Source organism: Wolffia australiana, chromosome 3 (genome assembly GCF_029677425.1).
Source record: "Wolffia australiana isolate 7733 chromosome 3, ASM2967742v1".
Lineage (NCBI taxonomy): Eukaryota > Viridiplantae > Streptophyta > Magnoliopsida > Alismatales > Araceae > Wolffia > Wolffia australiana.
In genome coordinates this window covers 9,339,562-9,410,000 of record NC_135837.1, presented here as the reverse complement: position 1 = coordinate 9,410,000, position 70,439 = coordinate 9,339,562, and the positions used below count along the sequence as shown (strand labels likewise).

Genomic DNA, 70,439 nt, shown 5'->3' with positions numbered 1-70,439 from the left:
CACGGCTTTCGTGTCCTGGTCTGCAGGTCACATTATCTCTCCTCTTCTTTCAGTATTATTACTTTCCTCAATGCCATCCTTGCTTGTTCCTTTGTGGGGAATTTTCGACTTGTAGGTGTAGCCACCGAATCGAGAGATAGGAAATTTTTTTCCTGGTGTTGGACTCGTGTCGCTCTTGACAACGGTCATGGTTGCTTGTGGACAGTGATTGTCCTCCACCCGTCGGGCCTTCGAGTTGACCATTCCAATCATTGGGAGCCTGCCTGCTTCCCTAGACCCCTCATGTTGTATATCTGGTCCTTTCACCCAAGGTCAGCAGTTATCGACGTACTTCATCGTTGAATTTACCTCACTTGCATCATTCTACATCGCTGCATTTCTGATTATTCCCCCTCTCCCTGTGGTGTAACACAAGCCATTCGATCCCAGCCCCGTCATATTACATCAAAGGCTTTCTTCAACTTTGGAGCCATATGATATTTATCCCTCTTGATGAAACCCTCTGATTGCTTTACATAGACATGTTCCTTTATTTCTCCATTGGGAAAGGCTGACTTGACATCAAGATAATGCGAGTCCCATCTCCATTGAACTGCAGAGTCCACTAAGATGCATAAGGTATCAATTATTGCTACTGGTGCAAATACCTCCTCAAAGTCAACTATGAGCTTCTGGACATAGCCCTTTGAGACCATCCTTGCCTTATATCTCTCCACCTCTCTTTGTTACTTGTTCTTGAGCATGAAAAACCAACTTTGGCCAAAGGGATTTAAGCCTTTAGCTGAATTCATTGGCTCCTATATCTGATTCTTCTCAATGGCGTCTGTATCCTCCCTCCCTCATGGCACCTCCTCCGTTTCTATCAGGAGACTTTTTGGTTCACTCTCTATCTCCAATCACTCTAGTCGATCAAGTTGATTTGGCTCAGAGTCTTCGTAAACACCCTTCAGACATTTCAATCTCCTAGGAAAGCTCTCTTCAGCAGTGAGAACAGAATCTCCTTTCCATGGTATAGGGCTCACTTTATGTGGAGGTCATGCACCTGATCATCACAACTATCAATTATAATTGGAAAATCATAAGTGAATCAAATACAATGATTCTTCTTCACAAGAGGCAATGTCATAGTACCATTTGGTCTCTTCTTCGAAAAAAATATCTCAGCATGCATGCACCTTTCCACCTATTGGGCCATAGTGAAGATAAGATTTAGCCCCGATTTCATAATCCATGAAAATTACTAGTCTGGTTTGATCATCCAACTTGCTCAAGTGGTCTCCAGGTACTTTTACATGATCCAGAGATCCAGCCTTCAGTCACTTGGTCACCAGCCCTAGTATCAAGTACGACATGTCAAGCGGCGGATTATTTCCCTCGTTCCCCTAGAGCAATGCATGATATAGAGGTTCTATCAAGGTCATTAAGGGTTGACTTTCTCTTCTCTTTATGATAACTGGGCCATATTTTGGCACATTTATAACACTTAAGTTTAAAATTATCTCAAATCTTGTGTCCTTTGATGGCCTGGAGTCTAGTATTCTGAACACAATATGATCCCAAATTCTTCACCTTCAAGAACATCCATCTTTCTTTAAATTTCAGCTTGTGATCTAGTTGTCCCAATATCTAATCAAATAGTGCACCGTAGATAACCAAAAATACATGCTAATCCTTCTTCTTTGTCGCCATCTCTATCTCAATGGCTTCCTCGAAACTATGCACCTCAAACAAAACTGCATTCCATATCCATAGAGAATAGGTGTGCTTACAAGAAAGACATGTTCAAAGACCTTGGTACCATGATAGAATATCCTATAGAGTCATTCTCTGATGAAGACATCATTGTAGCTTGAGAGACATAGTAGGTACCCCCACATGGCATGAATCTGCTCCTCTTTCCTCCTCAGATAATAATACCTTCTCTGATACCTAATGTTGGGAAACAACCCAGGCTATACCACATCTTGACAGAACAAAGAAAAAAACAATCCTGGTTGGAGAGAATGATAGAAGAATAAACAAAACCTTGGATTCTAATTCTGAAATGCAAGTCTCCTCCATTCTATCCAAGGAACATGGGAGCAAGAAAAAAATCTCAAAAGTCAAAATGTTGTGTAAACCTGCTTTTGATATGGCATCCATGTCACCTCCACAATTATAGTTAGGGTGTAGAGATTCAATCAGATTTATCTAATTTGGATAGAATATTCCCTGATCGAGAATTCGGAATGATCAGACAACGTTGATTGTGCACGGATCATGCCCTTTCAATCATGTCCATAATTAGATTGTCAGTATGATTAGAAAATCAATGGCCTGACCACTGATCTGATCATAGATCCTTGATCCTTGATCAGATCACTAATCTGATGATAGATCTATTAGGTAAGATATTGATAAGTTACTTCATCCCATCATTAATATGTCAAACATAATTAGGCTATGGGTATATTTCCTGATATCTGATATCCAACCAACTGATGTCTGATATCTAGAAAGTCACGGTGTATGAAGATGTTGTGAATATTCAATTTGGATGCCACTCTTGTAATGGATACTGCATATTGGTGTGAATATCATCACCATGTTAATGTTAACAGATTGAAATACCAGATATCACTATCCATATCTAGATATCAAAAGATACTTTAATAAAATCAATGAATACTTTATACTGAAAATACCGTTCAGTAGAGGAAATAAACATCACACTAGTGATATCACATAAATGTAATCAACTAATGTTTTTAGTGCATTATTTCAATGGTTATTGCTCATGAACCATCATAATGAGGTAATTCCTTAAATTCACGGCTAATATCATATATAAGCATCATTAAAATCTCATAAAATGAGATTTCTCTTCCTGTTAGTCATTAGGGGCTAATCATTTGGGCCATTTTATGAGATGTGGACCATTAATTTGGTGTTTTATTCCATATCTAAAATTTCAAAAGTCTTATTCAATATATATATATAAAGTTTTTGACAATGAATGAAGCGACCCTTACATGATGTTCTGTGCTCTGGAGGTCTACATTCTCATTACTTTAAGGTATTGTGGGAGGTGGTGGTGGGGCCTAGATCAAAAGTATCCTTATCATTAAAGATACGTATCCTTATCCTTATCCTTATCATGCATCGATATTTTTTATTATAAAATATCTGAAACCTACTTTCATCAAAAGTATCCTTATCATTAAAGATGTAATCTTCTCCTCGTGGGATTCCTGAGATCAAAAGTTCTCATATCATTAAAACTTTCACTAGAGTAAAAAAAATCTTGAAAAAGAGACATGAATTGAGGTTTTTTGGCTAGCTGGTAGCATAGTGGAGTTAATTAGTGGGGTGCTTGGCTGGGCCCTTAGATGGTTGTGCATGTAGGCTAGTTGGCTTATAAAAATTCTGGTAGAAAAGTTGGGTGGCATGAGCACTACCAGGCCAGCTTGTTGGGCACCTAGCTAGATATGCTTGTAAGCTATCAGGATTGAGTCCCTTGATGGTACCTGATATGTCTAAATTTAAAGATGCTTATGTCATTATTTTAATTTATACTTGACGGAAATTATTTCTAATTAGTTTTACACTTAAAATACTACATAAATAAGAATAATTGGAGGTAAAATTTTACTTTCAAAAAGTATTAATCTCAAAAATTTTAAAATCATTTATGATTCAAATTAGTTTTGAAATGCTTAAAAATACCAAAAAACACTATCTGAACACCAGTTGGAAGCAGTAGGATTTAAAAATTTAGTGGATTTAAAAATTAAGTTAAATCATAAAATATCTGAACACCACTTGGCTATGGGCAATTCAATTTAGTGGATTTAAAAATTAAGTTAAATCATAAAATATTTAAAATTATGGACTTTGAAAAAAAATTATAATATTTTATTCTTATTACTGTTGGGCCTAGTGGGTGGGTGTAGTAGGATAGAGGGTGTGTGGGCATATGTACTTAAATCCAGATTTTTATGCATAATCTTGATCAAATCTGAGGATTCCATGTCACAACTGTAATCCTGATGAGGAGGGAGTAAATAAACAATCTAGATTTCTCCAACTTCAAATCGTGATAGCTAACGATGCACAAAGAGTTATAAATTGAAATTTTAAGGTCTTCACACTTTGTATTCATACGTTGTCTCGAATCTGTAAACAGACCCTCCAACCTTGTAAAAATAGAAACTTTGGACTTTGTTCCTAATAATGATTAGCCGAGTGATTTGCTGATTCAAATATATTTTGAGTATTTTCTTGAGGCTTGGGAGCAAAAAGCTGAAGGAATGACAATCTAATCAAGACTTGTGAAGAGAAAGCACCACTTATCCTGTCAGGTACATGATATATAAGTTAGCATTATTCCCATCTTCGTCTTTTTTATTCGGTTATTATCATAAAAAATAACATAGGTTTTAACCATCCTACATGCCACCATCAACTCTGCCAATCACATGGCATGTATCTGCGTCATCTCTAAATCTGCATCAAGTACTCTGCTAATCCATTACCATCTCTACTGCAATTTGTGATGGTAAAATCCTTTTTCCCTACTCACAAGAATCCCAAAAACTTGCCACAGCTTTCTTCTCACCTGGATCCACAAAAAGAATAATTTCAGGAAATTTAGTTATAATTAATTATTATTTGTAGCTATAAGATTCACTAAGATTCATAAAACTATTCCATTAATTTGGATGATTCACTTAAATAGGATAAATATTTACTCGCTTTTCCAGAATTATGTAAATTAATTTACACTTTTTTACCAAAAAAGTGACACAATCGCTGGCCCGCAGTCCAAGGGAACTGAATTGCCAAAGCTCGCAGTTCAGAATAAAGACATTTGAATCCCCTAAAAAATATTTAAATAAATCCATAAATACTTATTCCAACTTATAACATTATTTTCACAACAAATTCAACATCACAAAATTCTGTAAAAACACAAGAAGATGGGGAACATAATTCTAAAATATAACAGACCCCTAAAATTATTTAAATAAATACAAAATAGAATTTATTACTTATAAATTATTTTATTAATTAAATTAATGTGAAGAATTATATATGAATACCAGAAAATTATATTTGACTCAGATGAATTAAATTTACGAAAACTTTAAAATTAATACCATAATTTTCCTTTGTCAGTTTTATCATACATAGATGAAAAGCCATAAAAAAATAAAATGAATCACCAATAATGTTTTATAACACATGAGAGTGCGATATTTCTAGAAACTATGATACACAAAATTGTATATTCAAAACTGAGCTGTAATTTTATAATATTTAAAGTACGCATTTACTAAGAAAATAATTTTATACTACAACTAAAATTATTTATGAATATAAATATATGAACCAAAATTTTTAAGCACAAAAATAAGTCTGTCCATTGACACTTCTCTGAAATGATCGTGAGAAATTTTCATTAATGGATTTACCGGGGTTTTAGATATTTTAGATATTTGCTAGCCAACCCACCTAAAAAAGTGGATTTGAATAATATTTTTGTTTTGTGTATTATTTTGATTCAATATTTTATTAAATAATTATATTTATGCCAATGCTATATGAATTTAGACAAAATAATGAGCATCACACTATTTTTATATTTTTGGTAATAATAAATTCAAGTTATGTATATCTAATTAAGCGCTAGATTAATTGAAAATTCTTACCCTTTTAGGCTGTTTTTCGTAAATAAGATTTATATGTCAACATTTTCTGCTATTTTTGGCTATTAAAGTGCATTAAATTCCTAAAAAAATAAACTATCTCAAAAATAACAAAGGACATATTCGAAAACATTCAGTCGTCATAAAATCATTACTGAAAAATTCATTAATTATATTATTTAAAATGAATGCTAATAGGTATAAGAGAAATTACGAAGTATTATAAAAAAATTGAAATTATGGAATATTAAAAGTAAATATCTAAATTATTCTTGGAATTACTTCTGATTTGATCCTAATACCCAAATAATATTTCACAAAAGGTTTACCTGTAAAGTAGTCTATGACTTTTACAGGTAAACCTTTTAGTACACAAAAGACCAAATGTATAAAAGTATCCAATCCACAGTTCATGATTATCATTATTAAAGATCATTTACTTTAATATTTACTAATTTCTATTTTTGAAAATTTTTCTTGATTTTGATCTATTATAAAAATATTTCTTATAATAATTTTTCGTCCATAATTGTTTACAAAATCAAAATACATCATCCCATGTAATAGATAAAATACGATAGAAAATGCTTTGAAGTATTGATCCAGTGAGTTTTTAAAATATGTCTGCTTATATGACTATAAAAACATACATGGGTGTTGATTAATTCATTTTGTATAATCGAAGCCTCTGTTGGTTAAACATTATCAACAAGTTATCATGATTTTGGTTACAGACACATAACTGAATCTCAATGGATTTTATAAAGTTATCACTGAATATACAATTTTACCAATTTATATGTTCCATAAAAATCATTGATACAATAAGCAGAATGAGGTAATGATTACATGAATTTATTCTATGTATTAATATCTTCATATTTTCCAACTACTATACAGATATATAAAAGCCACTTTTATGTGTCTGTATAGTAGTTGGAAAATAATACTCCTTAAAATAAATAGTTTTATAATTATAATATCTTTAGTTAAGTTACATTATCAAATTTTATTTTTTTATAAAAAATAAAGATCTCGACATTCTATTATATTTTCATGTGGGATAAATTCTCTTGAATGTTGTACCTTGGAACTGATAAATTATAACGACCTTTATGGGAACTGAGAATTCTCTCAAGTGCATCATGATTTTTCAAAAATTCTTTTACTCAGTTTCTATAAAATTTATATCGTATAATATATCAGTCTTTATTATTAAACAATTAAATAGTTCAAATTTTTAGGAGCAAGCAGAAAGGGATATGTAATGTGTTTTTCCTTCTTCAAAAGATTCCCAGTCAAATTATGAGAATTTATGATCAAATTAAATTTGTAATAAGTACAACACTAAATTACCAACAGAATAATCAACCTGTTAACAATACAAAGGTTGAAAAAATATTAAAGTACATAGGATGACATATAACTCAAGAAAATCCACATAATTCAAGTTACCTTACATCATTAAATCTGAATGATATTATGAAAAACAATTTATGCTTCTGACCAATTTTTTTTATGATTCAAAAGTGTTAAATTATTTTGTGATTCTACTGAAACGATTCTACTCAGGCATTACCTGATAAATCATATCTGAGCAGACCCGTTTTATGGATTTTTTTATTATATATCAAACAATTTTGACAAAAAGTAAATATCTGACAAATATCTAGAGGTTTTATGAACACATTTAGTTTTGAATTTTAGTTCATACAAAATAATTAAAATCATAATTTAAAGATGAAAAAAAATCAAAAATTAAACCCCACAGTTATCCATACGTATAACCCCAAGATGATTGAATTTTTAGAAATTAAAATACATTTAGTTACTAGTTAAGATTGAATATTTCAGTTTTCTTCTCTTTTAAACTCATCCACAACCCTTTCAACCTAAACATTATGTAAAATTAATTATTAAATGCCAACTTTCACTATTAAAAAAATTGGATTCACCATTACAAAAATCCTGATCATGTGATCACAAATTGGAGTACAACAATTATTTGATCTCACTTGAATACCGTCAGTAAATATCTTAGTTAAGATCCACATCTGGGTTTGCTCTTGGAAAAAATGTGACTAAAACTGGAAATATGAGTCAATATTTTACTTTGTAAGTCTTTCTTTAGTTATTTAGTGAATAGTTTTTGATGTGTTTCTCAGAAATTTTCACAAAATGTGTCTTTGATGTTAAAAAATTGTCATTTCTTGATTATTAAATACTAAAATTTTTTGAGGAATTGTAAAGTATATTCTAAGCCAATAATCATCTTGGAATATTTGCTTAAAAAAACCTGAATCTATCTAAAAACTAATTGTGGCACAAGCACTCAATTTATGAAAGAAACCGAGTTAAACATTAATCGAGCTTTAATCAAATATTTTTATTAAATTTGGATTTTAACAAATATGTTCCAACTAATCATAAAAAAATCACAACTATTCAAATTTTTAATAGAAATATGTTGTATACATTAAATTAAAATTCATTAAAAACTTCATTTATTGGAATTTTTTGTGTATTAGTGTCAGATGTTTGGTGATTTTGAAGGACATAAATGGTAAAATAAATTACATATTGCCCGAAATCATTGGGTCCTTGGGTCTTTGAGATATTTTTCATACATATCTTCCCACTTAGTGTCAATATAAAATTTTCTAAATTCAAGTAGTATAAAATAGTAAATATTAATTTCTTAATTGGTGGCCTTTGATACTCAAAATTATAATTGGTTTCGCAATTATGGTAAGGATATTACATACATCTAAATTAGATAGGATATTTGTTCCCAATAAATGCATTACATAATTTGAATTAAATATTTAACTAATATCTAAATTTAAATTTTCATATTTTAGTTGTTATGGTAATATCATATACATGTTGAGATGTTTACTGCATCTTACTAGGGAATGAGTGCTTGTTTCATACTCATTTAAAAGCGTGGGGTACTTAGCTTGTTTCATATGACTGAGCTGGTTGCCATGAGTTAAAAGCAAAGTTAGTTTTCAAATTCTGGGATATCGATTTATAAGTCAAATATGATTACACCAATACGAAATCTTATGAGAAAATGTAATTTTAGAATACATTGCATTTTCCCAAAACATGAAAGCACATCATAAAATGTATTTTACACCCAAAATCCTGGGATCTTAATTTTAGAATATGCTTACCAATATCCATATCCTAATTTATCCTGATATTGACATCTGACTGTCTCACGGTTTGGATGACTACATTGGATATCAGCATCAGATATGGGTTCTAGAAATATATTTTAAATGTGTAGTTAAACTGTAGAATTTGTACAACTTTTTGATTATATATGCTATTTATTAAATGATTTTACCGATATTCAGTCAATTTACACTTATTGTTATAGTGATAGTTCATAATTAGTCCAGCCTGGGCCAAAATAAGCCCAATACAATGTAAAGTCATGTGTTTTTTTTCATTTATACTATTTCTAACTTTCCTTTTTTCATATGGGATAGTGGGTGATTATTTTTAAAACTGATATCCAGGATCGGATATCGATATCCGGTGCTCAATTTTTTGTATGATTTTTTTTATATCTGATATCCAGATATCGGATTTTATATCAAATATTGGATTCGATGTTCGATAGTGGCATCCGCCACGTCCCGTCCCCTACAATATCCATCCCAATGTCGGGTATGAGACGGATACTCAAGATCCATCTGAAATCTGATAACCGGTATATGAAATCAGCTCAATTACATTCGGATATCTGGTCGAACGGATATCGTATTTCAAACAGCTGAACACTTCACTTGAGTGTTTCTGAATTCCACGAATTTTAGAATATTTTGGATAGTATGTAAGCAATCAAAAACGTTTTGATTGCATGAATTATTAAAACGTTCATAATTTTTCATGAATGGTAGATATGAAATACGAGCAACATAAATTCAATGTTATATTGCTTAAATGCATATCAAAACTTACATTGGGGGTGGGTGGAGTAAAAATCACAATGATGCTCTTGCAGTCATAACTTCATTGGTTGATAGGCCTTACTAAGATATTATGCAGCTTTTGAGAATTAAGATATTAAAGTAAGCATGTGAAACTGAAGTGATACAATCCAAAAATGAACAGATATGCTAATTTTATAAAGTATCCAAATAATGTTACACTAAGACATTTCAAGGAGAAAACCTCCGTAATGATTACGAATAAAACAAGACGAGGCGAAATGGGGATCATACCTTCACGGTTTCAAGGAGTAGGAACCCGGTTCAGGATAGTTCATTTTCACCTGCTCCAACCGCTCAAACCTGAAACCTCTTATTCTGAGCTCCTCGCTGATAGCCTCATCTCTGTAGTCTACATGCTCCAGATTCCACCCCTTGTTGTGAAAAGAGCCCCCCACTCTCACCTGAAATAACATTAACAATATCAGGCTTTCTCATCAATCCATTGCCAAGGATTATTCTGACATGATAGACTCGTTATAATGCCTACCTCTGCCCCATCAACGGCGCTGACAAGAAGTGACCCATCCAGAGAAAGCCCTTCGAGATAGACGTCCCTCCCGTCGATCACTAGAGTAGACTTCTGGGTGATGGAGCATTCTCCCCTCACCTTCTTCTTCACTTCGGAGAATGTTGGGCCCCACTTAGATCTCCACGTGACGCGTGGCCACACCTCCACCTCTTGATTGTTGAATGACTTGATCACAGGGTCTGCCACCTGGACTCCAGCCTAAGTTCGGAGATAGCCATAAGCAGGTCTTAGGACACTCTCCAGTGGGGTTTTAAACAATTGGATTATACCTTTCTGAGGATGAGGCAGTTGGCCCGGTAAATGGCCATTTCTCCAGACGTTGCGCTGTGATATGGGTTTCCTTTCGGAACCTACATTATCATATAAAGTAGATATTCATGAGTTCATACATGAATCATGTCTTTAAATAGTGTTTAGCTCAAACCGTTTAAAAACCTGTTTAACTAATGAATAAGGTTTGACGTCCTTGATGACTACGAACGAGAGGATGATGGGTATTCATAATCCTCCATGTCATTCATCAGAGATAGGACGACGATGAGGACTCGCTATTGTCATAGTTATTCATATGCATACATTTGAAATGACAATGATGACTTGTCATTATCAATTTTAACCTAAATTCATATGAATGTAATTTTTTTTCCCAATTTGACGACAATGATCACCCCGATCTTGTTTGGTATCCTTCATGACGATGACAAGAAGACTAGACATTGGACTGTGCCAGGTTGACACTGATAATTGGTTAGCAGATATAAAAGACTATGATGACTCGTCATCATCACAAATGCTTGAGATAATGACGATGATGGAGGATAGAGGTGATGAAGATGAAATTGTCCTCTTGCAAGCGTACTAATGGAAATAGAGATTTATACATGTAATGTGAGACAAAGCATTGAAAAATATACTGTCTCAGTATAACAAATTGAATTGATAAAATATGTCCATATACCTTCTCAGCATCATAAACTGGTTTAATATACGTATAGCATGCCATCATGTGTTTCCCTTTTATATTTGAAAAAAAATAGGGAACATCACCCGAGAAAAGTTATCAACCCTGATGTGTTTCCCAAATATTCATGGAAAATATTAAATAAACCTAGGGCCCGTTTTATAATTACCATCGCAGCATCTCCTGGATTATTTTTCACTGGAGCATAGGCAAGCCATGTGTCAATTACCTGAAAAAGAAAGCCTAGAGGTCAGTCAGATGTCAAATTAAACATGCATGATGACACTTACGGGGAAGAATGATGCACCACAGCAGAAATAGAAAAAACTGAAGAAATCAAGAATTTAATTCCTTAACCCTCATTATCATTACAAGAATGTGAAACGGGCCCATTATCATGGGTCATTACAAGGAGATTATCACAGATCATTACGAGGAAGAAATATGCACCACAGCGGACATAGAGAAAACAAAAAAAAAGGTCTTCAGGAAAAGAGATCATTTCCTAAATCCTTAAAGTTGATTAAAGATATAGTGGAAAATTTTTTTGACTTTCAATTAAAACCAGCCGCCGAGGGAAAATGGCCAACATACTGTGAAGCCGACCCTAGCAGATGGAGGCAGGGTTTTGGGATAATCTTGCATCATGCACTCTAACCTTGTCGATGACTTGAACGAAGTCTTGGTGGAATCTTTATACCTGAAAAATCAACATTAACTTCCATGCAAAGCAAAGACAGGACCTCCATATCATTTATTCACCATGCAAAAGAATTTCCTGATTTCCAAAGTCAATAAGGATTACTTGGGGTTCACAAACTCAGCAATGGCTCCATGAGTTTTTGAAACTTCTTGGACATAAGGTTCAATCTCCAGTATCAACTGCAAACAACACAAGAATCATGTAGTGAATGATGCTCATATAGCACTGTATTACCTGCATGAAGAGAACTACACCGTACGCAAAAAATCAAGGAGGTCAGATAAGGATTAAAAAGAGATAAATGTCTCAATATTTAAAAACCTGATTTATATTTCCTGGATAAGGTGAGAACCCAGTTTCAGAATTCGCATCCCCATCGATGTATCCACTAGCACGAAGCAAAGGGTCGAGCTGATTATACTCCACATTGATCACCATCGTCCTACCTGAGAAACACAAAAATAGTGCTTCCGTGACTTGAATAGAAAGATATCATTTTTTATAAGAAACAACCCTAAAGGCTGTTAAGGCTCTGAATTCCCTTAACAATTTATAGTTTCCTGGCACATTTCCTCAATAGTCCACAGATCGACACTTGAAGAAATTCGGACATAAGAACTCGAATTGTTTGGGAGCGGTACAAGAAAGTAATTGGGATGAGCTGATAAAGGAAGGAAATAGGTACTCTCCTCTGCGGAAGAGCTCTGCCAGCAGGATCGGTCGGGCAGCCGTTCGAAGGAGAATCTCCGTCGCCGAGAGATTGAACTTCTTGAATGCCCTTCTCATCCAGTCTTGCCTTTATTTATAGTCTTCCCTCCTTCAGCTTCCAGCGCCTCATTTTCCCGCCTATTATTCAAATCCCCACACGTGCGAGTCAGTCCGCACGTGCGGAGTTGCCAGTTCTCTTTTCTTTGACTGATATGTCTTCAGAAGTTGTTTATCATTACTCCCCTTGCTGAAGACCAATTGGTCCCCAATTGGAAAACTTGGAAATTGACGTTGAAAAGAGATGACGTCTTCCCATGTAGCTTCATAATTTGGTAATTTTTTCCATTTCACCAAGACTTGCATACCGTCTCGGTTGAATCTGTAAGATAGTATGCAATCTGGGAAGACCTGCCATTCCAAATCATCAGACAAATTAGGTGGAATATTAACAGTAGCAGTGATATTGCCCATAGCTTTCTTAAGTTTAGAGACATGAAAGACTGGATGTAGACGACAATTATCAGGGAGTTCCAGTTTATAAGCAACTGGGCCAATCTTCTTAAGAATCTTGTATGGTCCAAAGAATCTTGGGGCAAGTTTTTCACAGCTTCTCCGTGCTAGTGATTTCATACGGTAAGGTCTTACTCTTAAGTAAACCCAATCGCCTTCAAGAAATTCCACTTCTCGTCTATGTTTGTCTGCCTGGTATTTCATATTTTGTTGAGCTTTAGCCAGGTGGGCTTTGATCATGGTCAGAGTGTGATCTCTTTCTGACATTAAACTGTCTAAGGAATCCAATGGTGTAGCAGGACAGCCGTATCTTAGGAGATGGGGCGGATCCCTTCCATACACCACCTTGAAAGGGGACATTTTTATAGCTGAATGGAACGACGTATTGTAGCAATATTCTGCCCATGGTAGCCATTTCACCCAGTGTTTTGGCTGTTCTGAAGAAAAACACCGTAAATAACATTCCAGACTCCGGTTAGTGACTTTGGTCTGCCCATCTGTCTCTGGGTGGTATGATGAACTGAGGCGTAGTGTAGTACCCTGGAGCTTGTGCAATTCCTTCCAAAAACCACTGGTGAACACACTTCCTCGATCTGAGACAATGGATTTTGGAATTCCGTGCAAACGGACTATCTCCTTTGTGAACACCAAGGCGACGTCAAAAGTGGAGAAAGGATGTTTTAATGGAATGAAATGTGCATATTTGCTTAAGTGATCCACCACAACAAATATGGAGTTAAATCCCTGTGAGCTTGGCAATCCTTCAATGAAGTCGAGAGAGATGTCTTCCCAAATTTTTTCAGGGATAGGTAAGGGGTGCAAGAGACCTGGTGGTTTCAAGGTAGATGATTTATGCGATTGACAGATGTGGCAAGCAGAGACGTAAGCCTTGATTTTAGATTTCATGCCTTTCCAATAGAACTGCTGTGAGATTCGTTTATAAGTCTTCAAGAATCCCCCATGACCGCCTACCTTAGCATCATGCAATTCAAATAAAATCTTATCGATCAAGGAGGAGGTGCTTGGGAGTACTAACTTGTTCTTGTGCCATGAGGTATTTTGATGTAGAGAGTACCCTGGATATTTGCCCTCATTTTTCATAACCGAAATTTTTATATCAGTCCGAAGTCGGTCCTGGGATATTTCTGTCTCCAACTGATGTTTGTCTAACCAGTGCGTCATAGTAATATTAAGGATAGACATGTTATCCATAGAACGAGATAAAGCATCTACTACAGTGTTACTTCTGCCGGTTTTGTATTTGATCTCAAAGTTGTACCCCAAGAGTTTCGATATCCACTTATGGTAATGTTGAGGAATGCCTTGCTGATCATTTGGAAATTTCAAAGAGGCTTGATCAGTCAAAATAAAAAACTTACTGAAGGAAAGGTAGTGTTTCCACTTGTTGACGGCCCAAACCACTGCCATTAGTTCTCTTTCGTAAGTTGACTTGGCCTGAGCTCTGGGTGATAAGGCCTTGCTGAAGTAAGCAATCGGATGAGAATCTTGTGTTAAAACAGCACCTACTCCATAACCTGAGGCGTCAGTTTCAACAGTAAAGGGTTTCGAAAAGTCAGGGAGGCATAGTTGCAAGTGCTTCCTTCAGTAATGAAAAAGCTTGGTTTGCGTCTTCTGTCCAATGGAATGCATTTTTCTTGAGCAACATTGTCAAGGGAAAGACAATGTTAGAATAATGGCGTACAAATCTTCGATAGTAATTCGTGAGCCCCAGAAATCCTCGCAACTGTTTAAGATTTTCGGGGTTTGGCCAATTTTTTACTGATTCGACCTTTCCTGCATCTGTAGAAACTCCTTCAACTAAAACCCAGTGACCCAAAAATTTGATCGGGTCCTTATGAAATTCACATTTTTTTGTATTGACGCATAGATGGTTTTTCTGCAACAATTCTAGCACCAAATTTAGATGTGATTTATGCTCCTCCACTGATTTGCTGTAAATCAGTATGTCGTCAAAAAATACCAACACGAACTTTCTAAGATATTACTGGAAGATGGAATTCATCAACCCTTGGAAGGTGGCTGGTGCCGTGGACAGGCCAAAAGGCATTACCAAGAATTCATAATGTCCTTGGTGGGTCTTGAAAGCAGTTTCATAAACATCATCTTCAAACATACGAATCTGATAATATCCTGATTTCAGGTCTAATTTTACAAAAACGACCGTCCCATGTAGCTCTTCCAATAGTTTCTCCACTATGGGTATGGGATACCTAGTGGGAACAGTGATTTTATTTAAGGCTCTGCAATCTATGCACATCCCCCATCCTCCATCCTTTTTCTTGATTAGTAGTGCCGGACTAGCAAAAGGGCTGTCGAATGTTGAATGAGTTGGTCGTCTAACATCCCCTGAATGAGAGTTTCAATTTCGTTTTTGTGTAGGTATGAATATCTGTAGGGTCTGAGATGAACTGGCTTGGACCCTGGGATTAGGTGTATTCGATGGTCTAGGACTCTCTTAGGAGGTAACCTTATTTTCGACTCAAATACTGTTGGATATAAAGACTCATAATTTGAAACCAAGAGGGAAAGTTGTAGAGTGAATACCAGTGCTTGGTTCGGGTTGCATAGCTCATGGAATCTTCGAAATTGGCGCTTACTCCAGAGTATCTCTTGAGGATGTAGGTTGGTGGTGTCTCCATAAGGCCTGAACTCGGGGTCTGACTGAAGAGTATATATACGATCCTTCCACATAAGCTTCAGTGTTAGCAAGTGATAGTTGGAATAAAACCAGTCCAGCGTCTTGAGCCAATGCACTCCTAAGACCACATCGAATCTGCCCAGAGCGAGTGGAAAAAAGTCTTGGACAATGTCGATCCCTTGCAAGTAAAGATTCACATTCAAACAAATTCCTTGTGACGATCTCAGATATCCATCTCCCAAGAGGACGTCAAATCTAGGACCTGCAATGATCGGAATATCTAAGGAGCTTAGAATAGCGGGGTTAATGAAATTATGAGTGGCTCCCCCATCTATCAACACCACTACATTTGATCCTTTGATGGATCCCCACAGCTTAAGAGCTCCTGTGGCGGAATGTCTCTGGGCTTGCCTCAGATTAACCCTTGCCAAGAAAAAAGCTCCTTCTGTGATAGGTTCCTCATCTGTTTGCATGAGGTCTTCTTCTTCCATTAAATCAGTACTCCCCGAATTTTCATCTCCTTCTCTAACCAAGATCAAATTTAGATTTTTTCTACACCTGTGACCCGGAGTAAACTTGTCATTGCAATAGTAGCAAAGACCTTTATCTTTCCTCGGTTGGAATTCTGAATCAGTGATCCTCAAGTTCCTTCGACGACCAGATCTGTCATTTTGTGCTGCTCTTTGACTTGGCTGGCCTTGATATATTGGTGGCACCTGGTATTGATTTACTGTCTTGGGTGGATTAGAAGAGAATGTGGTAGTTCTTGGAGGATGCGTGGTGTTAGGCCTTGTAACCGCAGCTACATCCTGATTAAACTCTGCATAAGGAGGTACCGATTGCCACGCTCTATAAAGAGTTCCCAAGTCAGCCTCTGCTCGTAGAGATAAGTCCATAATTTCTCGTAGGCCATATGGCCTGTAATGCAGCACCTCTGTCGTATCTCAGGAAACAGCCCTTGGAGATATGCACTTTCTTTTATCTCTGGGGCTACCAACGGCAATTGAATTATAATTGTTGGGGAAGAGAAGGAGAAGATAATGACATAACTTGAGCAGAGTACATGTAAGGGTATATGTACCCTAGGAGGGAGAGAGGATAATAGGGCTAATGGGCTTATAGAATAGGGCCCATTAGTCCATGAGGGATAGTCTATCACTAACACCCCCCATGGCGAAGTATGGATATCTTCCATACCGAGCTTGGAGACGGCACGTTGAAGAAGAGGGCGGGAGAGTCCCTTGGTAAGGACGTCCGCTGCCTGGTCGGCGGATGCAACAAAGTCCAGGTCAAAGATCCCTTCGTCAACTCGCTCCTTGAAGGAGTAGCGGTTGCGCTCCATGTGCTTGATGCGGCCCTGTTGTCCAGGGTTCTTGGCCAACGCGATCGTCGACTTGTTGTCGCAGAAGAAGTGAATCGGGCCAGCATACTCCACGCGAAGATCGTGAAGGATGCTGTAAATCCACTGGCCCTCAGAGGCCCCATCGGCGAGTGCGCGGTACTCAGCTTCGCGCTAGAGCGGAGACTTTGTCCTGCTTGCTACTTTTCCAGCTGACGAGACTGCCAAAAACAAACGTGCAGTAGCCCGTGGTAGACCGATGATCCACAACGGAGCCGGCAAAGTCAGCATCAGTGTAGACTTTCACTGTCTGGTCAGTGCTGCGAGGGAAGAGCAGGCCCTTTCCGGGGCAGCCCTTCAGGTACGCAAGGACCCGGTGGGCGGCCTGATGGTGAATCTCCCGTGGGGAGTGCATAAACTGACTGAGCAGGTTGATGGCGAAGGCGATGTCGGGCCGAGTGTGCGTCAAGTAGAGGAGCTTCCCCACCAGCTGCTGATACCGGTGGGAATTCGTCAGCGGCGAATCCTCCCCTTTGCCCAACTTCACGTTGGGATCAATGGGAGTGCTCACCGGCGCACAATCGGTCATCCCTGTCAGTGCCAGTAAGTCGACGGCGTATTTCTGCTGCGAGACGAAGATCCCACGGGGGGAGTAGGCTACCTCAAGACCAAGGAAGTAGCGAAGAAGGCCTAGGGCCTTGATCTCAAACTCCTTAGCCAAGGCAGTGCTGAGGCGGACAGCTTCGGCAGCATCAGATCCCGTGATAAGGATGTCGTCGACGTACACGGCAAGAATGGAGACACCGTTCGGGCGGTGACGGAAGAAGAGAGAGGCATCTCCATTGCTCTGAGTGTACCCTTCGGTCTTCAGAACAGAGGAGAACCTCCCAAACCACATGCGCGGGGACTGTTTGAGTCCATAGAGGGCCTTCCGCAGTCGGCACACGTGACCAGGGGGGCCGAGTGAGTAGCCCGGGGGTTGCTGCATGTACACCTCCTCCGTCAAGTCGCCGTGCAAGAAGGCGTTCTTGACGTCGAACTGGCGGATGGCCCAGTGGAAGTGTGCTGCAAGCGCCAGAAGAAGCCGGACAGTCTCCATCTTCGCCACGGGAGAGAACGTCTCTAAGTAGTCCACGCCATAGGACTGAGTGAACCCCCGAGCCACAAGCCGAGACTTGAGGCGTTCGAGAGTACCGTCCGCATGATGCTTCTTGGCATGAATCCACTTGCAGTCCACTACCCTCTTGCCCGGAGGTAGTGGAACGACGTCCCACGTGTGGTTCTTGAGGAGAGACTGCATCTCCTCGTCCATCGCCGCTTTCCAATGGGGAGAAGCGATAGCATCGGCTAAGCGTCGAGGAACGGGATCCGACTCGATGCGGGTGAGGAACAACCGGTAGGGAGGACTCAGCCGGTCAAAGGAGAGGTAATGAGAGAGAGGGTAGAGGGGGGCCTTTGTGCACTGACGGACCCCTTTCCGTAGAGCAATAGGCCACCCCAACTGATCGTCACCATCGACAGGAGAAGGAGCGGAAGCAATGGGGACTCCGGGAGGAGCAGTAGAGCGACACACCGGGAGTCGTGGGAGACTCACCGGAGGCGAGGGTAGATCGGGAGGGTGACGAGGTTGGTCACCGAGAGAGGAGGAGGGTGCCCACCGGGGTTTGACAAGGATGGGGGGCCGGAAGGAGGAACGGAGACCAATGGGAGAGGGAGAGCTGCCGAAAGGGGAAGGGCAGGTAACGAAGAAGAGGTAGAGGACACGTCCAAGGACCCGCAGGAGGAAGTGAGGAAGAGGAATCAAGGGAGAAAGATCCGGAACTGAGGAGGGTGGAGTGGGAGTGGTGGACTCCACGATCGGACTTGGCCCCAAGGGGGCCGAGGAGCCTCATCCAGCGGAAGGCGTGATGAGGTAGAGTAGTCCCAAAATAGGGTTCATGCTCGGCAAAGGTGACGTTTGCGAGATGAAGAACCGCCGAGAAGGCGGATGATAGCACCGGTACCCTTTTTGGAGGAAGAGTAACCGACAAACACACACCGGAGTGCGCGTGCATCAAACTTCGTGCGTGTGGGAGAAGTATCATGGACATAGGTGGTGCAGCCGAAGATACGAGGCAAGAGTCCCGTCCGCAAAGAAGCATTCGGGAATGCCACAGTCATCCGGTCCAAGGGGCTGGAGAACTCCAGGAGTGGGGTGGGGATACGGTTAACGAGGTGAGTACTCGTCAAAACCGCCTCTCCCCAATAACGCCCCGGCGCCTTGGAGTCCAACAGCAATGTCCGCGCCGTCGAGGTAACATAGCCGATGCGACGTTCAGCCATGCCATTCTGCTCGGGCGTGGCCACACAAGAGGACTCGTGGAGGATGCCCCGGTCGGCAAAGAAGGAGGCGAGGTCAGCGTTGAAGAAGTCCCGAGCATTGTCGGAACGAAAACGCTGGATGCCTCGACCAAATTGTGTCTGTACCATGGCGCAAAAGTGTCGAACATTCTGCGCAACCTCCGACTTCGCAGTCAGGAGGTAGACCCACGTATAGCGGGTAGCTTCGTCCACAAAGAGTAGAAAGTAGCGGTGCCCTTTCAGACTGATCTGCGGTGCCGGCCCCCAAACATCACTGTGGACTCGGAACAGCGGGGTCGATGTGTGAGACGAGGATGAAGTAAAGGAGGATCTGCGGTGCTTGGCTAACTGACAAGGTTCACAAAGCATAGTCTTAAGGTCCACGCCCGAACACAACACGGGAAAAAGACGCTGTAAAGTGGAGAAAGATGGGTGTCCAAGTCGCTGATGCTCCATCAGAAGGCGTCCCCGACGCTGCTCAGCCACCGAGAGAAGAGTTCGGTGCACCATGAAGCACTGGGAGCGGCCTCCATCGTCCAGCATCAGCAGTCCGTTCTCCCGCCTAATCGGTGTAGTCCGGCCCACCTTGTCAGACAGAAACATGCCGTCAGGTTGTAGGTGGAAGGAGCAAGAGATAGCATCAACTAAGCGCTGCGGAGACATAAGCACGGCCCGCAGGTCAGGGACATGGAGAACGTTGTAGACCACACCGAGGCCGTCCACATAGACTGCCCTGATTCCGGCCACACGGAGACGTCCACCCCCGGCCGTGAGGACAGTGCGGCCACCACGATGCCGCTCATATGATACAAACCGGGCATTGCTCGGGGTCATGTGTTCGGTAGCCCCTGAATCAAGGACCCACGTCGTATCGGAGACGACAGGTGAGTGGAAGGCCGTATGGCCACAGTACCATGCATCTGAAGATGAAGGAAGGGAAGACGCACCAAAGCCGCCGAAGTAGGCCGTGGAGGGATTCTGCAGGGCAGCCATCTGGTCACGGAGGCGGGCCAAATCTGCCTGAAGCTGGTCCATAGTCACTGCGGAGGGGCTGGCGGAGGAGGAATCAGAATGGGCCACCATGGCCTTGCCTTCTGCGGCCTCTTTCTTCTTTCGCCAGTCATTCAGGCGCTTCTTGCACTTGTTCTTCCGTGGCCCGGTTTGCCTGTCTACGAGCAGATCGTCGTCCCAGCTGGAGGAGCAGCGGAGGTGGGCGTAGGGAGGATCGACGGTGCCTTGCCGCCTGAAGGGAGGGCAGAAAGTAGTGCGGTCGACTCACCCGGGGGGCAGGAGGAGGGAGTCCCATGGAGGAGGAAGTGGCTTTCCTCTTCTTGAAGCTCCTTCACCAACTCCTCAAGGGCAGGAGGACCTTCCTTGCGGTGCAAGGCACGACGACGTACGTCATCATACTCGCGGTTCAGGCCATTGAGGAAGCCCATGATCCGCAAAAGAAGCATATTCTGGAACGTCTTGGACGTCGGATCGTCGGGCGGTAGGTAGTAATCCACTTCATCCCACATCTTCTTGTGGGCAAGTGCATATTCAGAGATCGTCAACGACCCCTGACAGAGATTGCTGGCCTGACTTGCAAGGGAATAAAGACGCCACCAGTCGCTTTCCCGGCCACAGAAAGAGCGCACCTGATCCCAGAAACCTTTCACCGTTTTCTGATGCGGAAGACGGTCGCGGAAATCTGGAGCCAGGGTGTACGCATACATCCAGCCGAGGATGAACTGGTCCTCAACGTCCCACACTGCATAATGTGGGTGGTCGATGGTAAAGGGGTCTTCAGTGCAATGCTTGAAGAGCTGGCGCGCCTTCAAGGTGGTCTCGACGGCGCATCCACGGGGTAGGTCGGGCCCGTAAGAGTGTCGTCTCGGGGACCAACGGAAGCGGATGAGCCACCTTGTAGGACAGTGGCTTTTCCAGGAAGTCGGTCTCGGTGAACGGCATGGTGCTGTTACGGCGCTGCTACGGTAGTGCTGCGGCTGCAGCTGCTGTGCGTGCGCTGCGGCTGCGGGCTGCTGTGCGTGCGCGGCGGCTGCGGGCTGCGGTTGCTGTGCGTGCGCGGCGGCTGCGGGCTGCGGCGGCTGTGTGTGCACGGCGGGCTGCGCGGCTGTGCGTCTTGCGCGGCTGCGGGCTGCGGCTGCTGTGCGTGCGCGGCGGCTGCGGGCTGCGGCTGCTGTGCGTGCACGGCGGCTGCGGGCTGCGGCTGCTGTGCGTGCGCGGCGGCTGTAGGTGGGCGATGTCAAACCCTAGGGAAGGAGCTCTAGAGCTCTGATACCATGTTGGGGAAGAGAAGGAGAAGATAATGACATAACTTGAGCAGAGTACATGTAAGGGTATAGGTACCCTAAGAGGGAGAGAGGATAATAGGGCTAATGGGCTTATAGAATAGGGCCCATTAGCCCATGAGGGATAGTCTATCACTAACAATAATATCTTCGAATTCCGTCCTATATGCACTGACAGAAGTCTTCTGTTGCACTTCGAACAATTTACGATGCAAAACATGGACAGCGAGCGCGTACCTTCCTTCGAAATGACTCTTAAAGTCAATCCAGGTCGCCATACCGAAACTCTCCTCTGTGTGAATGAACCACGTACGGGCAGCATCATCCATGTGAATAGCTATAAGATGTAATTTTTCATGATCTGTCATTGGATGCAGACGAAAGAATCGTTCAACCGTCTTTAACCATGCTTCAGGTTGGTAGCCACTGAATACCGGGAGATCTCCTCTTTTGAACCTGCAATCGAATTCAATTCTCCTTTCCTGGGGTTGATGAGTAACTTCCTCACAAGAATTCCCGATTACTGGCGCCTTGCCCTTCAGCTGGGCACTCATAGAAGCCATATCTTGCATAATATGCTCCAAGACGTTTGTTACACGACTTTGATTTGCCTCAACACGAGCGGCGAGCGCTTCAAGTTTCTCTTCCAGATCGGCCATGAGTGTCTGAAATTTCGTGGCCAAATACAGTGTAACTGGATATCGGAGGAGATGAATAATGCTTGGAAAATCAGAATGCAAGAGACTGCTTGAATGTTGCTCGTTGACTACTCGTGGTTCTCCCAGGAGTATTATAATTCGGAAGTTGTTGCCTCACTGGATCACAAGATCGTGGCTCTGATACCAAATTGTTAAGGCTCTGAATTCCCTTAACAATTTATAGTTTCCTGGCACATTTCCTCAATAGTCCACAGATCGACACTTGAAGAAATTCGGATATAAGAACTCGAATTGTTTGGGAGCGGTAAAAGAAAGTAATTGGGATGAGCTGATAAAGGAAGGAAATAGGTACTCTCCTCTGCGGAAGAGCTCTGCCAGCAGGATCGGTCGGGCAGCCGTTCGAAGGAGAATCTCCGTCCCCGAGAGATTGAACTTCTTGAATGCCCTTCTCGTCCAGTCTTGCCTTTATTTATAGTCTTCCCTCCTTCAGCTTCCAGCGCCTCATTTTCCCGCCTATTATTCAAATCCCCACACGTGCGAGTCAGTCCGCACGTGCGGAGTTGCCAGTTCTTCTTTTCTTTGATTGATATGTCTTCAGAAGTTGTTTATCAAAGGCATACGAGGTATCAAAATTTTTTTATATGGACATATTTTCCAAACCACAAATTAAATGACCAAAAGATAAGTTGCAGAAAATATAACACGATGCACCATCTCTTGGATCGATAATAAAAAAAGGAATAAAAAAAAAAGTTACTCTATAGTACTTGAAAAGAACACAGAATTGTGACAAATCGTTCAGAAAAATATCTAATAGAGCAAAACAAATTAGGAAAGCAAATAGATCACCATCAGTATGAGTAAGCCTTGTTATCCCACCAATAGCTTCCTTTGCCTTGCGTGGGACAGCAAGAGAGTTAACATGGTACCCTCTACTAGCGCTTACTCCCAATGACGCTGGAATTGCCTACTTAAAATACAAATAATTTGGTTAAGTACCACATTTTCATAAGAAAAACTCAATTTTGAAGTTTGGATTACAAACCTTGAAGAGCAAACCGTTAGTGTCTTGAAAGAATAGGACCCATTTGAGACCCTCTTTCTGCCTGCACAAGTCAAATATATTTTAATTTTCATCTGATCAAATGAAAGCATTTACCCGAGTTTATGACGCTAAATAAGGCTAATAAAGGATACCATCTCTTGAGGAGACCACTAGAATATAGAAGCGCATGAACATCACCATGACCATGAGGCTTTGTCTATTACAATGAAACAGTAGATAAGTTGGAGCGATATCAAAAGCATCAGAAAATAAATTGATCCGGTGCTATCAATTATGAAAGAGAGGCAGAAAGGGTATTTCACCTGGATTTTATACTTATCAGCAGGGTCAAGGGCCAGACTAGCATCATTATCTTGCAAGCATGCTACTTTTTCCTGTGATAAGTACAACAAAAACTAAATCGAGAATCTGAAAGATATCTCTCATGGATGCAGGAAAAATAAAAAAGTACTCAGTTAATGGACTCCTGTTCAGTTAGAAGGATAATGGACTTTCCATTGTTTGTGGCGATTAACATTATTAAAGAGAGAAAAATGTTGGATCCTAGATCCCAACAATGGAGATTGAGGAAGATTGATGAAAATAGGAATTCAAGAAATGACTATGCAATGAAAGGACACGCCTTAGGATCCTAAAGGGGAGAAGATATCTGGTTGGGGGATTAAGAGAGAGAGAGGAGAGATCAGAGATTTGCACACTAAGATTGTTGCCAGGAAAGTAGGAGAGAGCCACAACCTGTAGAGCAAGGAAGATCTTCTGCTGAGGTTTGAGGAAGAGGAGAACAGGCAAAGAGTGAGAAAAAGAATCTACAAGTATTTAAATGGAAATGCAAGAATGGAGAAACTACCTTGGAAAGGGGAGAAGACCAAGACACCGATAGTGGGTTGATCTACTGAAATGCCCCTAATTGTCTAAAATGACCAAAACGCCTATGGATATGCTGGGGATTTTGTGGTTCGAGAATGGAGAAAGAAGGGGAAAAAATGTCACCTGCTTAACTAGCACTACTTGAGTAGGCTCCATTCCAAAATAAAAGTTCGACTCCAACAAATGTATTGTGGCTTGATGGGTGTCATCTGACGTCATAATAACCAACGGAATTTTCTTTCGTTCCTCATCTGTGTATAATAGAATTTTTTTAAAAAAAAATTTTGCCTTCCAAAAAATAAAGCAAACATTAGAAATATTTAACTAGTTGAAAGGTAGCAGCTACTACCAAGGGTTTCTGATAAACCTCACTTCTTTTCCAAGAATTACCAGAGAAGGAAAAGAACGCTTGACCAATGAGAAGCCCCATGAGGGTATAAATAAAGCACAAGCAAGGAGGAGGGGTATCGAGTACATTTTCTTCAAGGATCTGTTGCAGGCGGCAACTGGAAGCTGGAGAGCAGGAGCAGGCTTGCGACCTAGAAGGGAGGAAGCTCGACCATCGAGATCCCCAATCTATCCACTCTCTCTCCCTATCTCTTCCTATCTCTCTATATGCTACAACTTTTTTCCTCTTCTCTTTCATCCACCATACCTGGATATTTGGCATTTTTCAAATCTTTCTATGTGGAGGGACATTGATTTCCAAGATCAACATCAGTTTCATAGGCCAGACAACAAATGGACGGCAGCATCCAAGCAATCTAACACAGAATTTCCTGCATTATTCTGTGAAATGTAGATTACTGATTTTTTAAGCACAATTAAAGTCATTTACACACAAACTTCAAGAAATCAAAACTTGCAACCAGTCATGTTATTTGAGAAATTAAGAGTGACGAACTTCTATTGTGAATTAATACGTAAAAAAATGAGCAGCCCCGATTGTCGTATATAATAGAGCAGCATTAGTTCATTCATCCACCACCTTTACTGGGTAGAGTCCACTAATGCAAATGTACATAAGTGGCCAATGAAAAAATATATTGAGATGAATAACGGTTAAAATTGAATAAAAATATTCAAGCATGCAGTGAAGAATGAATTTAAATTTTAATCTGATAAAAATAATAAAATACTGATAGGATCTTTGATGTAGGTTCCAATTGGGGAATGTATTTTTTGATAAAGGGATAGAGGGTAATCATTTGGAGGCGGTAGGGATTGATTGAGGATGAGCTGGTTGGAGATGCGGGAAGGAGAGACGATCATAGGGGATGGAATTCCCAAGGATTGAGGAAGGATATAATGATTCTAGATGCACATTACCTACACTTTAGAGATTCAGTGAACGTAGATGTCCTTCCAGCTGTGAATAACAAAATCCAGCTGAGAGGTGACAGTAATCAGTGGACAAGATTAGGTAGAAAGAAGAGATCTGATAAAACGAAGATGGAGAGATAGACTAGAACAATGGAGGACTCAGTAGACTCTCCCCCAACCCCTCTTCCATTTACAGGCCTCTCCTGCATACCCTTCAGTCACTCTTGGCTGCCTCCTCGGGAATTCTCGTACAAGAATTCTTGAATGACTTGGATCTCCTGCCTCGCCCTTCAGCTGGCATGTGTGAGTGCCTCTTGCTCCAAGAAGGTCCTTGGAAGGACCTTATCAATGCAAATGGGATTGATACCGAGATAACTTAACGATCAAAGGGAATTGAGGACTGGTCGAGCTAAGCGGCAAATTCAGTTCTTCATTTTTGGATGCCCTCCTAAAGGGAAGGCTACAGAGATCTTAAGGGGAAGGTGAAAGCGGAAGCTACTCGAACGACAAAAAAATTATAATGGCCTTAATGGGATAAAATTTCAAAGATACCCATTGGGGGTGGGGGGGAGGGGGGTAGGATTGTATCAATGACAAGCTCCAAATGCTATGAGCAAAGGACAGTTAGATGAGGAATTGCTATTCATGGGTTCTCAAACTCCCTACATTCTTCCGCAACACAATTTGATTGCACCATAACATGTGTCAGTCTTAATTCATCTCTCCAAAAGGCCTGAAAGTTGCATTATGGTAATACACAGAGGGTGAAACAGCTGTAACTACTTTCTCTAGAAATCAATGAAGCGTCTTGCCAGGTCCGATAAATTTCTTATTAAATTCGCACCTAGGTAGTATATTAACGCATTAACTCATTGAGTTGCATTTGTGACAACAACTCGCAGATGAATTATTGATATGCAAGACAAAGGAAATCCACACGAATGAATCCACAAAATAGTCCCTTGACACGAGCTAAAGTTAATTTTTTTTTTTAAATATCAATATGCCATCTTCTGGAAAAAATTTCATCAGCCAAACTCTCTTCTTCAAAAAATCATCACTCAATCTCTTGCAACTTGAGATGACCTAAAGATAACGTATGTTCTCTCATACAAAACATTATACCAATTCATGTAGCAATCAAAATGTATAATAAAATTAAGGAAACTAAGTTCAAATAGAGAAAACTTTCAATAAGTAAGAATGAAAATTTTACCGCTAAAAATAACAGACAAAATACTAAACATCAGAAATCGGAAGTATGCAAGCTCAACCAGATTTCTCAGTGTCTTTCCAGAAATATTTACGTGAGCACATAAATAATTGTTATAAAATCTTCTGACCTTCTACCAGTCTATTGCTCGCCTCTTCCAGCGTGAGGATAGAATCTACATAATGCTTAAGAAAGCATGATCCCGTTGTAATTTCTCTGGGAAGTGATAGCTACAAGGCCAGAGCAAAGTGGAAAATGTATATTTTGTTAGGAAAATAAAGGCTTTGAGAAGCAAACACTTTTGAACAACATTACATCGTCAATAAGTTTGAGTTACATCTCAAAGGATAATTAACATGAAAGGAGTAAATAAAGCATATTCGTGCCACATCGTAGTACCTTAATCCCCTTGTAGCCAAGTCGCTCCCCCAAACCTCCAGCAACAAGAATGAATGCAGCCCTACGAACTTCTTTTAAGCCTATTTCTTCGAGGTTCATAAAATTGTCGTCCCCAAATGTAAGTACTTCCCCAGAGGGGACCTGGTAGAAAACATTCCATAAGTGGAAATCACAGAATCATTCTTTGAAATGTAGTATCCAATTGCAAATATATAAGAGTAAAAGAAATTGCCACTCTGAAATACAATCTTAGGTGCTCACATGTGCTGGTTTTGTTTTCAGAAAGTCACGAGAAGCACAAAACGTAATGGAATGGAAACAATAAACACCTAAGCATTTCACCCCTTGATGAAAGTGAAGGGCCATATATTGAATTTTAACTTGCATACTAAAAATGCATTTCGAGTCCTAAAATTCTTACAAAACAATCACCAACGCAGTATATTGTGAGACACGTAACAAACTATGGTAATCAGGAAGATCAAAATGGAAAAATGATGCTTTTACTTGTTGGCATGCGATATCTAATGGCGATACATTGGAAATAATTTTTTAAACGTTGCACTAAAGAATTCATGCAGTACATTTAAGTTATTACAAAAAAAGATCAGACGCTCAGTCAATTATAATGAAAGATTCCAGAAAATTTTCATAAATGTTTTGTGGTATATCAGAAATAATTATTAGAATAACAAATTAGTTGCTCTCTTCGAACATTCTTTGACAAGTTTCTAACACAACTCAAGAGGACTGCAATGATTCAGCCCTGCCCACTGATGTCAGAAAGCACTACAGATTTGAAACGATGATGAGAGACAGCATACTTAGAAGGATACAGAAGATGAAGATTGGGTAGAGGAAGAGAGTGATGAGTTACAAGGAAGGACATATCAGAGAAAGCGCAAGCGCCAACCATCGATCGCACATGACATCTAAGCCGGCACGGGCGGGCTTGAAATAAAGCGAGGGAAGTTTTATATAAAAGCAAGGGTCGAAGAAGGCGAGAGGCAGGAAGTTAGTTACGGCCAGAACTGAGCTGCAGGAGATTCTCCCGCTGCGAGCTGTTGGAGCCGATTCGGTCGACAGCATCTCCATTTTTCTTCTTCTCTCTTCTTCTCTCTTCCCTCGTGTTCTATCGTTCTAGTTGGATGTTCTTATTGTGATTCTCAGACAGTTGTTTTCTTCCTCCCTGGATGTTGATCTATCACGGATCTGGGATTATTAGTATTTCTGGTTTAAGATCAATACAGCCTGTTCCTTTTGAGACTCGTTTTTCAGCTATCCCTCTCTTCCTCGCTACTGGGAGTCGCTTATTTCTGTATATTTGGAGGCCAGGATTTCCAGAGTCTTAACAGAGAAACAAAGTGGAAGGCAATTTATTAATGTTAGTGAGATAGGCCTTATATGGCTAATGGGCCTTGTTCTATTAGCCCATTAGCCCTTTATTCACACTCTCTCTCCTAGGGTATAACTACCCTCTCTCTTGTAACCAGTTGGGTATGAGATTACATTTCCATCTTCTCTCCCGTTCTAATCCCAACCTAGAGTGGGATTCCACATGGTATCAGAGCGTTGCTCTTGATCCAACCCCCTTGTCCCTGGCCCTTGCTGCCACTGTCTGCTAGCCAGACTCACCAGCCAAGCCAGAGGATTCCTTCTCGTCTCTCACTACCGCCGCAAGCTGCAGCCCGCAGCAAGCCGCAGCCGCAGCCCGCAGCACGCCGCAGCCGCAGCCCGCAGCACGCCGCAGCCGCAGTCCGCCGCAGGCCGCAAGCCGCAAGCCGCAGCCCGCAGCAAGCCACAGGCCGCAAGCCACAGCCGCAGCCCGCCGCTGGCCGCAAGCCGCAGCCCGCAGCAAGCCGCAGCCACAGCCCCCGCAGGCCGCAAGCCGCAGCCTGCAGCTGCCGCCGGATTAGCTGCCGCGATCGGCGCCGCTCGTCATGCCTACCGACCCTACCGTCCACTCAGGGTCTTCTCCTCCTGAGAACCTCCCGGCGCAGTCTCCCGTCTTCACGGCGGCCGACTTCGGGAGAGATCTGCCCTCTCCCAAGATTGGTCTCCCTCTCCTGCCTGCTCCCAACTGTTGTCGGTTGAGTGCTCCGCAACTGCTAGCCTGGATTAAGTTCGTGGAGTCTACGCTGAAGGGCCGTCTCCTCCACAAGCACTTGATCTGGCCGCCCCTGCCGACGACCGACCCGCACTATGTTGCTTTTGACGCCGAGCAGAACTTTGTCCACTCCTGGCTGCTGAACCACACGCTCTCTCCCTCGATCTACAACAAGTTCCTTCACTTGACTACTCCGAAGGAGATTTGGGATCATGCCCACAAGTATTGTGGTCACGATGCTGATCACTGGCGGATTTTTTCGCTCGTGGAGCGCGCTGGTGCCCTACGCCAAGGGACTATGTCCATCATGGACTATAGCTTGGCCCATACTGCCCTCTGGAGGGAGGTCGACTACTACATGCCCGTTGGCGATCCGAATGGCATTGATAGACGCCACACCCTTCGCCTCCGTTTTCTGTCATTTCTTGACCGCCTCAACCCCGAGTACGCCGAGGTTCGCCGCAGAACTTTGCATACCAAGGGTACTCTCCCGGAGTTTGAAGCGGTGGTCAAGGAGTTGATAGAGATGGAGAGCAGTCTCCGGCGTGATCGCTCTGAAGTGGCGACCTCAGCTGACTCCACTGCTTTGATCTCCCGTCCTGGGGATTCTTCTGGTTTGCTGCCGCGCCCCCCGGAGCAACCCAAACCCCCTGCCTCCATTCCGGCCTTGGACCTGCGGGACAAGCTGGTGTGTACCTATTGTGGCAAGCGCCGTCACACGGCAAAGCGATGCAGGAAGAAGCAGCTTGACCTTCAAGCGGCCAAGGCTGCTAAAGCCCATGTCGCCGCCGCCTCGGCCTCGTCCCCTCCTCTACCCGGCGGCTCTGCGGTGACCATGGAGCAGTTGCAAGCCGATCTTGCCCGCTTGTCCGCGCAGTTGACCGCCCTGTAGACCCAGCCTATGGCCTCTTTCGGAACATTTGGTGCATTACTTACTCCTTCCGATCAATGGTACTGTGGACATACGGCTCTCACGGCCCCTCTCGTGTCGGATACCACTTGGGTGCTTGATACGGGAGCCACGGAACACATGACCCCGTTCAACCACCGCTTTGTGTCCTACGAGCGGCATGTTGGGACTCGGGCTGTCCTCACAGCCGGGGTTGGACGTCTTCGAGTGGCTGGCATCGGGACTATCCACGTGGATGGTCTCGGTCTCATCCGCAATGTTCTCCATGTTCCATCTCTCCGTGCCTTGCTTATGTCTCCGCAGCGCCTTGTCGATGCAGTTCAGTGTTCCTTCCACATCCAACCTGATGGGATCTTCTTGTCTAACAAGGTGCGGAAGACTACACCGATTAGGCGGGACCGGGGGTTGCTGCTGTTCGATGATGGGAGCTGATCGTGCTTTATGGTGCAGCGCAGTCTTCAACCAGCTGCTGACCATCGCCACGACCGCCTCCAGCTTGCACACCAGCGCCTCGGCCACCCACCGTTCTCTACTTTACAGCGTCTGTTTCCGTCTTTATGTATGGGCTTGGACCTTAAGACCATTGTTTGTGAGGCATGCCAGTTTGCCAAACATCGACGCTCGTCTTTTCCTCCATCTGCTTCCCATATAACAGTACCGCTGTATCGGATTCACAGTGATGTCTGGGGCCCAGCTCCGCAGCCCAGTCTGAAGGGGCACCACTGGTTTCTGATTTTCGTCGAAGAGGCCACCCGCTACACGTGGACTTACCTGCTTCCAGCCAAGTCAGCTGTAGCGGCCACGGTTCGACAGTTCTGTGCCATGGTTCAGACCCAGTTTGGCCGTCCCATTCAGCATTTCCGCTCGGACAATGCCCGCGACTATGTCAACCAAGAGTTGGCGACCTACTTTGCCGAGCGGGGCGTTCTGCATGACATGTCCTATGTTGCCACCCCGGAGCAAAATGGCATGGCCGAACGTTGTATTGGCTATGTGACGTCTAAAGCCCGTACCCTGTTGCTGAACTACTGTGTCCCCTGGACGTATTGGGGAGAAGCCGTGTTGACGGCCACGCATCTCATCAACCGCTTGCCCTCCCAGCTTCTTCAGTTCTGCAGTCCGATTGATCGGATGTCCACTGCATTTCCTGCTGTGACATTGCGTACCAACCTTCTTCCTCGTGTCTTTGGGTGCACCGCGTACGTCCATGATACAACATCCACCTTGACGAAGCTCGATGCCCGGGCTCTCAAGTGCATCTTCGTCGGCTACTCCTCTCTCCAAAAAGGGTACAAATGCTACCACCCGTCCACTCACAGGTTCTTTATCTCTGCGAATGTCACTTTTGCCGAATTCCAACCCTTCTTTGGCTCCTCCTCCTCGTCCGGCCTTTCGCCGGGCGAGGCCTCCTCGGCTCCCTCCTTGGACTCCTTCCCTGTCGTTGAGCCCACGGCTGTCGCCCATGATCCTCCTCTCGCTCCTCATGACTCCCCTCCTGCGGTGACCTCCGAACCTCATCCTTCCACGGTGTCTCCCCCTCAGTTTTCCTCTACTAACCCCGAGCCCATCTCTCCTGATTTCTTGCCTCCGCTCTCCCCGCCCTCCGCGTCGTCTGCCCCTCCTGTGACAGCCTCTCCCTCCACCGCTTCCGCTCTCTCCCCCTCTGGCCATCCCTCTCCGTCGGCTTCCCCTGGGGCTGACGATGCCTCCCTTGATTGGCCGATTGCTCTACGCAAAGGGGTCTGCCAGTGCACTCGCACACCTCTTTATCCACTTTCTCACTATCTTTCCTACGACCGCCTGAGTCCTCCCTACCGTCTGTTTTTGACCCGCATTGCATCCATTCCCATCCCACGCCGTCTTGCCGATGCTCTTGCCTGTCCTCATTGGAAGGCGGCGATGGATGAAGAAATGCATGCCTTGATCAAAAACAACACGTGGGATGTGGTTCCTCTTCCGCCGGGAAAGAAGGCCATGGGGTGCAAGTGGGTTCACACCCCGAAGCACCGTGCTGATGGGTCCCTTGAGCGTCGCAAGTCTCGGCTTGTCGCTCGGGGCTTTACACAGTCCTACGGGATCGACTATTTTGAGACCTTCTCTCCCGTGGCGAAGATGGAATCCGTCCGTCTACTCTTGGCTCTCGCTGCTCATCATGGGTGGTTGATTCGGCAATTTGATGTCAAGAACGCCTTTCTTCACGGCGATCTTGAGGAAGAGGTCTACGTGAGCCACCCTCCCGGGTACCCTCTAGGTCCTCCGGGAACCGTCTGCCGATTGCGCAAGCCCTTGTATGGACTGAAGCAGTCCCCGGGGATGTGGTTTGGCCGCTTCTCCTCCGTCATGCGTGCTGAAGGCTACACCCAGAGCAACCGTGATGCTACCATCTTCTTCCGCCATGGCCCAACTGGGGTCGCTATCCTGGTGGTCTACGTCGACGATATCCTGATTACTGGTTCGGATATGGTGGAAGCCTCTCGCCTCGGACTTGCTCTTGCTCGGGAATTTGAGATTAAGGCACTCGGCCCTCTCCGTTACTTTTTGGGTCTTGAGGTCGCCTACTCGTCTCGTGGCATATTTGTCTCCCAGCAGAAGTACACCGTTGACTTGCTGACATTGACTGGTATGACCGACTGCTCCCCACTCCGGACGCCCATTGATCCTAATGTGAAGTTGGGTGATGGGGGCGATTCTCCGCCGGTCAACCCCTATCAGTATCAGCAGCTGGTGGGGAAGCTCCTGTATTTGACCCACACTTGCCCCGACATCAGCTTCGCCGTCAACCTTCTCAGCCAATTCATGCATGCTCCGCACGAGATCCATCGCCAGGCCGCCAATCGAGTTCTTGCATACCTGAAAGGCTGCCTCGGAAGGGGCCTTCTCTTCCCACGGAGCTCTGACATGACTGTGAAGGTCTATACGGATGCTGACTTTGCCGGGTCTGTCGTCGACTACCGTTCCACCACCGGGTACTGTGCCTTCGTGTTCGGTGGCCTTGTCAGCTGGAAAAGCAGTAAGCAGGACAAGGTGTCCCGCTCCAGCGCCGAGGCGGAATTCCGGGCTCTTGCTGATGGGGCCTCGGAAGGCCAGTGGATCTACGGGATCTTGCGCAAACTTCGCATCAAGTATTCCGGTCCGATTCACTTCTACTGCGACAACAAATCAGCCATTGCCCTGGCCAAAAATCCTGGCCAGACCGGTCAGATTAAGCACATGGAGCGCGACCGCTACTTCTTTAAGGAGCGGATGGACAAGGGCATCTTCGACCTCCAGTTTGTGTCTTCCTTCGACCAGGCCGCTGATATACTGACCAAGGGCCTGTCTAATCCTCTCCTCCTGCGTGCCGTATCCAAGCTCGGCATGGACGACATCCATACCTCGCTTGCGGGGGGCTGTTAGTGAGATAGGCCTTATATGGCTAATGGGCCTTGTTCTATTAGCCCATTAGCCATTTATTCACACTCTCTCTCCTAGGGTATAACTACCCTCTCTCTTGTAACCAGTTGGGTATGAGATTACATTTCCATCTTCTCTCCCGTTCTAATCCCAACCTAGAGTGGGATTCCACAATTAACAACTCATATCTCTTTAAAATCCATTAAGGGTTGTACTAGCCACCATCTGATGAAGTTGAAAACTAAAGGGCAAGGAAGGAAAATCGCTTTGCAGTTAGATACTAGTGTTTCTCATAATTTCAGATGCTCGGACTTAATATCGACGTTGAAATTTGATGTGGAAAATTCAGATACGATCCCCATCATATCTGAGGGGTAATTTCGTAATTTCCTTCCCCATGTTTTCCCATTAAATAGGACAGGCATCCCTTTAGGAGGGCATCCATGAAGAGTGATTATCTCATTTTTTCCCTTTTCTCCCTTTCTCCTCTCCTCTCCCTCACGATCTTCTCATTGAAGTTGCTTCTCCCTCTTGAATGGTCCTAATCACGGACTGTTTCCTCATTTCGTAACTGACTTCCTACTGAAGGCAGGAAGTTTATGTAAAGGAGGGGGGCCAACAAAAAGTGATAAATATCAATGTGCCACAACAGCCATCCTTAGATTACAGAAATATCTAGAGTTTCATGGGCAGTTAACATCATATATAAAACATTATTCTGGTATGCAATGACATTCATCGAGCAGATTGCCGGACTAGGTGAGAAGATTTTTCAAAATGGTACATAATTCCAAGAAACATGTTCTAGTCGGTCAGATTATACTCCACATATTTGTGCCAAAAATGAACTTGAAAAAAAAGACAAAGCAAAATAACTTAAAGAAAATTGAAAAAGATATGTTGATCTAATAGTTATATTAATACGGCTCAAATCCTAGAAATGACATGTCATGCTCAAACTACCAGAATGAAGGCATGAATATAGTGGCAGAAGAGATTTAGACTTACAGAAGGTGTGAAACCATCAAATGGGTTTGCTCCAGATTTAGAATCGGCAAGGAGCCGCCTTGCATTTCTAATGTATGCTGCCAACCCACCAGGGTAACTTCTATTGAGCCGAGCAACCTATAAACATAAATATAAATATTGAGGGGAAACTCAGAGAAAACTTTTGGGACCAGAAGAATTTTAGCCATCTTTTATTTGAAAAAGAGTTTTACAATGTTTCAAAAAGAAGATTTTTACACATAAATGCAAGCCTAAAGAATGGGTGAACTGTGACAGAGTAAAGAAAAGATCCTATAGAACTTGTTATACGGCCCTCAGTAAAACTTACTTAAGGAGGCATAAGAAGAGGGTCAGAACCAAGGCACATGCCGCAAGACTTGAGAGCGCACCTGAGACCAGAGCTTAAGCCAAGGAAAAGCCACTATAAATAAGAGGGGGGTTCCCGATTGGAATCCAAGAATTCAGTTAGATTGCTGCAGCAAAAGGCTGCAGAGCAGAGATACTTTGTTCTTGATTTCTTCCCTTGACCTTGTTTGTCCGTATTGTATCAGGTCTGATGGCATATTCTTTGGGTGGAATACTCAAATTGGTTATTAGAATCTCGTTTTTTTCTCATCATAATTATCGGATTTCATAACATTTTTATCAGAGCCATTCTTCATCAAATGATTCGAGATGCCAGAAAATGATATAAAGGTTCAGGAAGGGACGCTCATGTCAACCAAGGTGCTCCATAAAAGTGACCGCCCAATCCTCAACAACACCAAGATTCTCGTTTCAAAGATGCAATCCACCAATCTATTAAGGAAGAGTGTTGGGATGGAGTGTGGTGTCCAACTTTTGCAGCCATCCTATCTAATCAGCGGGTGGAGGATTTCGTAAGCCTTCAGCAAACACTGAGCAATTGGAGGCCAATGGAGGGGATGACAGATGGGTGGGTATGGGCATTGGGCCCGTTCTCCAGTCGAGGAGTAATACCAGAGGTTGAGAACACACCACAATGAGGACCTGATCATCTTAGGGGCATGTCCCTGAATTTGGAGGCAAAAGATACCTCTAAAGGTTATGGTGTTTGCCTGGATGCTCACCAGGAAGCGGACAATGACCCGCGTGAGACGTCGAAGGTTTTTCCTGGCTGAATCATCATTGTGCCTTGTGTACGGAGGAGGAAGAGGAGTGCGAGCATCTTTTTTCCAATGTCGGCTCGTTCGGGCGCTATGGGCTAGCCAGGGGCTAGCAGAGATTACGTCGAGCTCGGTCTTATGGGCCACACTGCCGCGGCGTCAACGTGGGTATGAGAAGGAGCAGGGGCTGAGATTTGCGGTGCTTTGGGCAATATGGTCCCACCGCAACGAGGTCGTATTCAAGGGGACGGCAATGTCGGTGGACATGGCTATCAATGAAGTGGAGAGATTTGCGTTTTGTTGGTTTAGTCCTGGCTGAGGTGGAGGGTATGGGGGGCATGATGGGCCATTTGTTTTTTGGCCTAGATCCCTCCTGTCCTCGTGTACGGAGGATCACCAAGCTGGGTGATTTTCTTTATTGTTCAAAAAAAAAAAATCTATTAAGGAAACAATCCCGAAGGCTGAATTATATGTGCCGAGGTTTTTTTGGCTTCATCCAATGCCAGATCCTGAAAAATTAGATGTAGCGTTCTACATTTGTAAGTCAGCATTAAATTGGTTTATCTACACCGAAAAAGAAGAAGCGAGCTTCAGGAACCGCAAAGACTTCGAGAATCAATTCTCCAGAGGTATACTCTTTCTTCGAGTCGCCTATATCAAGAGTTGATCGACATTTAACAGGATTGACCGGTTGAAAAATATAGGTTTGCATTTGAATGATTGATTGCACAGATCCCTGATCTGTCAGCCCCACTGAAAGGAAATGCATCACTACATGAAATTAAACACTATATTTATCATCCCTTTTTGAAATTTTAAGCAGTTAGGATCTCCTTTAGGATCTTGATCCATGATCTTGAAATCGTCCAAGAGTCAGACTGCTCTGATACCACTGATATGGATCTACCAGGAATCCTATCAAATCAGCCTCGTCCTCCCATGGAGTCTGCCGCATTGGCATTCTGCCCCATTGTAATTCTTTATTGACTACTTTAGTAACTCTTCCGCTCCCTTTAATCTTGCTTGATTGAAAAAGAAGAAGGGCCCATCCATCACCTGATTCAATGCCAATGGATGTCATATGATCCCCGTCTGAGATCAGATCGATCCACATTGAATTCAATCTTCAAACTAGAATTGATACGCCCGATTCAACACAAAGTGCCTTCATCGTTCACAGAGAGACGAGAGAGGGGGATAGGAGAGGGGGAGAGAGAGAGAGAGGCACCCGGGGTAGAAAATGAGAGAATGGGAATGATTGGGAAATGGTGAAGGATGAATTCACAACCTGCAAGCACGGAGAGGGAGAGTCACAACCAGAGCAAAGCAGTGGCGAGGGTAACACGGAAACTCATAATGATCGTCTTCCTGCCCTTCTTCAAAGGAGGAAGCCGAAATGGGTTGGCCCTGCGCTTCTGGATCCGGCCTCTGCCAGTTCTTCTTCCGGACATACACGCACTGACAGATCAGATCAGGATGTGTCTTCAAACTAGGAGGAGATGAGAAAACAACTAGTCTACAAACAAGTCAAGGGTGGACAGTGGCGGGCATCAAATCAATCTTTCCAACAAGGTGAGCAACGACTCAGCGAGAGCAGGAGATCCTCTTAGCCCAGGAGGAGAACCGACTGATATGACCAGATTCTCCCTCAGATTTTGTCTACCCCTTCTACTTCTACTTCAACTTAACTCCAGTGCGAACTACTATTTCTATTGCAATTATTGCATGATCCGTCATTCTTGATTTGATTGAAAGAGGGAAATTCAGACTGATTCAATCAATCTTCTCTCACAGATCCAGGGTCATATCAATTCAAAATGCCTGAACCCCTTTCTTGAAGATCTTTCTTCTTATTTTTAGGCCTGTCTCCTCACATGTGCGTGGCCTCCTCTGATACATCATAGGGGAGGTTCTTATCAAGCATACCGTGTACTCTGAGTTTGTTTTTAACGACTTTCTATAGCCAACTCCCATGGCAGTGGGCGGGACCTCCTCACCAAGCTCTCCCACCTATCTCATCTCTCTTTGCTATCTCCACCCCTGTAGAGCTCTTCTGTAAGTGTCGATCACAGTTCTGCACAAGAGGTACAAACCAGTTCTTATCAGAGATAGGAAGTCAGAAGAGGGAGAAGGGTAGACTTAACTGATTAACATGAATGTGGCTCCATGGTTGGGCCAATAGCATGGGTTTGATGGTTCATAACAATAAAGAGAATCATTTTATTATCTGATACAGGTAGAATTCTCCGTTTTCACACATTCTGTCCTCAAAGTGGCACAGAACTCCTCCGCACATACCTTGAAAGAAGAAGGAAAAGCAATGTTTCAGTCGTGGATTTTCAAGCCACGTGTGAGAGGAAGGACTGCCAGGACTCCGCTTATAAATGATAGACAGCAGGCTAACAGAGTCAGAACTCTTCTTGACGTCAGTTGCTGTGGGCAACTGTGGACCAGAACTTGGTGAGTCATCCGATCCAGAGCAAATGTAGACCATCCAGCTTGTCTCAGTCTATCCATTTCTTCTCTTCCATCTGTTCATCTCTTCATTTTCCTCGATCTCTTCCAGTCCCCATGACATTATTCCACGGCCTAAATTCCCCAATCTTGGAACACTTTCTATTTTTGGTAATTCTTGAAATCTACCGAAGACCAAAGTTCTTTTGGTAGTTTTCTTTCTTTTTTTTTTTGAAGAAAATAGGGCAGACCACCCAAAACTGGTGGCCCACCTGATACTATTAAAGAAAGAATTTGATGATGTGATAGTGGGCCATATCTATGATAGATGCCGGAGTGAGATAGCCCAGAAAGACATGGAACCCATTCAAAGGTCAAATCTTCAGATAACTTATCGTCAACACAAGCTATTATGACTATGACCTTCTTAACCTTTGACAAGGTTAACCTTTTCATAACCAAAAGAAAACTTTGTCATCAGATATGCCACACACCTCAGATGTTTCCGATGACTGAGTATTCGAGAAAAAAGATCTACCACCCAACATCACCGCACTTTAGTTGGTGGCATGACACATTGTAATAGGGGAGAGCCCATTACGGCATTTTTTAGGGCCAACCCATGGTTGGAGTACGATAAAGGTTGGAGCACATAAGTGGAAGGACATCCTTTTTTGAACCCATGAAGGACGGTATTTAAAGAACCCCAGACAACATCACCGTTTAGCAGGTCATCTGAACTACATCATGCAGATATGCCCAGATATCTCCTTAACCATGAACATCATGAGAGCACTGGGAAGGGTCGACCACAACCCTCTTGCCCCTTGAGTGCACTACCTTGTGTAGAATCTCAGAAGTACACCTCAGAGGAAACCTCCACCCCTGCGCTTGGTTGGTGTGCCCACACTGCTAGGGGTTCTTTGCCAATTGCACTCATAGCACATTCCACCGAGGCTTCTGGAAGCCATCTCTTCCGGACGACCTTCGTCACTAGTCTTTGTCAACGGAGCATCCAACCAAAGAACCTCACTTTAAGGGGAATCTTTTGTTTCCACACAGTGTGACATGCGCAGATGTTCCTCAGTTCTTCCACTATGTGTGTGCAGTTGAGCTTTGCATAAGCTTCCCAAATAGAGAAGGATGCGCCTATCCACGCCCATCCGTCTTGTGTCCCTTCCAGTGGACTTAGGTGTAATAACGTCTGATGCATCCTCATGTAGTCCTCCACACTCAGGTCAGACAGTGTATCTACCAGGTGTGGATTTCGAGCTCCATCCCAGCAATCCCAAACTATGGCCTGAGGGGTCCGTGCTAGGGCAAACAGGCGTGGGAACTCTGTCTTTAGTGTACCCTGAGCTGCCCATTCGTCTAGCCAAAAACAGAAGGCTGTGTCATCCCCCAGTTTGGTTCTGAAGAATTCAGAGACTTCAGAAAACACTTGCCTCACCCTCTGCAAGAAGAAAAATGACACTACAACCAGAGCCCTCCAACTCTCCCCGTCCAAACTAGATCCATAGTTGTCCTTCAGGACCTGTGTAACCATGTATGTTTCCCAGTCCAAGCCAATTCTAATGTTGGTCTTTATCTCACAATTGGCAATACCATCTCATTAGAGATAAAGGATCAATGACTGATTTCACAATCTTGTACCGAGGCTGAATGTCCCACATATAGCTGTCAGCTCTTCTGGTCAATTTTGTTCAAGAGATTGGTTCCTCACATAAAAAACCCATCGATGCACAGAGACTATCAAACAGCACCACACATCTCGTTCAATATGCTAATTCATGAGCAGACAAAATATATCAAAGTTTACTCTTATTCAAACTCTGGAGAGTGTCCTTTCTTTCAGAACAACCTCATCTAAACATAGTTATTTCATGCTGGTTATAGAAGTTCAATAAAAAAAATCTGTAACTAAATAGGGAAATACAAAAGGTATAATTACTTAACCCATACCCAACAGAATAAAAGTTGACAAAGCAAACCTGTTCAAATAAATTGATCTTCCTTTCATCCTCCACACCTGGATCTGACCAATGAGAGAAAAGATGACTTTGTCCTTCACTGAGCAATAATTTTGCGAGTTCAATCTGCACATCAATGATGTTAGATATACCAATACATATTTAAATGAGCCAGCAATAAAGAAATAAAAAATATTCGCCACTAAAGTTGACATTTGGAAGACTCTATAGTCTCGGCCAAACCCAGAAGAACCAACAAATAGTGTGATTTTTGTATCACAGTTGACAGGGCGGCGATCTCGCGCAGAATATTACCTTCATGTTTTTATACCCATACATTCACATCGTAAAGATAAAAGCCTCAGATTCAGCCGAAACTCAAGAGTTACTTTTATGCATCTATGCAGGGAGAAATACAAGCATCTGATTGAACTAAAGATGCCAGTCTAATTGGCCTATCGCTACAGATGCTAGCCTACTTGGTGATTTTTCTCTACATTCACAATTACAGGCGTTGAAGAGAATAAAACAAGCTGATGAGACATCATCCAGATAATGCTGCGTACGCAATTGGTCCCACGCCGGGGTGACAAATTGTCCCGTCGCAGAATTGAAAACAGAAATTCGTTAGTACATCATAAAAATGTGGAGGAAATCTACTCCTATACTCAGAATCAGATTCCAAAGTCCTACAAGAAACACAATTTGCCAGTTTCTGCTGGAATTAAGGAATGCGGTCGTGACATCTCGATAGGGAAATGATGACCTGATGAGGAGAGAGAACTCTGAGATTCATCAGAAGAGCGGGCGCGGCTTCAGCCCATCGGTCGCCGGACGGTGGTTCGGACGGCATTTCCATCGAACTCACGTTCAAGTCGACGTTGCATTCAGTTGTGAAGTAGTTGAGTGTGCAATACTTTTAAATAATATAAGTTCATCCAATTTAATATCCAGGTGGGCGTGCCGGAGTGGTTATCGGGCATGACTAGAAATCATGTGGGCTTTGCCCGCGCAGGTTCGAATCCTGCCGCCCACGTTTTGGAATTTCTTTTGGTCATTTTTTCTTTTAATTACTCAAGAGTCTAGTGTTCGCCCGGTATCTGGACAGATGCTGTATCGGATACCGGAAAGGCAATTTCCGGTATCCGGTCTTTTCGAGTACGGATATCGGTATCGGTTATTGGTTGTTACAGTGCCGATACTGATATATGTCTAGATGTTGGCATCCGTCTCCATCTCTGGGGGGAGGATGACGATATCGGATATCGGTTTTCGATATCCACATCGAATTTTATTCTTAAGGTAATTTCGTGTATTTTGGATTCGAAAATTTGAATCCAAAATACACGAAAGGCGGAAATAGAACTGTAGACGACGGACGGCGGATATCGGACAATGGCATCGGCAGACGGCGGCATCGGCGGAATCGACGAACAGCGGACTCGCGGGTATGTTCAGTCATGTTCGTCTGGGTCGTCGGTTTAATTTTACCATTTTTCCTCTAACGCTCTTATTCTATGCCGCTTAATTCTTCTAAATTTTATTTGTTTTTGTTCCTACTTCCTTCGCTGATTCTCAGTTCCATAGTTAAATTGACTATAGCATTGCATCCCAATGCAATAGTTAATTTAAAAGATGTTCTTTGATAGAGTTCATAAATGATGTTCTTTGTTTCTTGCATATGGAAATTATAGATGTTTCTTGTATATCCTATAGTTCTTTATTTCTTCATTCGCTGATTCTTCTTCATTTTTTACCTCTAATTCTCCCCTCTCATTCTCTCTTACTATCTAATTCTCGCTCTCTTCTCTCCTCACTTCTCTTATTCTCTCTTACTCTCTAATTCTCTGTCTCTCCTCTCATTCTCTCTTACTCTCTGATTCTTATTCACCTTTTTACCTCTAATTCTCCATCTCTCCTCTCATTCTCTCTTACTCTCTAATTCTCCCTCGCTCCTCTCCTCTCATTCTCTCTTACTCTCTAATTCTCCCTCTCTCCTCTCATTTACTCTTACTCTCTAATTCTCCCTCTCTCCTCTCATTCTCTCTCACGCTCTGTAACTTTTTAACTTATATTTCTAACTCTCCCTCTCTTAGTCTCTTCTCTCACCCTCTATTACTCTCTAATTCTCGCTCTCTCCTCTTCTCTCTTCTCTCATTCTATCTTACTCTCTATTCTCTAACTCTCCCTCTCCTCTCTCCTCTCTTCTATCACTCTCTCTTCTTTTTTACTTTTTTACCTCTAATTCTCCCTCTCTCCTCTCCTTCTCTCTTACTCTTTAATTCTGCCTCTCTCCTCTCATTCTCTCTTACTATCTAATTCTGCCTCTCTCCTCTCATTCTCTCTCACTATCTAATTCTCCCTCATTCTCTCTCACCCTCCATTACTCTCTAATTCTCCCTCTCTACTCTCCTCTCTTCTCCCATTCTTTCTTACTCACTAACTCTCCCTCTCTCCTCTCCTCTCTTATCTCACTCTCTCTTCTTCTTTTCTTTTTTACCTCTAAAGTCCCCTCTCTCCTCTCATTCTCTCCCACTTTCTAATTCTGCCTCTCTCCTCTCCTCTCATTCTCCCTTACTCTCTAATTCTCCTTCATTCTCTCCCACCCTCTCTTACTCTCTATTTCACCCTCTCTCCTCTCCTTCTCTCTCACGCTCTCGTACTTTGTAACTCTTATTTCTAGCTCTCCCTCTCCTCTCTCACCATCTCTTACTCTCTAATTCTGCCTCTCTCCTCTCCTCTCTTCTATCTCTCTAACCCTCACTCTCCCTTCTTCTTTACTTTTTTACCTCTAAATTTCCCTCTCTACTTTCATTCTCCCCCACTCTCTTATTCTCCCTCTCTCTTCTCATTCTCTCTAACTCTCTATTTCTCCCTCATTCTATCTCACCCTCTCTTACTCTCTAATTCTGCCTCTCTCCTCTCCTCTCATTCTCCCCCATTCTCTAATTCTCCCTCTCTCTTCTCATTCTCTCCCACTCTCTAATTCTGCCTGTCTCCTCTCTTCTCTTCTATCACTCTCTCTTCTTTCTTACTTTTTAACCTTTAATTCTCCCTCTCTCCTCTCATTCTCTCCCACTCTCTAATTCTGCATCTCTCTTCTCATTCTCTCCCACTCTCTAATTCTGCCTCTCTCCTCTCCTCTCTTGTATCACTTGCTCTTCTTTCTTACTTTTTTACCACTGATTCTCCCTCTCTCCTCTCATTCTCTCCCACCCTCTAATTCTGCATCTCTCATCTCATTCTCTCCCACTCTCTAATTCTGCCTATCTATCCTCCTCTCTTCTATCACTCTCTCTTCTTCTTTTTTTACCTCTGATTCTCTCTCTCTCTCCTCTCATTCTCTCCCACCATATAATTCTGCCTCTCTCCTCCCATTCTCTCCAATTCTCTTATTCTCCTCTCTCCTCTCATTCTCTCCTACTCCCTAATTCTCCCTCATTCTCTCTCACCCTCGCTTATTCTCTATTTCTTCCTCTCTCCCCCATTCTATCTTACTCCCTAACTCTCCCTCTTATTCTCGCATTCACCCATCTATCATTCTCTCTCAGTGAATTCCATGCTTTTGTCATTCTCTCTCAATGCTTTATTTGTTAGTTGCGTTATCTTCATGCGATGCCGTATTAAGCAGGACAGTGACGCCGGCGATATGTGATGTATTATATCTCATAGACGGCATGAAAGAACACATGGAGGAAGTGGTCCAGCAAATCGAATATGGGAATTTCTTCACAGGCGTACGATGGTTGCATGAAGGAGATTGCTCAGACATGGTGCAAGCATGTAAGGCGATGCATTACAAGCTTGCACAATATGCAGAGATCTTGTGGGCGAATGAGGCAATCACCGCCGCGACATTGATGGATCCATTCCACAAAGGGTCAATGCTCCGTCCGGGCGTCCGAGAAGCAACCATCGCATACGTACAGTCCTTATTACCATGTGACTCACCGAGGCGTGGACCGAGAGGGGACGCTGAAGAGGGACACTCAAGAGGTAAGAGTTTGACTCTTGGCTTCAGAGCATTATGCGGAAAGTCCAACCAGCATGTGCATCAATGAGGTCGATGTGGGACGAGTTCAGCTAATACCTAACGGAGGTCGTGCCTAATGAGAGAGTATTCACTCCACTATCCTGGTGGGCCAGCACAGGGTCGAAGCGTTTCCCCTTGATGTAATACGATGAGCATGTCGGGATCGGACGGCTCGTATTACGTCACAAGAGCAATGGTGAGTGAATTCGTAGTTAATGTTATGGAATGAATGTCGATTAGAAACCCGAGGTGAGCAATAAGAGACGACTATGAATGAGGAGGGGAAATCAATGACGTCCACTAAGAAAGATATTGATCTGATTAAACTCCCAATGACCCTTCAAGACCAAATATGACGTCTACGAGTGAGGGGCATTTGACGGCCCTGAGTTGTCCCAAGTCTAAGGATCAACGAGCAACCTTCTACCGCAAAGAAGTCCTATCTCTCGACACGGTGGTTATCCTATAGCAATTATCGTAGTAATCCAAGGCAGAGGAAGAGATAGCGGGAGACGGCACTGCAACAGATAATGATATTGAAAATACGATGGGGAAGACGAGGAGATACCTGAATTGATGGAGTCCACGGCAGGAAATGATGTCTCGACAAAGCCGAAGGCGATGGGAGATTTCGTTGACGGGCGAGACAACAATGGAGAGGAGCCGGTGTGCTGTTGGTCGACTCAGCACGGAACAGGAAAGAGCGGGGAGGCCCTGAGTTCCGACGCACGTGTAGGGGGCGAAGTGCGGGCACCGGCGTCGGTGGAAGTGGCGCAACAAGGGGGAGGATGGGTTCTTGGCTTATAACCACCCCAAGAACGCCTCCGGATGGTGGCTTGCGTCGATTCTTGGAACTTCTTGTGCAGTAGATGATCAAGAACGCCAAGAAGGTGGCGGTTTCTTGAAATCTTGATCATTCTTGAGCGGTAGTTGATCAAGAACGCCAAGAAGGTGGCGGTTTCTTGAAATCTTGGTGGTTCTTGTGCGGTAGTTGATCAAGAACGCCAAGAGGGTGGCGGTTTCTTGAAATCTTGGTGGTTCTTGTGCGGTAGTTGATCAAGAACGCCAAGAGGGTGGCGGTTTCTTGAAGAATAACCACCCAAGAACCCACGAGAAATGGCGGCTTCTTGATCTGTTGGAGGACTCTTGCAGGCAAGATGGTTGGATCTTGGCGGTTGATGTTGACGGCACGGTCCCGGAGTGGTCTCGATGAGGAATGGCTGGCAACGACACCCAACGCTGGCCCTTCTTGAATCCTCAAGACAACCTCGGAATGGTCTCGACGAGGAAGCCTTAATGCTCCAAGAGAGGACGATTCTTGAATCTTTAACTCTCGGCCTCGGAGTAGTCTCGACGAGGACGGTTGAACACGACGTCACGGAGTAGTCTCGACGTGAAGGCGCGAGCTCTAATCCATGGAGTAGTCTCGACGTGGAGCGAGAATAGCCACTTCTCTCTCTGCACTCTAATTCCTATCTACGCTAGATAGAACGATGAGATAACTTTCGAATTTTCTTTAACAATTGCCTGCCTTCACTAGGGCATGCTATCCCCTTATATAATGAGGATAGGTGCCAAGTGAGGTCGTGGAGAGGACGAACCGTCGCGAGACATGGTTTGGCCTCTCTTCAATGGTTACAAGCAAAAGGAAAAACATAACATAGACGAAGCCCAAAACACCGGCCCAATCCGTAAAATCCAAGAACGAAAATTACAACAAGACAAAGCAAATAAAATACGAAGATAGAGGATGCTTACGCGGAGTACTTAAACCCCTTGTGGCGAGCATCGGCGCGAGCAGCCCGGCGTGGTTGGACCTGTCCCCTCCCAGCTGGATGGTCCCCCATCACCCCTTAGTTGCAGCCGTTACGAGGGAGCTATTGTCCGTATGTGCGACAAGCGCTCCCACTAAGCGCAAGTTCTCTATGGGCAATGCTATTGTCACGTACAAGAGATCACATCTGTCGCTAATAAGCATCGAAACACTCATCACTGTGAAGTGTTGGCTACGTGCAGACAACAAACGATGGAACACTGACGTTGAGCTGGGTTCCAATGGCGATGATGGACAAGATGGTGTGGTCGCATGTGCTCGAGGTACACATCAAGTTCATGAACTACATTTTTGCCATTTTTTACGTAATCATTGATTTTCGAAGCTGCTCCCAGCTCAAAGGTGGAGGGGGTGCAGTGAAGATCTAGGAGTGTGAGCAGTACGAGCTGAAAGGCTCCCATACTGTTTGGAGGGCAGGGGGCATAGATGCCAAACGGCATCTCTTAAAGTGGTATCACTTTAACACCATCTGAAATGCGCGAAACTTCGATCGGTGGAAGCCAGTCCATGAAGATTCTCCCTTTTCTTACATGTAATTTTTCTTAACTTTTGCTACGCAAGTGATGACCAAGTAAGCACAAACCTCTGACAGAGCCGTGGGCAAATTCCTAGGGGAAGGGTGCGTTTTTGACAGAGCCTCCTTTGTTTAAAACTTTGCACCACTGTCCTATATATTTAGTGAATTTTGTTATAAATTTAGACTTGACCATGTATATAATATTATATTTTTATTTATTGAATTTTGAAACATTTTCATGAAAAATTGTTGAATTTTCCTAAATTAATAATTCGCACTTAACCAAACAAGTAAAGTACTTAGTTCAAATCTGCACTTTATTTAGTATTATAAATATTGGTTCCACGAACCATGTTGAAGCACCAAAAAGTGGGGTAGAATTTTTTAAATATTTTTGCAACATTTTCCTAAAAAGTTGTTGAATTTTCAAAAATTAATAATTCGTATTTAACCATACAAGTAAATTACTTAATTCAAATCTGCACTTTATTTAATAATATAAATATTGGTTAAATAAACTTATTGAAGCACCAAAAGGTGGGGAAGAACTTAATTACAACTTTTGCAATATTCTCCACAAAAATTGTTGAATTTCCTAAAATTAATAATTCTTTATATCCGCCATTACTATACTTCTCTATCCTATCCTATATATAATCTTAATATCACTCAAAACAAATAATCATGATAATTTAATATTATGCTAAGCTTAGTATCCTTACTCCTGTATCTTAATTGTAAATCTAAAATAACCCTTCCACTAATATCTTACACTCTCCCCTTATTAGTAAACCGACAGATTTATTATTCCTCTTACTAACTATTTTTATCATCTATAAAAAATATTAATTATATTATGCACTTTTTTTTGATAAAATTCCATTATATTAATTTCATTAAAACATTAATTGTGGCCCACAAGTATGTTGCAATTTCAACATATTAATTTCGACATTTGACAATAATACGTGTTAGGGACATAATCTAAATAATCCAAGACGTAGCATCAGTGGGTGCGCGCTATGGGGTTTAAATATATGACGGCTCACACATTATTTAAACCTCAAAGGAATTTATAAATTTCCCATATGGGATTGCGATAGAATGGGAAAAAATATGCGGATAGCGGTTACCGATATCCGGATATCGAAAACTGATATCCGGCATCCGGTATCCGTCGCATCTCTCTACCTATGGTATCCGGTAGCGATATCTGTCTACCCCTCAGAGACGGATATTGTCCAATATTCGATATCCGGCACCACCCCATTTTTTCCCGGATATCGGATATCAGTTGTCCGATACTAGATGACGGACGGATACTAATTGGGCGAACACTACTCAAGACTTGTGTAGTTCTGGATCGTCCTGAATGTGGACGATGGACAGGATGGGACGAAGATCGTCCTGTCCATGTGCAGATGTTCGGAACAAAACGATGGACGGGATGGGACGGGATGGGACGGGACGCCGATGTCCGGAATCAGTGCAGGGACGCAGACAGGACGGATTTTTCATCCGAGACCTCTGGACGAGACGATTTCCAACTGAGTGGACAAAAACCGTCCCGTCTGTTCGTCACAGGATGAATTTCTGTCCTGGTTTGCATCCAACCTCGCAGACGGGATGATTTTTTTGTCCTGGCCGTCCGCGTCCCTGCTCACTAGTAGTGGCAATCTCAGACATGCTTTTACTTCTAATCACTTCATGTCTGTCACCCATCACTTAATTAATTTATTAATCATATGTGATTTAGCCGAGATAGTCAATGGGCAGTATGTGCTGCCTAAAATATTGAATTTAAAATTCTCCTTGCTTCCTTTGATAGTCAATTGCCAATCTTTCTTACTTGACATCTGCCATACTGCCCTTCCTCAGAACGTAGGATATTGATTTCCTGCTCTGCAACAATCTTATCTTGTATTTGTGGTTAGATGACGGTGAGGTGGTAGATATGTTGTATAGGCCTTATGATTGTTTTTTGATGTGTTCTCACTTCAACTTTGTCCTTCCAAGTCTCAAATTGTTCTTAATCTTTCAAATCTTATGATTGGATTTTGGCAGTTTTCTTTGCCAGTGATGGTCCCGTCCTCTTCCAAAGAATGTGTTGGGTTCAAGGGCCGTGATTAACATGAAAGTAAGACAATTCGCTCAAGAGATGACTTTAAAATGAATTGTAACAGACCTCCAAAACCGTATGATATAAAGGCCTAGGCATGGATGGGATCCGTTATTTGTCGATTCAACAAGTGAGATGTGTGTAGCCTCTACAAATATCCATGCAATCCCACAGACATCAAATCTCTTCCTTCATTTCAAGTGATCCCCATTAGAGAATCCACCAGTGTCGCTATGTAATTTATATCGCATCGAAGTAGAAGGGTGTCCAAGAGGGAAGGGAGAAGGATGGGTTGAAGTCAATGTTAGTTGTCATGCCTGGGTTGGCCATCGTCGTGGCATATAGAATTATTAATAAATTATCAATTTAAAACAATCGACAAGTTGAATTTTTGGATCATGGGTTGCTTAGCTACACCTTGAGCTTGAGAAGATACAAAGTATAAATGACGATCTCATGGAACCCAATAGTGACCGGTTAACATTTACATCTGGTCCCTATTCTGCTTGATGCTTCTAATATGACTTGGGGTACGGTAAACTTTAATTGGTCATCTTGCTAGTACTAATGCATTGGGAAATCATTGATGATATAGAACGATTCTACTCAAATACTTATATGGATCAATTCAGCTAATTTGTCCTCTAAAGAGCAACCAATTTCTATCATTATTAGGGTTTGACATTTTGGATCAAGGACCAGTCTGACCGGACATAATTGAGCAGGATCCAATCTGAAAGTCAAATTGGATTGGCACAGTATATTAACTTAAATAATTTTTTTGTTTGTAAACCCCTGCTCACCCTCGTTCCCCCTTTCATTGTGTGCTCGTGCTACCCCCAGTCGAGTGCTCCCCCCTCCCCTTGGTCCCACCCCACACTTCTTTGGTCGAATGCTCCCCCTCGCCCTGGTTGTGTGCTTCCCCTTCCCTGCCACTCCCCCCATCTCCTCCCTCCCGGCTTGTGCTCCCCCTCCTCCCAGCTTGTGCTCTCGTTCATGTTCACACCCCACCCTATTCTTTTCTAATTTTTTCATCTTGCCTTATTTTCTTCTTCTTTTTCTTTTCTTTTCCTTCCTTATCTTTCTCTTTGTTTTCTTATTTCTTATTGTGTTTTTTCCTTCTTCATTTTCATCTTCCTTTCTTCTTTTTTTGATGTATTTGGTTCCTAGCACTTGAAGAAATTATATCAAACAAATTCAGGATAGTGTATGTTTTACATATAATACTTATTTTAAATGAACCACACCTTATCTGTAACTTCCAAGGATTTGCAATAAAGATCATTCTCTGGATGCTAGAAATAAAATTTAGTTCTGTCAACTCTCAAGATGAAAATAGAATTAAAGGATAACCAAAGAAACTACCTAATCCACTTGTTTTTGGAAACACTATGTTGGTTTGGAAAAGTAAGCTTTGGCCATGTTTGATCAATTGAGAGAAAGCATGTTTGCATTTCCTAAGCGAAAAAGAGCAACAAGCTTTTTAGAATTGATTCTAGGGTTTCCACCAACCTTCAAATGGATCCTGAAAAATAATTTGGAATCAATGTCACACATAGTCCCTTACAGGTTTCCACAAATTTACTCTCTAAACATTGATGTTTTTTCTAGGAAGATTGAATTCTCCCAAATTAGAATACATGATGTTCTAATGAATAGAAATTAGGGAACCAGAGAGGGGTAAAAGACCTTTCACCATCTTCAAGCACTTGACCCCATCTTGGAACTGCAAAAGCTCAAGAAGAGAACCTCCCCACCTCATTAGATTCAGAAAATACAAGAAGATGCTTTTGAAGAATGCCTAAAAATATTGTTCTCGTTTGATCCTCATAAATTAAATAAAACAGAAGTGACAGCACCCCTGTTCTTTCTTTATGATCAAGAACACAGCATCTATGAATGAATTTAGACAAAATATAACAAAATAAAATAAGAACTGATGGAAAGGGGGGGTGGCCCATGTCGGCATGGAGAGGGTTCCTCTCATACTTGGCTTATGATGTCTCTCTAGGGGCCATGAAGAACACCAGGCGATCAAAGTTGTTATCTGGTACATCCATATACTACTTTTGCAATTCATTTTTTTAGTTTACAATTAGTCCATACCAATCTTTTATTTACCTACCCTTCTTTGGCTTTGGCTAGTCAATGAATGTTGAATGAGAGGGAATGTGTGAATGACTTGTCGGCCACATATATTTCCATTAGAATGACTTTGCAAATATATGATAGGGCCAAAAAGGAATGTACGAAGAATGCGAGATTTTTAGGTATGAATCAGGGAGTAAAAATAGAAAATAAGTACAAACTGAATTTGTAAATCAGTTAACTGTCAAAGGAACTGCATGGCACAAAGAGTTGATGATTTGGGATGAAAGTTTTGCACATACTTCTACTTACAGATTCAGACATTCTGGGATACTCATTGAAATATTCACATACAAGATATCTGACATATAAATAAAATATTCATTAATATGAATATTTTAAAATTTTCAATTCTCACTGAATGCGCCATATAAATAACATCCAATAATGTATGATTTTGTCCGTGCAAATTTCCTCTGAAAAATTGCACCGCAATGTGGTATGGAGCTGTAAAATATTTACACGCTTGGCACAAAATTTTGCAGGACACCACACAAACCATATCTACTTCAATATTTACTCCGGATAACTAATAATTGCGGGCTTAGAGTACCTCATAAAAACGCAGTTGGCCCAGTAAATCCATTCCATTGAAACTTATCAATTGTAGATAAAATTGTATAATATGGAATTAAAATGGGTGGAATAAATAGTTGTATCATTTATACAAAGAACCATCACATATGAAAGTTTTAGTTCGGTTCATGTCACAAGAGGAAAAAAAACATAAAAATCTATGATGAAATAAACAACTTTATTGCATCTAAAAAAGGTATCAGAGCAAATTCAAGTATCAAATGAGGAAATTGTGACAGTCAGAAGAAATTCCAGAACTTTTATCTGATACTGATAATTAGTTAAGCGAGCTTTTTGAAAGAAACTAATATTTAGTTTTTTACAATTCAATTATCAACAGTGTTCTTGAAATCCAATCCTCAATGACAAGTTTTGTCATCTTCATGGCGATCGCCCCGCCATCCCAAGTTCATCATCCACCATGAAGATGCCGAGTGGACAATGATATTTTCCTGTTCCACCATCAAAATTATTCTCATCATCTAATCCTCAATGACTAGTTCTGCACTGTCATACTTGTCCATCCTGCCCATGTATGATGATGGACGCCAATGATGTGAAAAATTAAAGATGTCAATGACGAAAATGAAGGATGATGATGACGATGACAAATTAACCAACATCAGCACAAGGCACAAAATGGTATAGGCAAGTCAAAATTATGATATGATTCATCTCTTAATGGCTGCCACAGGAGAGTTCTTTCAGACCCACTTCAAGGAAACCCAGAAAACAACATGGCCTGGAATCATCCCACGTCAAGAGGAGTGGTACCTAGCTCGAACTGATGAAATATAAGAACTAAGATGCTGCCTCAGGCTGCTGTGACTCCTGTCTTGGCTTTCTCTTCTCTGTCGCAGGGCCATCCCTTCTTCTCTCATACCTTCTGCTCTCATATTTCGACGAGCTCCGCTGCTTTGGCTGGTAAGTCGGGTACTTGCAGGGAATTATTTCTCCATTAATGTACTTATCTCCTGAAACAAACAAGGAAGATTGTGTGAGAGAGATTGAGTAAATAAATGTACAAAATGATCAACAGAAAGAGGGAATCAGGGTTCAGGAACAATGATGATGATGATGATGATGGTGGTGACAAATCCTCATCCTCTGTCTTCGCTATCATCTCTTCATCAAGGTCATCCTTATAGTCCAATGATGGTAGACAATGCAAGGATTGAGTATGATCATGACCAACTATAGTGCGATACCAACAATGAAGATGGAGATTCATCCGATTATTGAATTTTGTCACTGTTAAGTCATTGTCAAATCCACTATAATGGAGAAGAGATTCATTCAACCGTTGATAAGCGATTCATCATCATCCTCATTATTCATCCCCACTACCATGGATGATGATGATGATGAACATGAAATTTGGGGATGACGAAGTCAAGTTCATTATTGATTATCAATCCTAAAGGAAATTGTCAGCTGACCTCCATAATCCTTATTTTTGACGTCGATGTAAGAATCTGGCAGCACCCAGAGGACACCAGGCAACCCTGAAATAATCGAGGGTATGAATAAAACCCCATCTTTTAAAGATGATACTCCCAGAAATTAAGTGAAACTCGAAAGCAAGAATCTTTCATCACCATACCTTTGAACTTCTCAGAAGTTTCTTCATCAACAGTACACTGGAACCCAGTATAAGTGGTAGTGCTGAAAGCGTACATGTTCTTCTTTGCCTCCTCCATGCTGAAAACAATTAACAATCATAAGAGCCCGGAACAAAACCCGAGTTCCTAAATGATCAAACTATACAAAAAAAACAACACCAAAATCCACCCATCTTCAGCCGTAAATGAAGCAATCTCAAAATCAAGCAATCTAAAAGTACAAAGAGGAGGAAGACGACGAATTCCCAACCTGCCGAGAACGGTGGCGAGAGTGTTGAGATAGGCATCGATCATCTGCTCTCTTGTCGGAGCGGGATCTTTGGGGAACTCCATAACGATTAGCCAGTGGTTGTAATCGCACCCGGGAAGAAGAATTGTCTCTCTCGGCTCGCTGCTACCCCCTCCGCTCCTCCGCGAGGAGTATTCTCCGTCTACGGCCATGGCGCGCACGAAGAGCCTCGCGGGGGAAGGCCGGCATCGAGAGGCTAAGCAAGCCGTCCGCCTCGTGGAGAACAAAATGGGTATCTGCGGGGCCATCGATATTCTGGGGGCTTGTCTAGCTGACACCCCGGAAGAAGGAGATGCCATGGCTTTGAACAGCAGCGTTGAGCTCATCGTCGCCATAGCCAGACTCCCGAGAGAGAGAGAGAGAGAGAGGAGGGGGGATAAGGTTTTTGCAGGCCTTGTGAAACGATTTGTGGGTATTTGTGCAAGGGAAGAGTGGAGATTTTTCAATGTTCTTGTTGTGGAGATTATCCTTCTTTGGGCCTACATATTCTTGAACTGGGCCTCAAGAGTGGTGGGACCTTTACTGGGTAGTAGTTTTTTTTTTAAGGCCAGTGCAAGACTTTGTATTACTTTTCATTCTTGTGCGATGTTTATAAGGAAGGCCATGGATATGTGCAATGACCAAGTAAATTATGATGACATTATAATACAGTGATCTCTAGTATTTAGATCGATGTATAATCAAGATGGACATCGACGGATGATGGATGACAAATGACGGATGACTAAAAGCTGTCCAACGGATGACGGATGACAAATGATGTCATCGTCCGGAGCGACGGACGGATGACTGAACAGACAGCTTTTAGTCATCCGTCATTTGTCATCCGTCATCCGTGACGGATGATGGATGACGAAAATGGTGAACGGATGATGCAAAACGGACTGATGACGTTTTGGTGACGGAAATATTTCTTCGTCTCCATAGCTCTCTCTCTCGATCACTCCCTCTTCCTCTCTCTCAATCGCTCCCTCTCCCTCTCTCCCTCACTCGATCACTCACTCTTCCTCTCTCTTCTCTCTCCTTCTCCCTTTCTCCCGATCGCTCCCTCTCCCTCTCTCTCTCTCGATCACTCCCTCTTCCCCTCTCTCTCTCTCTCTCAATCACTCCCTCTTCCTCTCTCTCTCTCTCGATCGTTCCCTCTCCTTCTCCCTCTCTCTCGATCACTCCCTCTTCCTCTCCCTTTCTCTCCTTCTCTCGATCGCTCCCTCTCCTCTCTCTCTCACTCACTCACACACTCTCTCTCTATCTATCTCTATCTCTCTCTCTCGATCTCTCGATTGTTCTCTCTCCTTCTCCCTCTCTCTCTCGTTCGATCTCTCGACTGTTCCTTCTCCTGCACCCTCTCTCTCTCTCTCGATCTCTCGATTGTTCCCTCTCCTTCTCCCGCTCTCTCTCTCTCTCAATCACTCCCTCTACCTCTCTCTCTCGATCTCTCCCTCTCCCGCTCTCTCTTTCTCTCGATCACCCTCCCCCCCTCTCTCTCTCTCGCTCCCTCCCTCTTCTTCTCCCTTCCTCCCTCTCTCTCTCGCTCTTTCTCTCGATCACCCTCTCCTTCTCTCTCTCCCTCTCTCTCTCTCGATCAGTCCCTCTCCTTCTCCCTTCCTCTCTCTCTCTCTCTATCATACCCTCTCCTTTTGGCTTTTGGTAACAAAGTTAATGGAAAGGCACGAGTTTATGAGCGAGAGCGGGTTCTGATGGAAATATATGTGGCCAGCAAGCCAATCACACATTCCACATCTCCTTCCATATTCATTAATAGAACATGTTCATTATAGTGCACGTGTGATGCGTATAACGAAGTCCATGAATACATGATCGGACTTAGTGAATTATGATGAGATCGTAATGTGGAGATCACTAGTCTTTAAGTATGTGTTCTAAACATTCCTATTCGAAGGATACGCGAGAAGGACATCGAAGTATCCGGATAGAATAGCACTATCTAGCCTCACTCATATGATGAGTATGGCCGGTCCCGTAGCCATTAGTGTGGCGACACTAGGGATAGATAGTGGGTGCTCTTTAGTGGAAAGAGTTCATTAAAGTGATCCGTACGAATCCCTGAATGGTATTATACCGAACTATCAATCAAGTTGATTCACGGGATTCTAAACGGTCTTAGTTCGGGTGCATCAAGAAGTACACGAAGGCGATTGAGTGGTCAAGATGGGATCGTCCACCCTCGGTATAAGAGGTGAAAGCTCAAGGAAGATGATGCAACGAAGTCCTTGGCCAAGGCAGTGAAATATCGGAGAAGAGTTCTCCGATGATTTCCAAATGCATCAGTACTAACTCGGATGACTGATTAGGGTTTGACATTTGATCATACCCTAAGTCGTTCAAGGAGCGTTAAGTGGATGAGGGATTATACATACACAGTAACCGATGACGATCAGGTTCCATGAGTGATTCAATACACACTCCTTTGTATCTTCTAGGACACGAGGTGTAGCTTGGCACCCCACATGTCGGAGTCTCGACCTATCGATTGGGTTAAATCGATCCGGCGTTAATTAAACTATATGATGATATAGTTAATTAATTTGGAAGGCCAATAAAGGTTATTGGACCGCTAGAGTCGTTAACTAGACTGATACATGGGCCTAGAGGGTCACACGCAAATGGTCTTTTGGACGTTGGAATATACACTTAAGTTTTGGGGGTTTTTATGAAAAATACCCACTTAGTATAAATAGGGGAAGGCCCTGAACGAAATTCACCCAGGCCAGAATTGTTCAGGGGCCTTTCCCCTTCTTCTCCACTCTCCCCACACCCCCTCTCCATCCCTGATGTGATCGGGACGACGTAACGACGCCGACGGAGATAGAACGGGGCTCGTCTACGAGAAGGAGGAGATCCGACGTGCCGAGGATTGCGTGGATACATCTAAAGGCTGCACACTTGAGCAGCTCGACTCGTCTTGCTCCGGGATTGAAGAAATCATGAATGAGATTCGTGCAAAGGTACTTTGTTTCAATGTTTTTGTTGATGCCGTTCGATTCACAAAAGTCTTCCGATGCACATCGTTTTTGTTCTATTCATCCATCTCAAGGCTTGTAGAACCCAACAGGTTCTTCTTTATTAGAAAATCAAAAGAAAAAGTGGTTCCGGCTACTCTTTCTAGATGTTATTTCCAATATCCTGGACTCAAGAAATGTTCAGAATGAACGACTATATCATGGGAATATTCCAGTGCTGTTGAACGGCGAGAATTGGGCTAAGCCCATTGAGAACAACTTACTTATCCTAACTTCGTTACCTTCGGAACCTTTCTTCTTCTTTCCTTCTTTATCTGTGATTAGCATCTAAATCTGAATCGTTTTATCGTTTATTCTTCATCTTAATCTGAATTGACTTCTTAGCATCTGAATCTGAATTGACGTCTTAGCAGATTTATCTTCATTGACTTCTTTTGCTCCCGCTCCTAACATCGCCCCGGTTCGTAAACTTGCACCTTTGTTTCTTTTCTCTCTCTCTCTCTCTATCATTCTCTCTTCTTCTTCTCTCTCTCTCTCTCTATCATTCTATCTTCTTCTCTCTCTCTATCATTCTCTCTTCTTCTCTCTCTCTCTATCATTCTCTCTTCTTCTCTCTCTCTCTGTCGATCACTCCCTCTCCTTCTCCCTTCCTCCATCTCTCTCTCTCACGATCACTCCTTCTTCCTCTCTCTCTATCATTCCCTCTCCTTCTCTCTCTCTCTCTATCTATCTATCTATCTATCTATATTTTTCATCACTCATTCATCCGTTATCCGTTCTATTTTTGTAAAGGATGAATAGCGGAACGGATAACGAGGACAGACTTGTGACAATGACGAAACATTGACGAATGATGAAACATACAAAAAAATTATCGACAAATAACGGAACGGAAGTCCGTTCAGTCCCCTTCCGTCCGTTCAAAAATTTCATATGTTTTTGTCTAACAGCTCTAAATTATCCAGATAGAATAACACTATCTGATTGTACCTATATGATAATTATGATTGATCATGTGGTCGTTAGAGTAGAGACACTAAAGACAGCCGATGGATGCTCTTTAGAGAAAGAGCTTACTGAAGTGAAGTATATGAATCCTCAAATGGTATTATACCTAAACGGCAATCAGGTTAATTCATGTCATGATCGTATAAGTATGGTTGATCATATGGTCGTTAGTGTGGAGACATTAAAGATAGACAATTGATGATCTCTAGAGAAAGAACTTACTGAATTTATCAGTATTAATCCTTGAATTATATTATACCTAAACATCAACCAGATTAGTTGGTGTCACAGTTGTATAAGTGATTTTTAACTTGAGGCACCAAGGACATCTAGTGTATGAATGACTATGTTTTGATTATTTACAAATCTCTTAGCATGTGATTCAAATAAGTCTTATGTCAGATATATTAATAAGTCTTATGTTATCCAATATACATAACAAAGTGTAGTTAACATAATTAAATATAAACTTATGTATCTTGCAATAGATAGTCTTCTAGTGACAACAATGATAATGATGATGAAGACATCATTGGCAACTAACACATTGACCTGAAGCATCATTGATGTGGATGATGACTGTCATTGATGATGATAATGATTATCATTGACATTGATAGCTACCATTAACAAGGAGGAATCCTGTCATTTATGAGATCAAAAATAATCATTTACGAGGATGGTAACCATCGTCGACAAGGATGATGACCATGATGATTTTTGTCAAATGGGACACGACCACAAGATCTACCATTGATCAGAAAACAACAATGACAGTCATCATCAAAACGGATGGAGACTATCTTCAATGGGACAACAACCATCACGGCCAGGATGGCGATCATCATTAGGGGGGTTGACGATCACGATAATTTTTGTCGAGATGGACAATAGAGATGACAAATGTCATCAATGTGTACAACAAATACAATGACCATGATGATTTTTGACACTATTTATCATCAAGATGACCAATGTCATGAACGAGCACAACAACCAGGCCAATTTGAAGGGAGGCCAACCATCATCCTCAGACGATGAACATGATGATTTTTGTTGACATGGATGATGGGGATGATGGCTGTTGTCCATGTGACGAACGTCTGCATCAATTTTCATTAACATGGATAAGAACCATAACAACAGTCATCGATGGGGATGATGACTATCTTGAATGGGAACAACGACAACCACACCAATCATCATCCACTAGGACAATGATTGTCTCTCTCTTTGTCTATTTCATCTATTTCATTATATGTTCCCTTTTTCATCACAAATGAGTGATGAAACAGGATGAATGATGAAATGATGATGATGATGATGATGATGATGATGATGATGATGATGATGATGATGACTTTGGGCACATGATGGACATGATGAAATCAAATGCCATGGATAGGAGACTGAAGAGACAAGCATCCAGTCCCATCTCATCCTTCAAAAGCATACTCTGTCATTCGTCCAAACATGTCCCTAAAAGTCTCCCCTTGGTGTTGATGGCCAGAGCATCTCTCCATCCATTTCTATCTCCACGTCTATATCTACTTAACTCCCCCTCCCATTCATCTCTCTCTCCCTTTCCATCTCCATTTTTATCTCTCTCTTGACATCATTATATCTCTTTATATCTCTCTCCATATTTATCTTGGCCTTTCCCTATTAATATCTTCATCTCTCCACTTATGAAAGCATACTCAAAAGATACAATGTGCAAGACAATCAGAGGATGTCAACCAAACTAGCAGTGGTCAGAATTTCTTGACAACCCTTCGACACTTTTGGAATGTTCCCACACCAAAACAATTTATCAAAACTATCTTAATGGAAGGTATTTGATGAAATGCCTGAATGAGGATATCCTTGTGATTTCGATTAAAAAACTTGATTCAATTAAAAATGTTTCCTAACTAGAATTGAAAGAGGATTCCCTGATTCCACGAATTGCAGAGATGGCGCCCCCTTACCTCGGTGTGCTTCTCTGATTTGTGCACTCCGTGCTAGAGTGAATATCTTCCTAGAGCTCCAAAACAATTTATCAAAACCATCTTAATGGAAGGTATTTGATGAAATTCCTGAATGAGGATATCCTTGTGATTTCGATTAAACAACTTGATTCAATTAAAAATGTTTCCTAACTAGAATTGAAAGAGGATTCCCTGATTCCACGAATTGCAGAGATGGCGCCCCCTTACACCATCTTGAGATTGTCGAGCTGCCATGGAGCTATCACAAATCAAGAACGCTTATCTTCACCTCACACAAGGTCTTAAGCATGTGTTAAGCATGCCGCCAGCGTTCATCCTGAGCCAGGATCGAACTCTCCATGAGATTCATAGTTGCATTACTTATAGCTTCCTTGTTCGTAGACAAAAGATGATCCAATAATTAAAAAATAACCAGTTTCAGGAAGAATATTTGTGTATCATTGATTGCATGGTTTGTCTCTAGATGCTCTCAGGAGAGTTGTCGGATTGGATCTTCGTGTTCCCATTTATGAAATCCACTGTCCGACCCATGGGAAGAATATTTGTGTATCGTTGATTGCATGGTTTGTCTCTAGATGCTCTCAGGAGAGTTTTGGGATTGGATCTTCGTGTGCCCATTTATGAAATCCACTGTCCGACCCATGCGAATGACAATCACGGTGGAGATATATGCCTTTCCCCCTGGTCATTGATTATTCTGTTCAGATTTATCAAATGCCAGGAGTGTAGATAGATTCATTTACCTCTGGCCTTTGATCTCTATAAGCAAACAATCAAGTGATGTAATTAAATTGCAATTGTGGACCCCTTTAACTTTGATATACATGTGTCCTCATCAGCAACCATCACTAAGAGCAGCTAGCATCTTGATTCATTTCTAATGTGGCTTTGTCATCCTAGTCACCGCTCAAATCATAATCATGCAAAAGAATTTAAAACTACTTATTTTAGCTCTTTTAATATATTTTTTTGATCTTCTTTTGGAGGATCAAATGTTTGAGATTATATCATTGTCTTCTAAGTTGACCCTTAATAATGTCAGCTTTTGGCCAAGTAAGCTTGAAGCATGATCATTGTCTTCTGATTAATTTCAAATAGTGACCCATTAGGCCATGGTCATATATTCTCTTCCTTTGGATGGTGGACGCAAATTGCGTGTCAATTTTTAATGTCGCTGAAATTTTAATTTTCCTACAATCAAATAAATTTGATAAAATTATAAATCTCACTCAAATGTATAGTTGGAGTAATGTTGTCTCTTCAGGGACTGGCCTTTAGAGGCGTATTTAATAATTGAGTAATTAGTTAATAAGAAATAATAATAATACTAAAGGTAATGAGTATAAGAAGAAATTAGTAGTTAGTAAGCAGGAGAAATATTCGGTTAATAAGAGAACTAGATAGTAGAGAGGGATAATAATAATGATTATTAAGATTTAAGTGGTTAGAGAAGCGTAATTTTGTTTGTAGTAAGATATAATGAATTACTTAATAAGAGTAGTTATTTTAATAGAGCAAAGAAGAAGAAGAATAGAGTAGAAAATTTGATAGCTAGGGAAGCACTTAGGTATTACATTGCTAGAGAGAAAGTGATTATCTAGTTATAATATAATGAAGTAAGTACCTAGATAGATATAGAAATATTAAGAGAATTGATTTTATAGAATGTTATATAGGTTTAGTTTTTTTTATATAGTTAATATATGTATTTATATATTTATATACTATATATATTATAGTAGAAAACTGTAGCTAAGGGGTAGTTCTGTCAAACGCCTCTCGAGTGTTCAACAGAATGCCCAAGAGAAATCAGGATGCGCACAAAATATTTTTATATGTGTTTTTAGATTTTTATAAAGTTGATAAAAGAAAACTTATACAAATCGATAAAAAAACTTGAATGCGCACAAAATATTTGTTAAAATGCGTCACGGAGGCTATGGTGAATAAAACATGAAGAAACTTGATCAATCTCTAATTGTGAGAGAACTCAAGCATCTAGGATAAGTGAAAACATAGAACTCAACCGAAGAAACCACATAAAAGAACCTGAATCGCCCTGATTCGACGAGAAACGATGGCAGCACCGATCACCGCCGCCTATCTTCGGTGTGTGATCTCCTTTGCTCGTCTCCTCCTTCCGAGCACGTATACAGGCTGCTCCATACCTTCTTCGGAGCCCTCTTGAGCTGGCCGAGCCTTGCCGAAGCTGTCACCTTCTCCAACATGGCAGACAAGCTCGAGAAGGGTCCTTCGTCGTCTAAAGTGATTGTGTCGAAAGACCCAAAATTAGGGGTCGTCGGCCCCCTTTAACAGCTTGGGACGGACTTCCCAGAACATTCAATGTAGGGGGATGGCCTTGGGGGTCCTTTCGGGCTATTGGATGGCCTAATAGTCCCCCTCGCCGGCCGACACCCACTGTCCAACAGATTGCGCCGATGGCCAGGGGCGGGGATGGACGGAACTGCCCCTGGTCGTTTGATCCCCCTCATTTGGATCCAACAGCTGTGATTAAATCACAACAGTGGACCTGGATTAAGTTGGTGTACCCCATTGGGCCACATCAGCCTGCCTCGTCAGCTGCCTTGTCACCGTTTCTCCCTCTGATTCATCTTCCAAAGAGTCCTGCGTCCGCGTCATCTGCGACAACCAATAGGAGCCCTGGAAAAGAAATTAAAAATAGATTAAATAAGACGGGCGGATCTCACCGTCCAATATTCTTTAAGAAGATCAGACAGCTGAGACCATATCCGGCTATTAAGAAAAAGCCCAAAATGGTTCAGGCTTCGGGCTAAGTCATCTCGAAGCCCGGTCATGGTTTCTTTAACATTTCATAAGGTCGCTGCCCATTGAGCTGCGATGAATCTTGCTGCTTTTCGGCCCGGCCTGGCGTGAAGGTTAAAAGGAACATGGGGATATAATCCCATATTGGAGGATTTGAAATACGAGACAATATAAAACTTGAGATATACATCCAATATAGAATTAAAATGACTTACCTCTCTTACACACATGGACTCTGTCTTTGTGGGTCTATGATGGACCTCCATGGGGACTTCTCTGGCAGTTGGTAGATATGTGCTGCCATTTGCCGCCCTGCTGGCTAGGGCGGGGCTTGAATGCCTTGCGCTCGCCTACCTGTGGCCGGCTTGGGCTCTACTTAACCTGGTCGGCCCTTTTTTCTTTACTTATTATAAATACATGTAAATTTTCTTCGTTTATCTCCTTCTCCCTTTGTTTTCAACCTTGATTTCACACCTGCAACAACATGAATGACATACTAGAAAGAACATTAATCATATTAACAATGATTTTATCATATTTTTTATTAAGAAATTCTTGGAATTGAAAATCATGTAAAAATTACATTAAAAATGCATTGTTTTAATCTTTGCTGAAATTAGTGCATAAGATGTAAATTCTTGTAAAGTTGAAGATAATACACATAAAATGATCTCAAAATGACTTTAAAATATGTATGGTTGCATGCCACATTTTGGGTCTATGAATGGCCCATGTTTCACTCAAAAAATGTAAAGGTGACATCCTACATAAAGAGAAATAGGAGTAACAAAACCTAGATAAATTGCAGGCAAAATCAATTTGAATTCAAATTAAACTTCTTCTTATGCGTGAGAGCTCCGCATTGTGAAATTTGACCTTTTTGATGGGCCTATTGGGCCTAGCCTGTGTGTTTATGGTGAAAACATATGCCCCATGCTTGTTTGAGCACAAGTGTGCTGCTGCGCTAGACTGAACACCGGTGCTCATAAGCTGTAGTTGTGGGTTCTCTCTCTACATGTTGGATGTAGCTGACATGTCCCTTCTTTTTTACCTTTCCATTTATTTTTTATTTTTATTTGTTATTAAATTCAACCCCTGAAATGCGATTAACTTCAAATGTTGATCAGGCCTAAATTTTATTCCGCCTGTTAAAGTCATAATGTTAAAATACACATGACATCACGTTACTGTCTATATCAGATATTTAGTCCCCAAATCATGTAAACTGTCATGGAAAATTGTCAAATTAATACAATGAGCCAATCAATGTGTGAAATGTAATTTTTCACCAAAGTGAAGATAATATGAGTCATAATTATGCTAAAATAGTATTAGAATGTGTGTTTTTGAACATATACTATTAGATTTTTCAAAGGAGTGTGAGAGTGCTAGGGAGAGATAGAGCAAGAGAGGCCTAGTAAGAGACAGATTGAGAGAGAAAAAAAATGATAGGGAGAGGCAGAGATACAGTTAAAGTGAGACAGGATGAGAGAGAGAATGAGTGAGAGAGCAAAAGATATAGCAGGAAAGAGAAAGAGATAGTGAGTGAATGCCGAGAGAGAGAGAGAGACTAAGCAAGAGACCAAGCAAACAAGCTAGATCGTTTTTGTAGTCAATGTATTAAATAAAAGATAAACTATATATGAAATAAATATTATCCAACTTTTTAAAATTTTCTTACCCTATCGACAACAGTCATTTTATTCCCCTAGGACTAAGGTTGTAATCCCGGTTGACAACAATCCCCATCATCTATTTGTCAATTCATATTGATGGTTCACTCATAAATTAGATTAAATTGGATACTTTTTCACCCACAAATAAAAACATGTATTTTCCTTAATGCAAGCAAAATACAATTAAGGAATTAAATTATTTTGGGTTTTCTACCTGTCACAATAGTATTATTGGATTGCGGTGAATGATGGGCAGCAACCAATTGATAACATGCACATTAAAATATAAAACTAATGCATATCATATAAATATCTGCATCAAAACAAGTAGATATGCATGCGATCATGGTTTAAATTGATTGAAACAGACTTAAATATGAATTTTCATTTTACAGATTTTTGGTAATAATCACATTTTAATGACTTTGGATTCCTTAAGAAATTAGGTACAAGTAGGAAAAATGTATTTTTTGAATTAGCAAATTTTTTTATTTTCAGAATTTTATGAAATTTTTATAAATTCATGAGTGCTCATTCATAGATATGTTAATTTAACCAGTTGGAACATATGATTTAATTTTTTTTAAGGATTTAAATCTGTTTATTGGTATTGAATGATATCTCCACATAAGTTGCCTTTTCTTTGGCCAATTGGCGTTCAATAATTGGGCCAGCTATCTGTTGGAAGATGTATTATTATGACATCATAATTCATAATGCCATAATTACTCAATCATTAGGTGTAATTTTTTATATTAAGGTTGAAGGGAAAAATATTATGATGTCAGTATGTGCAATTTAAGGGCACATGTACATGAACGAAATTAAAAAATCCCAACCTTTTTTTGTGCCATAAATGCAGCTCAATTACTATGAAATGTTGAGATATTCAGGCTTACATGATGTGATTTACCTTGAAATTAGTGCCTTTAAGGAGCCATTTTTTGTTTTTGAATAAGCCTTTATGAGAGGCCAGGAAATGTGGGTAGATTTTATTTGTTGAAAATCATGGAGCTTTTATGGGAAAAAAACCAGCGCCTCAAAAGGCCCTGACTCTTTGTTAAAAATATATCTACTTTTTTTAGTTCCCAAAATGTCTCAGCAGGTAGTTGATTGGTGGAGAAAACAAGCAACGGTTTATGACTAATTACGTTGCAAAGTCCAATCCAGATGGCAGCCACGTGGAGGAAAGATAAAGATCAAACGGCTGAAATTAAAATCTACAGATCCAATTATTTGATTGGGCCCAAATTTAAAGCTCAATCTCATCTTTTCATTCTCTATCCACTCATATTGTTGAATTGATTTAGAAAGAATAAAACTGATAATTTCATAGATATGTTTCCAATTCCCCTTAAAAATCATTGTCCCCTATGTTTTTCTACTTTCTTTCTCTGGATCAGTTTCTCTACATTGTATATCTAGATCCAGTATTTTATTTCTCCATAACTCAATTTCCTATATATATTATTTTTCTCTGAAATTTAATAAAATAAATCATTATGTTCCCCTCCTAATTTTGCATTCTATTTTTCTCCATTCAAATTATCAACATATCAGTTTTAATTTTTTTTTGAATATTTTGCTTTTCTGGAGTTTTATTTCTTATCCTTGGCATAATATTGCTTTAAAATAAATAAAATAAGGAAAGATCGAAAAACTGGAGTTAGGATTTTTTATATATATCAAAATCAAAACCAATTAAATTTTAAAATGTTTAAAAAGTTCTGATAATAGTTTTCTATATTTTTTATTTATGAAATTTGAACATAAGTTATGGGAGTTAATTTCAATGTTAATTATATCTAGAATTTATACATACAAAATAATAGATGAATTTTTTGCTTTCTCCAAAAACTGGAGTAAGGATATTTTTCTAAATAAAAATTTAAACCAATTAAATTATAAAATATTTTAAAAGTTCCTATAATATTTTTCCATCTTTTTTTTATAAAATTTAAACATAAATTAAATTCTGACATTCATTTGACAACTACCTCCGATTGACTGACCCCTTTCTTATCATATATTTTCTTTAATTTAAATAAAACAAAATATACATATATTATTTGTTATGCCTTATCAGCATAATTTTGATTCTAACTATAATTAAATTTGAAATTAAATCCCATCATTTCACTTATCATATATTTCCTTTCATTTTAATTCTAACTTTAATTACAATTAAAATTGAATTTTCAAATGTAATTTTAATTGTAAACAATGATTAAAAAGATGAGGGGGCACACAAATAAAATACCTGGAGAAACAAGATAACCATGAGGTGATAATTATTAATGAGATTAAATGAGTGTAGTGGATAGTGATATGACGAGATTATAAGAACAAGTGTGATAGATAAGGGAGTGATGATAATGAGATAAAAAGGTAGGTAGATAGTTGATGAAATAATGATTTTCATAAGTGGAATGACTGTAAGATGATGAAGACATAGTGATGCAAAGGTGCAAGACACGATCAAATGGTGTAAAGATGTGATGTGATGGTAAAATGTAATAATGAGATAGATGTAAGCTAACAATAATGGTGAAAAGAATCAAAAGGGAGAAAACTTAAAATAGATCCTTATATTCTTCCAGGGTCACTACATTTTTCAAGTTCAGTTTAGCTCCCCTCTTTTCTGTTGCATCTTATCAAGAACCAAGAAAGAGCATCTTGATGGATCTTATATATAAATTACAGCATGTATACTTGTAACAATCATCCATAAAATTTTGTTCCTATATTTTATAGGCTTATTGAAATCACTATATTTTATAGGCTATAAAATATAGGAACAGACTTTTATGGATGATTGTTACAAGTATACATGCTGTAATTTATATATCAGATGGTACGGATGGAAAGACAAGATAAAGATGAAGCTACCCTCAAAATTTCAGCTCAACCAGCCTTCTGGATTGTTAGTTATCAAGCTCTAAAGTGGGATACATCATTATCATTCATTTTGTCAGATATTCTCTCTTGTCAGAGCTGCTATCACTTCATCAGTTTTTGTTAAATGGTTTTCAAATCCTACTTAATTTCCATATCAAAGTCTTTCAAAAATGGAAGTTCCAAGAGCATATCTGAAAAATAAGATCACTTTTTTTCATTTTTATTAAATGGCACGCTGACATATTTATTCTCATAAACAAGAAAATTAAGGTTAAACTCATTGTATGATGTGGCGACACGTTTTTGTCTTTGGACACGCTGACAAATCCTATTTATTCTCATATTTATTTTTAAAAATGCTATGATGCCATGTCAACACGTTTTTGTCTTTGGACTTTTCAATGTCAAAATATGCATCAAAATAATTAATTTTCTTGGTCTCTACAGGCACTTTTATAGTGATTCATGCCACATCATCTTGTGGATTAGAAAGTAAACGTGGGCCATCTAATGATTGTTCATTATGGAAAATTTTAACTTTGATTACTTCTGTTTATCATTGCCAGAAGTCATGATTGGTTACTATTTGATCTAACTGAATAGCACTATGTTATAAAAGTAGTTATAAAAATATTAAATAATTCCTTTGAAATGTATTATAAGTTATAAAAATATACATATATTCCAACTTAGAAAATTAATATATCCATGAATGTAGGGTCAATAATTTGTAAAAAATATTTTTTGACTCAAAATATTTGTTTCATGAATAAAATGATGTCAGAAAAATCATTAAAAATACCAATTAAGCTTGATAAAATGCATATGTAATTATTTTAATGCATACAATTACATAAATTTCTCAGCATTGACCCAATAATATGTGTGTTATTAGCCACAATATCCAATGATTAGATGATATCTTTTTATTTTACTGTGTATGGAGACATGGCCCAACGAAAGAAAATCACAATTGGAGAGGTCATGTGTCAGCAAAAAAAAAGCATGAATTTGAAATGAATCCACTACCAAAGCATTAATAGAGCAGGAAACATAACACATTTTGATTTGTTCAAAGAGAATCAATGTAGATTACAAAATTTACTTTTCAAGAAATTCAAGGATACCCTTTTTGCCAATAAGCACCAATCCGTTTATGATTAAAATTTCAGAAATCCATGATAAATTTTGCAGAAATTGAAGACAACATGACAAACTCATGATCCGATGCTTGGATTGATGAGGAGTGAGAAAATTTCAAGAAGAAATAATGATTCAAATTCAAATTGAGATATTAAATGATGCAGAAGCAGTTTTGGGATCAAATTCGTAGGGCAGTCTCTCTCTGTCTTCTCTATCCATCCATACCCTCTATCAGTGTAAAAAACATCTTTAAATTGCTCATATTTTAGTATGCTGAATAAAAAATGTGATCTTGAGCTACATCATGTTTCTGTTGTGATCATCATTGATCAAAGTTATAAGGTGAAAGAGGGTGAAATATCACCATTAACTGCTGGACTCTCCTGCTGTCACACATCACCTTGAGCTTAATGGAATTTAAGGATGCGTGATGAGTTTCCAAGAACAAACGTCATCATCTTATTCTCAGCACATATTCCAGCCACTAATATCCATCTCATCCATCATTATTTGTCGTGCCCTCTTATTCAAAAATTAAAATTTAATTCATGATAATTTTCATAATTATCCTTTTCTCATCTTAATATATTTCTTATTTTCTAAAATCTGTTTTCCCATCCTTTAATCCCTAATTAAAAGCATTAATTCCATGATATTCATTTTTCTATGGGGATGACCCTTTCTCATTAATTTCTAGTCAGCTTCTTTTTGAACTCAAGGTTTTATACTATTATTTATTAACTCAATATCAACGAAAAATCAGCACCCCAAATTTGAGTTCATCAAAGGATACCAAAGGACATCTTAAAGATACAATATAATTGGTACCATGGCTCAATTATTTGTAAGTTTATTCACTATTCATCTCCGTTGTTCTCCCCTTCTCACTGGCTACATTCATTATTAGGGGTTTTTGATGAGGGCTATTAACAAATGGATGGTTAATTTAAAGGGATATAGTTTTTATAAAAAAATGCATGTAAATTTAGGAGCCATTTTTGTCCACGTTCTCATAAGTTTGATCCATAAGTTGGTCAGTCTAAGGATACAAACATTTAAATTTAATTTTTTTTAATTTTGGTTCTATTTACTCCAAATGTTATTGATCTATTTCTTATGATACTATATATGCCATTATTCAATTTCTATAAATTTTGAAGTTTCTCTTGAAAAAGGAAAAAAAACTGAAAAAATGAATAATTCTCTTTTGGATGAAAGTAATTTGTATTTTCTATGCCTTTCACGCACTTCTATCATAAATAGATCTTCAAATGATGAATCATTTCGCATTCATTCATTGATTTATGTCTTCTTATTCTTTTTCGTATTTATTCTCTTCATAACTTTATGGATCAGGATTGAAGCAAAAGTTAGTGGTTTTCCTTTCCTATTGGCTTCATTTGATTGCATGGATTAAATAATGACTGATTTACGTTCCTTATGTTCTGTTATATTACTTTCCCTTATACCTATTCTTTGGATTTCATTTTTTCCACAAACACATCTCTCCCCACAAAGTGTTCTCCTTGTTAGAGAATATTCCAACACTTGAGAATTTGAGCACAACCCCCATGTGGAATGAATGGTTGAACAGGATAGATATATGGTTTCAGGATTTGGATGATTCAAGCAGAACAAGGTTTGTGTACTCAATTCATGTTTCTACACTATTCTTGAGCCAATGCAGATCCCAAATCACCCTCTTTCTGGTCCTTTGGTGAATAATATGGCTTACGGCAGGCCTGCTGGTGAACATGGGTCTAGTGGAGGAGGCTGATGCAATGGGGGGCTTGGCAATATTCTCTCCCTGGTCCCCAGGAACTACACAGAGGATGCCGCTGAGGGCTTGATCTACTTCTACGAAGCCTCTGGCACTATCGTGAGCCAGCTGGTTGCATAAAATTAAACATTTTGTATAATTTATTTTGAAATATAATGTCTTTTGTGAAACCCATAGGTCTAAAAATAGTTGATATCATTGATGCAAACCTCGTAGGTATTCCATTGGCAGTGTATTAGAATAAAAAAATTATAAGTCTCAATTTATATGCAAGCTTATTGATTTTTGGGATAATTGGTAATTTAAAGGCAAGAAACTAAAAATGCAAATAGTATTGGCATGTTTTATATTTTTCTTGCATTTGAACCACATTTACAGCTAGATCATTTGCATATTTTCCAAGGGAAAAGATTGGAATAGATAAATACATGTTAAATACACCACAGCTCTGTGACCTTCTACGTTATCATCAGATTTAACGGATGACCATTCGGTTCTACGTCATGGTGAATGGCAGCTTCGTTTTGAGAGATTTTGGATACTACTGATGAACAATAAAACACTTTCTCGGAAGGGTAATTTCATTTTTTTTACACCCCAAATTCCATGGGGGCAGGACTAGTATTCAAAACTGACAATTTTTCAGTTGACAGATCACATCAAGGCCGAGAAGATAAGAGCAGAACGAGTATTAAAAGCTCGCTCCTCGCATCAGTTACACCTGTTCTTTCTCTCTCTTCGGCATCTTCCTCTCCCCCTCCCTCATTCACCAGCTTTCCTACGGTCAGAGCTGTCGTCGTCTTCCTCGAA

General features: G+C 41.2%; 2 protein-coding genes, 1 long non-coding RNA gene and 1 other non-coding gene across 5 annotated transcripts in view; 2 read left to right on the top strand and 2 right to left on the bottom strand.

Annotated features, from left to right (window-relative positions):
• Positions 1-9,795: 9,795 nt before the first annotated feature.
• Positions 9,796-41,120, bottom strand: USP (UDP-sugar pyrophosphorylase). Its single transcript, XM_078572433.1, has 17 exons — positions 40,997-41,120; positions 40,252-40,356; positions 34,683-34,799; positions 27,265-27,405; positions 26,996-27,095; positions 24,453-24,580; positions 23,765-23,836; positions 23,594-23,658; positions 23,442-23,502; positions 23,246-23,363; positions 12,209-12,333; positions 11,990-12,066; positions 11,779-11,884; positions 11,354-11,413; positions 10,493-10,573; positions 10,182-10,421; positions 9,796-10,095 (listed from the first exon to the last, which is right to left on the bottom strand). The coding sequence occupies exons 1-17, from the start codon at positions 41,087-41,089 to the stop codon at positions 9,928-9,930; spliced, it is 1,857 nt and encodes a 618-aa protein (XP_078428559.1). The 5' UTR covers positions 41,090-41,120; the 3' UTR covers positions 9,796-9,927.
• A 64-nt stretch (positions 41,121-41,184) lies between these two features.
• TRNAS-AGA (transfer RNA serine (anticodon AGA)) lies at positions 41,185-41,266 on the top strand. Its single transcript has one exon. It is a non-coding gene; the product is annotated as a tRNA-Ser (tRNA).
• Positions 41,267-51,695: 10,429 nt separating this feature from the next.
• Positions 51,696-53,784, bottom strand: MORF9 (plastid developmental protein DAG). 2 transcript variants are annotated; one of them, XM_078572432.1, is made up of 5 exons: positions 53,330-53,784; positions 53,061-53,158; positions 52,897-52,962; positions 52,232-52,431; positions 51,696-51,909 (listed from the first exon to the last, which is right to left on the bottom strand). In XM_078572432.1, exons 1-4 carry the CDS (start codon positions 53,701-53,703, stop codon positions 52,259-52,261), a joined length of 711 nt encoding a protein of 236 aa, XP_078428558.1. In that variant the 5' UTR covers positions 53,704-53,784; the 3' UTR covers positions 51,696-51,909; positions 52,232-52,258. The 2 variants fall into 2 exon arrangements, with proteins under 2 accessions (XP_078428558.1, XP_078428556.1); XM_078572430.1 differs by lacking the exon at positions 51,696-51,909 and having other exon boundaries at positions 52,103-52,431; positions 53,330-53,783.
• Positions 53,785-70,298: 16,514 nt separating this feature from the next.
• The window catches only part of LOC144700869 (uncharacterized), a 2,131-nt gene continuing 1,990 nt past the window's right edge, over positions 70,299-70,439 (top strand). Inside the window, exon 1 of the long non-coding RNA XR_013580889.1 lies at positions 70,299-70,439. This exon is cut by the window's right edge and continues 2 nt beyond it. This is a non-coding gene — a long non-coding RNA (uncharacterized LOC144700869).

Excerpts from the sequence above, each read along its gene's own strand:
- USP (XM_078572433.1), bottom strand. The coding sequence starts at position 41,089 with ATGGAAATGCCGTCCGAACCACCGTCCGGCGACCGATGGGCTGAAGCC. Across the intron at positions 34,800-40,251 it reads AGATCAATTTATTTGAACAG|GTTGCTCGGCTCAATAGAAG; the intron begins GTTTGCTTTGTC and ends TTATGTTTATAG. Across the intron at positions 10,096-10,181 it reads GCGCCGTTGATGGGGCAGAG|GTGAGAGTGGGGGGCTCTTT; the intron begins GTAGGCATTATA and ends ATGTTATTTCAG.
- MORF9 (XM_078572432.1), bottom strand. The coding sequence starts at position 53,703 with ATGGCGACGATGAGCTCAACGCTGCTGTTCAAAGCCATGGCATCTCCT. Across the intron at positions 52,963-53,060 it reads AACTTCTGAGAAGTTCAAAG|GGTTGCCTGGTGTCCTCTGG; the intron begins GTATGGTGATGA and ends CGATTATTTCAG. Across the intron at positions 52,432-52,896 it reads CAAAAATAAGGATTATGGAG|GAGATAAGTACATTAATGGA; the intron begins GTCAGCTGACAA and ends TGTTTGTTTCAG.